This window comes from Anser cygnoides, chromosome 2 (genome assembly GCF_040182565.1).
Source record: "Anser cygnoides isolate HZ-2024a breed goose chromosome 2, Taihu_goose_T2T_genome, whole genome shotgun sequence".
Taxonomy (NCBI): Eukaryota; Metazoa; Chordata; class Aves; order Anseriformes; family Anatidae; genus Anser; species Anser cygnoides.
The window spans coordinates 34,771,733-34,843,821 of record NC_089874.1 but is presented as its reverse complement, the minus strand read 5'-3'; the positions used below and the strand labels follow the sequence as shown (position 1 = coordinate 34,843,821).

The 72,089-nt window shown below is 41.8% G+C and overlaps 1 protein-coding gene and 1 long non-coding RNA gene across 2 annotated transcripts; both read right to left on the bottom strand.

Moving 5' to 3' along the window:
• Positions 1-32,843: 32,843 nt before the first annotated feature.
• On the bottom strand, positions 32,844-41,754 carry NPY (neuropeptide Y). The gene is made up of 4 exons (XM_066991833.1): positions 41,596-41,754; positions 41,206-41,393; positions 36,233-36,313; positions 32,844-33,211 (listed from the first exon to the last, which is right to left on the bottom strand). Exons 2-4 carry the CDS (start codon positions 41,391-41,393, stop codon positions 33,187-33,189), a joined length of 294 nt encoding a protein of 97 aa, XP_066847934.1. The 5' UTR covers positions 41,596-41,754; the 3' UTR covers positions 32,844-33,186.
• Positions 41,755-57,559: 15,805 nt separating this feature from the next.
• LOC106030212 (uncharacterized) lies at positions 57,560-63,745 on the bottom strand. The gene is made up of 4 exons (XR_007165693.2): positions 63,343-63,745; positions 62,817-63,001; positions 62,260-62,408; positions 57,560-61,677 (listed from the first exon to the last, which is right to left on the bottom strand). It is a non-coding gene; the product is annotated as an uncharacterized lncRNA (long non-coding RNA).
• Between the last annotated feature and the right edge of the window lie 8,344 nt (positions 63,746-72,089).

The following is a 72,089-nucleotide window of genomic DNA, read 5'->3' as shown; positions in this document are numbered from 1 at the left end:
AGGTACTCACCAGCTTCTTTACACTTAACGTCCATGGAAATACAGCTGCTGTATCCCACAGCTTCACTAAAGCTTAACCACTTCTTAGCAATACTTAGGTTGTTTTAAAATTTAATTTAGGATTTTCTTCTCTTTCACCTGATAAATGACAAAATCAGTTGGGGAGCAGTAAAATCCTACATCAGAATTTTGCAGTTATGGTAGTTCGTCCGGGTCCCACAAGCAGCTGTGCAAGCTTATGTCTTAGACATTTTAATGCATATCCTTAACTTTATGGGGAATTACTTGGCAGGATGAACTTGGCAGAACGAGGGTCCCAGCAGGAAACCAGAAAGTAATCTGCCTCATTGTGCCAGGAGTATCATATCTAATGGTATCATCCTTTATGTCCAGCAATTCACTGACATTCAGGAAGGTATTTATGAGCAAACAATATCCAGAGGTGACTGTGAATATTTTTTCAAATATTTCAAGATGATGACATCATGAAGACCCTGAGGAACAATCAGGAATGGAGGTGCACGGCTGTGGGCTGAAAGGCAACAGCCAGAAGATGGAACAAGGGAGACTCAGTTTAGCCATAAGGATTTTTTTTTTTTTCACCACAAGGATGGTCAAATATTGAAATATGTTGCACAGAGTGGTTGGGAAATGTCTGTCATGGAAATTTTCCAGACTCGGTTGGAGAAGGCTACAAGCCACCTGGTCTATCTAAACCTTCTTTGAGAAGGAGGCTAGATGAAATGACATCCAAAGGTCTCCTCTGACAAAAATGATGCTATTATTCTGTGATTACATGCAATAAAAGCATACAGCCACCTTCCAGTTATTGTGGTGAATGCTGCAAGTTGCATGGACAGCAAAAGCCTTAACTAAACTAGAGATTTAGTGTATTTGTCTATCCTCACCAGTGTCCAGACTTTTGCTTTGCTGTTCTCTAACGTGTAGAGCAGGTATCATGCATATGTAAAAAGCAACTCTTCTGTTATTGCCCCACTAGAGGGTGCTTTAGCAATATAAATCCTGAATACTTGATTTAATACTTAATAGTCATCGCGCTAGAGAATGCTTTGCATATTGAAGACAGCCAATTCTTTTTAGACACTCTGAAACACTTTGCAATGATGGATCCAAGATGCTGCATTTGTGCACGTGTGATAAGCATGTAAATAACATTCATAAATAGAAAATATTGTTAGGGGTTGCTTCCTGAAAGGAGCCTAGAAGTTCCTGAAAGTTCCCCTAGCAAGGAGCTGAAGAAGGCTTCACACTGTCTTTCAATATTATCCTGCAAAGCAATCTTTTTTTTTTTTCCCCTGTTTGATGGTATCTGGTATCTTGGATCAGCTCTCCATAACTAAATGTAAGAGCCAGTCTGTGTTTGTTCAAACTGTTTGAGTTGCTGTTGATAGGATTTGCAGGGTTGTTAACTTCTGTGATTTCACTGTGAGTATCCAGATACTAAGGGGTTTGCTTTTGTTACCATTTTTAAAGTACAACTCTTATGGCAAGGTGTTTACTTAGGAGTGCTAATGCTCCCTGATGCCAAAAATGATGAAAATCCAGTCGTTTTGAAACCACCAGCAAAATCGTTTTGAACACCTGTGGAGCTTCACTGAAAGCCTTAAACTACAACACTAAGTCTTCAAACTATGAAGGTAAATACAAGTAAGCCCCATCCTGGTAAGTGTCCTGAAGATCCTGGATGCACAAGAACAGAAGGAGAATGTTCTCCTTTAGCTTTCGTTATAGGGGCGGTTGCAGACGTCATGGAAAATCTTTCATGCTATGAAAAAATGTGAAGGGTAACAGAGACAGATTTTTGCTGATGCTGTTTCACCCAAGCTCTTTTACTTACCATTATCTTTTCTGATGCTTGAACTCAGCAGTGACTTGACATTTATCATCGAGTAAATACGGCAAGTCGTAGCTGAGAGGGGTTGTTCAGGTTCGATCTACTGTTGCTTTTGAAATGCATGACAGCAAGGTAATAAACCTGTAGGTAGTTTTACTGTAAGCTACAAATCTGTCATTTAGCTCCATGAGCAAAGCGTTCTTCTACTGCCACACTGTCATCCTGGCTTCAACAGTAAGAAGCCAACTAAAACCAGCCTGGCTTTGTGAGAAAGTTGTGAAAGCTTTTTCAGAATTAAATATACACACACACATATATATATGGGAGAAATGGTGGATTGAGTTAAAGGAGTAGGATCCTTATCTTCACTCCTTATTCATAAGCTGTGATTGAGTTTCAGCACATCAAAATGACACCAGGGAGAAGTCCACCTGGTGCATCTGCCTTCATCTGGCTGTCCTGGAAACTAAACTAGTTGTGGTCCTAGTTGTGATCTAAGATAATCCCTGAATCCATTTCAGACACACGCGCACACACACACACACACACAATGTCTCTCTTGTGCTATGCCTCAAGTAGTCCCTATTTTTTCTTGAAACTTTTTTCTTGAAAACTCTTCCTATTGTAGCAACTTGTCCCTCTCCATCAGTAGCCCACAGTTAAGCCCTGAGACATTGGTTCAAGGCAGGAGGAGCCTGGTGAAAAAGGGAAGGCAAAGGGCAATGTGAGGGGGTTCACAACTCCTACAAAAGGAAGAGAGAAACTGGTACTGTAAAGAGATGAGTTTCATGGAAGTAAAAACCTATTGTAGGTAAGTAAAATCCTGCTGGATGCCTTGGAGGGAAATAAGCTTGCAGGATTTGGCATTTCCTTGAAGAAACTATGTGAAGGGCAGAAGAGTAAAACTCCCTCCTCGCACAGGAAGGCTGTGAGGCATGGTCACAGACCAGCATCACCACCCAAAGCTCTTCTGCCATCCTGAGAAGGAATGAAGGAAGCTCCCCAAACCTCATGTTATTATGGGCATATATAAAGGGTAATTGTGCAGGGAAGCAGCTAGAAGAACTCTGGAGCAAAACAAGACACAGCTCCCCACAGACACTGGTAAACAGGATGTATTAATGCTTTAGTAACATGGAAACAACTAAGGCAAGAGTCGTCCAGATCTGTAATGGAGCAGGAAAATTATCTACCGATTATATTGTGAGAAGTATCACCAGTTGTCACTAAAAGGGCCACCTGGGATCAGGTAGTCAATGCAGCTAACATCAGCAGCTGAAAGCAAGAACTCAGGTGATAGCAGGGAACAGGCAGAGTTCACACAAGCCAGAGGCACTCAGAGCCGGTGGCTCAGAAATACCCAGCAGCGTACTGGGCTCTGGCCACACGTTTCAGGTGAGGGGGCACTGCTTGAGCCTGTGTAGACATTTACAGCCCCCTGACAGCTCTCCCTCCTTCCTCCTCCTAGCTCTGAGCAATGCACTCTTGCTGTCATGTCCCCAGGGGAAAAAAAAAAAAAAAAAGGCTGTTTTTCAGCCCAGACACAGTCCCCGGTCCAGCTCCCAGCTCAGCCGTGCCCAGTGGAGCAGAGATGATGGGGCAGGAGCCGATGGATGAGGCTGCAGGCTCTGCCTGGCAGTCACCCTCCAGACCCAGGCTGAAGGCTCCATAGAACCTGGATAATAACAGAGATTTCACACTAGAGGAGGGTTAATGCTGTGGCATTCTCAGAAAAGGGGAGAAAAAGAGGGGCAAGGTAACAAGCCATGTGGATTGGAGAGAGGCTCCTCTGGTCATAGCTTTAGTTCCCTCACTGTCAATACCCTGTCTTTGCTGGCCTATGTAACGGACTGTAAAGCAAGTGAGCGAAATGTGTACTAGCAGACAGAGCTATTGGTGGTATCTAAGTGGCTGGGGAACCCGCACTTAGACCATAGCTATCAACAGCTCACAAACGGAAGGATGTATCAAGTGAGGTCTGTCCTCAATCTAGTATTATTCAATATTTTCATTAATGACTTGTATGATGAATTAACAAGCATACTTTATTAAATTTTCAAGCAACACCAGTGCTGGAAAGGCTACAAGCACGATGGAGGACAGAACTAGAACTACAACATTCTAGATAAATTAGGAAAATGGCCTGAAAGTAATAGGCCAAAATTCAATAAGGACATGCAAAGTTCTACATTTATTTCTCCAAACGCAGGATGGAAAATGCCTGGCTAGGCAGCAGTACTGCAGAAGAGCATTGAGCTTTTCAGTGAATCACAAACCCATCGTGAGTCAAAAACATCACAGGGCTGCAAAACAGGCAAACAGCATCCTGTTGTACTTGAGCAACGGTTCTGCCTCTGAGCCAGATGAAGAAACTTCTGTCTGCAAGTGGCATTAATAAGGGTCCAGTTTTGGACAGCACTAGCTATGGCTATGTCATACTGGTCAGCTGGAGAGGGACTGACAAGAACTGTGAGGGTAAAAAGAAGTCTAGAAAGTACGACCTATGCTATGAGAAAAGATTGAAAAAAATGAGGCTGGTTAGTCCAGGGGAGGCAAGGCTGAAGAGAAATGATGCCAGTTCACAGATGTGTATGATTGCCACATAAAGAATACAAGTAAACTAATTTGCATGTCCACTCTGAAAAAGAAAAGTAATAATGGGTTGAAATAAAAGAAATTTAGAATGGATACAAGCAAAAACAGCAAGGCAGGCAAAGCCTTGAACAGTGCTTACTGGTGCTTACTGACGATGTAGACTCTCTATCTTTAGACATTTTGAAGGATGATTTAGACACTCACCAACCAAGAATGAAACAAGTCTGCATCATGCTGTCTGGGGTAAGAGAATGCTCTCTTGCTCTTAAGGAAACCTGGCAAGCTCAGGTATCAAAGAGTTTTGACCAGTGTTAGGAAAGTTTTCTATGAAGGATTTTTGACATAGCTGGAACTGGTTGGAAATCTTTCTGCAAAACAACATTCATCACAAGCATAAGGAAAAATACATTGTTCTGCTTACATCATCACATGAAGTATATTTAATAAGGGAAGCCTCCCACATCCCAGTAACTCAGATCTGGAAGATGACTGCAGCTAATGTTTCTTTCCTCCAGCCTGGCAATGGTGGGATCCTCACACGCTTTCCCCTTACCCTAATTCTCCGTACACTCTGAGCAAGCAGACAAGGACAATTCTGCTTGCTGGTGTGCCAGACATTTCTGTCAAAGTATCCATCCTCTGTTTACACCATCAATACTGGCACGACCTGGCCTACCATTTCTGACAGACTCTGGTCCAACCTGAGGTATCTTCATTTCTCCATTACATTCAACTGCAGGCAGCAACATCCAGAGCCTTTTCTTTGCTCTTTTAAGTAACTCTTGCCAGGGAACATATTTGGGTGATCACAGTGCCCGTGCACTCTCCCTGGCAGCTGTGTAACCCCACTGCTTGCACAGATATGCAACTCTGAAATCAACATTTTTGTAAACACTTCACTTGAGACTGCTTGACCAAGGCAGAAAAGCCAGCCTGGTATTTCTGAGCTGCGCAAAGCTCTAGAGAGCTTATAGCAAGAAACAATAAATAAGGTTCTCTCAGTCACCTCTTTGTACAGGGTTCATCAACATCCCTTTTGCTTGTCCCTGCTGACCCCTGCACAGGGGTAAGCTGCAGGCAGGTACGGATGTGCTGTGCATGTGCAATCAATTACAGCATGGACTCAGAGCATTTCTTAAAATACCCTACTGACTTGGTGAGCTCTCACAGTCAAGGAGAAGCAGGGAGTTAACTGGAAGGGCAGCAACGTCTTAACGTGTTGGAGAAGCTCAGCCTGCCTCTCATCTTGGGAAGCTGCTTGTTGCTAACTGAGCAAGGGTCACTTCCCAGGGTAGATCCAGGGAAAAGAAACGTCAAAGAAATCTTTTCATTAAAGGTGTAAGTCTCTCTTTCCCCTAGGCTGCTCATCCTGTTTGAGCAAAGGATGGTAGAGCAACCACATTTTGCAAACAGGTCGTAATTTCTCACGCATAATTATTTATCATGACACCATATGTCCTGTCTTGCGAATGAAAACAGGAAGAATTCTACCTGATGTTATTTCATCGATCAAAAGATTAACTCCATGCCATTACTGATCTTATTTCCCATCAGTTGTTTTTCTTATTAAACTGATTGTATTTTAAAACATTCACTTAAGACACCTGCCGTATACGAGCCAAAAAACTGCACTGGGCAAACTTTGCCAACATTGCAAAGCCCAGTAACTTCCAAAATCAGGGACATGACCACGTTACTTCATTTTTACATGCTCTTGTTCATGCTCAACCTGATACAACATTTATTTACAATGTCACATACTATTCTGTCCATGGTACTCCTTGATGACTTATTGCCCTGAATGGACAGTGATCAATTAATCAGAAATTTTATTTTGTCTCAGTTAATATGTGGCCTCATGCACATGTGTCAAATCCCAAACTGAATACAGATTTGTTAATATTCTCAAGGGTTCTCTATGATTGCCTTCCTCTTAGGGCTCAAGTCACTGGAAGATTCAGGTGCCAAAAGTGGCCTGAAAGGTTGACTGTAAGTGATGAAATTACCACATCTTAAAGCCTTATTTCCTGTCAACTGAGCCACAGTACTGCCTGTTTTCTCCTGGCCTAAATAATTTCTTACACAAATAGGTTATCTTCTAATTCATTTTATTACACAGGGCAGCTGAAGTAGCCAGCTCATCCGTGGGAAGTTCTTGACATAAAGCAACTCAGTCATATGTGACAGGGTCAGCTTTGCCAGGGACCTAGTGATAGAAAGAGCTGAAAACAACTTGACATGGGCCTTTGTGTGATGGGATCAAGGGATCCAGGGGTGCCTAGAGCAGTCCTGAGGGTGCTGTGGTTTGTAGAGCAGCCTCTCTGAGGGCAGCTGGGGCCGGGGGGGGGGGGCGTTGGTGAAGTATCCCTGGAGTCTGAGATGCTGTGAGGCAAGTAGGAGAGAGGGAGAGCGGTTCCTTTTAGCCCCTTTGGTCAAGTACAGCAGGAATTAATTTGAAAGAGACACACGCATTTTGGAAGGGGGAATCCCCCTCTGTCAATGTCCTTTATCACTTCTGCACTCATTCCCAACCACAGCAGACTGTGGCTTCATCTTTACTGGCAGGACTGGATATGCTGTGATTAGGTTCAGTCACAACTGAATATGACAACCCCTTAATGAAAAAATAAATAAATCATTGCATTCATTAGAGAAACCTCACTACAGTGCTGCTTTGCTCTGAATATGGTTTAAATCTATATATTCTAACCCTACATTGAGATGTATGTGGATCAGGAGAGCCTACTGGTGTATAGTTGGATCAGGGCAGCACTGTGCATACATTACAAACATATTGATTACATCAGGGACCTTGAATATGCACCCTACAAACAGAAAGGGAAATAACAGTTTTTCATTGTTGCACACTATGAGTTTGCACACTGTGAGTGCAGCTTTTTAACATTTAAAGGGGTGGAATTAATGCGACATTTTGTTTGATAAATTGTGGAATAGCATTGTAATATTTAAGCTATTGGTGGCAGTATTTTATAGGGGCATATAAGTCATGACCACTACTGAAGTGTGAAGAAAACAGCATATGTCATTATTTTACCTTTTGTGTAAAGAAAAAAAAGAAAAAAGAAAAAAAAAAGAGCCAATTGTTTAGCCTAATTGCTGTATTTGGTTGTGATTTCTATGCCTGTCAGATAGCAGTTAGTGGGACTATTAAAGTGCATTAGCTCTCTGCTGGTGTTTAATGACAAACAGACATAGTCCATATTCATCAAGCAATTATTTATATCACGACCTTTTATAGAGCTGTGAATTACCCTTAGGACTTTTGCAGTGACTGATATTTCTAATAAACTGTTAATTTTGCTCCATGAATTGTTCATATTTTTAAGCTGAGAAACTAAAAACTGTGAAATTAAACCTCCAGTGCAAGCTGTGAAAATGGGATCCAGGAGATTAGGACACAGTTTCAGGTCACTCTAATGTAATAAAAGTGCATCATTACAGCAGAAATTAAAGGTAGGTTGCAGATATTAATATCTGTACAATAGACTTCTATGAGAATGAATGCGTGTGACCTGCCAAGGTAAAGAATGTGCACACGTTTCTTCAGTGCTACCACTGGGACAGGCTCGGAGATTGCCCCTGCACCAGCCTTCTCCTCAGACCTTCAACTGCAGTGGCTCCATCACATACCTTTGCCCCCCACCACTGCTCTGCCAGCTCCTTGCTGCCAGGATGATGCTGACACACACGCTCCAAAGACTCCTTGTGTTATTCACACATTCCTGCTATGAATCAGAAAGGAAAAGGAAATCATGGGGGCCAGGCCATGCACTTCTCGGTAAGGTTGAATGTCCTCTGATGGAGGTGTTGTCCCACAGAGGAGCACACGTACAGACACATCTGGCTCCTGTCACTGCATGCATGTCCCAAATTAGAAATTTTGGCTTTGCTCAGTTCTGCCAAGGGGCCTGATTTTATAAGGTAGTTCACAAACTAATGTCGCAGATGGGCATCTGGCGAGCTTATCGTGAGGGCCTTGGAGCTTAATTTCCCACATTAAGACACCTAAATGCTTTAAGAAAAAAAACTTGTCCTTAAATGACCATGAGTGGCTTTGCCTCTTTTTTCAGAGGTGACAGAGGCTCTGTAGGCCCCACCACCAGTCTGCAGAGAGACATCTCCTTCTACCTGGGTTTCCCTGACTGCCATCAAGAGCCTCCAAACTACTGGCTGCCATGAAGTGCCATTGATATCTAAGCCCCACATGCAGTGGGGACCAAGCCACAAAGGAGCCCAAGTACTATGGAGACAAACAACCTCTGGTTTTAATGCCAGAGCCACGGAAGAGACAGATGCTGACTGTCACAGTCATGCTAGGTGGCACTCCCTAACATATTTCTATATTTCTTCCCAAACACAATTTTCTGCCTGCACAGGATTGGATAATATACTAATATAATTAGAAATTGAGTACTTATTATTTGGGCAAAAGCATTAGAATAGATCTTCGGGTAATAAATTCTTACATTCCTCTAACAGGAAACAAAACCAGAAGAACAAGAAAATCCTTCTCCAGGACTAACATACCCATGGCTATATTCCAGTTCAAAACAACTTTTTTCAGGAACAACTCCTGAAAATAGAGTTCAGCATAGAAACACTGATTTTACAGTTTTGAACAAGAACATTATCATTCATGTTTCTCATGCATGTTTTATATCTCGACGATTTTCTGTTCAATGTATACCACCAGAAAGCTTACCTCATTATGTGCTTTCTAAATGGATTTTCCTCTTCTTCTCAGTGCAGTATTGCTTCATAGCATGTGACTGAGTTAGTAAAATACATTAAAATTTGATGCAGGGCATTAAAATGTAGTTTATATTCATTCAACAGAAACTCCTTGCTTTGTTACCTGTTGCCTTGTTGCTATTGAAATTTCAGACTAGGAATATGCAGCATTTGAACAGCTACAGGGCACCAGGGCTTCCTGTGTGCTGAGCTGAGATAAAAGCTAATTAATTAATTTTGAAGCCTATGACTCCTTTCGACAATACCCTCTGATCCCCAGAAGATACAGTATGCAGAAGGGCTCCTATTTTGTCTTGTTTGGTGGCACCCAGCATCCTGTGAAAGAACAGAAGATCATACCTCACCATATCATGCAAAGGCTAAGTGCATTTTGTCTATATTCATTAAGTAACCTTCAGGAAGAAAGGTAGTTGACGCAGTTCCCTTTCCTAATCCATCCACTCCAGCTCATCCGATGATTTCAAACTGGCATTTATTGGTGAAATACTGGCAGAGTTAGCTCTGACTACCTCATTGCTAGTAAAACGTAATCCTGAAAATAATGATACAGAAATGTTTTTTTTTCTTCCAATTCATCCACCAAGAAAAAATTAGAGCAATAATAAATATTGTAAAACAAGGCTGTTTTCCAGCTGACCACAGAGAAAAGTAAAAATTATGTTTTTTTGTTTGTTTGTTTGTTTTTTCCCCCCCCACAAAAGTACTGGTATACAATCCTGCAATATCTCACAATCTAATTTTGTTTCAAATCCTGTCTCCCAAGAAAGTACCAATAAGAGCTTACAAGAGAGTATTGTATAGAGCATATTTCTCTCAAAAAAAGAAAATCCTAATATGCTGTGGTGATTCTAGTTTTGGGAAAGAAATTGAACAATCACAGTACATGCAGTTTTGATGGTGAATAGCTGAAAAAGATTAATATTTTTGTCTTACAGTTAATGGATTGGTATACTCCACTTACTTAAGAATACATTAATACTATTGACAGCAATTGTTTTGTGATGCTCCTTGAAACACGAGATGAAGTAACAAAGAGGGAGAAGATTTCTCAATTTGAAAGAACTCAAGTGGATGAGGAAGAAACATTTTGCAACTTCTGCCACTGAGGCTATTAATAAGTAGCAGAGGCTCCATGGTCTTCCTAGTGGCATTTTTCAAACCACAAACAGTATAGATGTTTGTGGCACAAATCCGAATGTATGTCTACCTAGCGCAATACGACTTTCTAAGAAAATTCATTTATTTATTTATTTAGGCAGTTGCCATTTATTTTTTACAGCAATTAATGAGCTAGCAGATAAGATGTTCATTTAGCTGAACACTGCTAGCTGTTTCTCTGCAGAGGAGCAGAGACTTCACACGTTTATGCTTGCTGCTTGCTATCTAAGGGCCACACTGACAATCAACTGCAATCACAGCAGGAAATAGCTTGCTTTCAAAGCAACAATGGCTGTTATGTAACACAGTCTCTTCCAGATAATTCAGCAGTAGAATTATGTTTTCTCTGGCATCGATTGTTGTATACGTGCTCAGTTCTGTTTCACAGGCTCAGAAAAGACTTTGTTTTAGTAGCTGTCTAAAGGTGCAACCACTCAATGAAGACCTGCGTACGTGGGTCACAGATGGAAGGCACCAACATTCTCCTTGTCAGTTCAAAGATGCAAAAAGGTAACATGGGTCATAAAAAAATAGAATAAGTTAGGTTGAAAAGGACTTCCAGAGGTCCTCTGGTCCACCCCCCCATTCAAAGCAAGAACAGCTTAGATCAGACTGCTCAGATCCTTGCCCAGCCACACTGTGAGTGTCTCCAGGGACGGAGATTTCAGAGCCTCTCTGGATAGCTTGTTATAGTGTTTTACTGTCCACGTGATAATTTTTTCTTCATGTCAGCTGATTGAACCTTCTCTTGCTACAGCTTGTGTCCCTTGGCTGTTACCCTATCACCATACACTGCTGGGGAGAGTCTGGGTCTGTCTTGTCTACACACTCCCATCAGGCTGTTGAATATGGCAATAAGATCTCTGCCTCAGTCTTTTTTCTCCAGGCTGAAAAAACTCAACTCCCTCAACCTCTCCTTGTACATCATATGCTCCAGCCCTGGATTATCATGATGACCCATCACTCATATGTCCATGTCTTTCCTGTAGAGGGGACACAAAATCTGGACACAGCACTCCAGCTATGGATCTCTCAAGCGCTGAATAGAGTGGAAGGATCATTCCCCTCGACCTTAGTGATGTAGCCCAGGTTGTGGTTGGCCTTCTTCACAGCCAGGACACATCATTTGCTCATGTTCAACTTGTTGTCCCTCTTTACCCAGCCAGTATCAAGCCAGCACTGTTGCTTGAGGTTACTCCACTCCATATTCAGGCTTTGCATTTTGCTTTGTTGAACTTCAAGAGACATATTTAAACTCAAATTTTTGAAAAGCTACAGTCTCTCACAAAACAATAGACTCTATGGTTGAGATGATCCAGTTATCAGCCAGTTGGCCAGCATCCTGCTTCACCCAGCAGCTGACATTACTGTTACCTTGGGGGGGGGAAGAGGGGGGGAGAGAGAGCAGGGCAGAGTCCAAATGAGAGAAAATTGCTCAACCACTTTGAAATAAAGATATTCCTGAAAAGATGCCTAGATAGGTATATAGTAGTAGGCATTTTGGAGGCCAAGAGAAACATTTTTTTTCTGAATGGTCAGGGAAACTGAGTTTAAAATCAATTCTGACTCTGAGCCACTGAAAAGATTCGGATTTCTATGTCTGCTAGGCATTACTACCCTTCATTCTGTTCTGGCATTAAACATAATCATCCCCATAAAACTTCGCTCTTTATCTCTGCAGTGCAGGAGACTGAGTTTTATTGCAGTCAAGGCCTGCACAGAGTTCACTTTCGGCCAAACCAGGCTCATTTGAGAGAAATTTCTGAGAATAAATAGAGCAGATGATAGATTTCAGGGCAGCAAAGACACAGACAAATTCAGCTAGCCGCTGGCAATGGTGTTTAATATCCAGAACTCAGCAATGATTGAGCGTCTTTCTGAACGGAGGTGGATGATCCTGTTGCAGGAGGGACAGATATAGGAGGAAAAAAGGGTTAAAGAGAAAGTTCGTAGCTTCTGTTTGTCTCTTTAGGATTGCAGCAAAGGTGGAAGACTAGATAGAAATCTTCCTTAGGTGGTATTTGTGCTGGGTTTTGTGCTGTTCATCAGGCCAGAACTCACTGTAGATTGAAACTGAGGATCTGGCTACAGGGTTTGATCCACAGCATATACATGATTCTGAATTTCTGTGCGTGTTTGAGAAGATATCAGGACATCCAGTAATGCTTCTGGATTCAGGTGTTTTGTGGATTTCCAAACTTTCCGATCCTGAGCAAGGGTGCTTCATTAATGCTAGCCACAAAACCACCAACAGTGCTGTGTAGGGTTCTGAAGCAGAAACGTGGCTGATAGGGAAACCTGGGAGAAGGTTTGGGAAGGGAACCTCCTGCTCTAAGTCATGACCCTACATATGCAATGTCCTTGCTAGTATCAGTTGGAACCAGACTGACAGCTGATCAGACAATCTAGTACAGACCTGGTAATTCATTAAGTGGCACTGTACAAGGCAAAGGCATAAATCGATTTCCAAATGTCTGGTGTCATCATCATACTAGGATTTATGGTTACAGCCACCAGGACCAAAGACTACACATGACTAAACATAAAAATTATCTCTTTCATAGAGACTGCCTATCTCCCAACATTTCTCATAGCTATGGAAAGTAAACAAGCTGCACATCATGGCTAGCTCTGGGTTTCTGTCCTGGCATTAAAGCTAGTTCTGTCTCTCTTCACAAGATGAGTATTTCTGTAGCCTGTACAGGAGAACATCCAACAGCTTCTAAGTTTTGTGGTTCCATCATTGCAAAACTCAAATATGTCCTTGAAGTATGGAGACAAAACAAAAGCTAAAGAATCACGAGAACTTCCTACCAACAACAGAATCAGAAGCAAATCGAAAAAAAAAAAAAAAAGAAAAAAAAAACATTCTACGGAAATCTTTAGCAATAGAGAGGCCCACATCTCCTCACATCAGACTGTGCCACTTGTACTCTGCTTTGTGTACTCACATACTGAGCTTGAGAAGAAGAAGGTATGAACTCAGCTTTATGCAAAAGGTGAGAATTAAAAATAAAAAATAATAATTAAAAAATCTGGTATTTATTTCTAGCTATTGGAGGCACATACACCTCCACAACGAGAATATAGCTTTGGGTTATCTAAAATATAGCTGGATAGCCTGATACCAAAAATACCTTTCTCCTGGAATAGTTTTCTATATGGATATCACTGATGAACAGATTGGATGTCTCTGCGTTTCTTCCTTGCTAAAAATATTTGAATTATAGTTTACGTAGATACACTTCAGATGTTGAATTAGTTACAAACTGTTTGCTGCCAGGACTGATTCCTGTAACCACAATTCGGCCTTCAGATTGAACTGGGATCTCCCCAGTTCACAGTCAGTACCTGCATGTGCAGGTCTCAACAGACTGCTCCTCTGCTTTGGAGTGACCTGAACCACTTGAATTTTAAAGAGTAAAAAAGGCCAGTCTTTGAACACTAGGCACCTGCCAGGTGGCAGAAGGGTCCCTGACAGATTGACACCCAAAGTTTCATTCATCCTGAAGGCTGGTCTACCCAAGAGGAGGTGAGTCATTTATAACAGACATTCAGTTAGCTACTCAAAGATATATACGAAGCAACAAGTCCTCCCTGTTAATCAAACGTTAGCAGTAGCACAGCTTGAGAAATGACAGGCTTTACATAATATTAGAAGTTGGAAAATAACATTGTCAGTCCTGTTGAGAAAATTATCGTTTGAGTTGACTGGACATTTTTACAGAAGCGTGACCTTCCTGCGACCTAGCAGCAGGCAAACATCTCACTGAAAAATCACAAAAGTACTAAAAGGAAAAAAATAAATAAAGGGGAAAAAAAAAAGTTAAAGTGGAATTATAGGATTTATAAATGTACTGATTTTGTGTGAAGGACTGCTATTTCAAACGTACTAAATATCAGCCCTGAGAGAAAAGCAGCAGCACTACATCTATAAATTAATATATAAATGTCTTGGCTTAAGTAGAGAATCATATGATCAATACAAAGTGACCTGAGGCACTCAGATATGTTTCAAAAATGTCAACCCTCACAGTAGGTCTGTGATATAGAGAAATACTCTCACCTCCATCTCGTAGCAGGGGCAGTTGAAGTCTCCAGAAGTGGTGGCCTAGAATCACCTTCCTGACCATCAGGTGCTTGACCATCTTGTCACCAGCACAGAGAGAGGAGTCGGAATTTTTAGTAAAAGGGTTTTCAGTGATGATTCTCTTCATCTAAGCATCTCATTTAGGTTCTTAATTACACTTAATAAATCTCAGCCTCAAACACTTTCCAAAGCAATAGAAGCATGGTGAGACAAACAAGAGAACTCAGTAGGCTCTATCTCTAATATTTTGTTTGTGATTATTTCTTTCTATGAAAAGCATCTTGCTTTAGTTTCCTTCTTTTTTTTCCCATAATCATGTTTCTCAGCAGAATACAAAACTGACAGATATATTTGACATTTAGTTCTTGTCTACCACTCCTGTACAGACTGCATGTTGCAATTACTCAAGTGAGAGTAGAAGAATGATTTACACATTTGCTGTTACTGTTCTCTGACTTTTTTCACAAAGTGTTGGCTATGAAGGATTGCCAGTGGCTTGTCAGAGAAAGTGTAAGGGTCAAGAAATGTTTAGTTTTTTTAGTTACCAGATTTAGTTACCAGTTTTCCTACAAAGACAGGCTGAGGGAGCTGGGGTTGTTCAGCCCGGAGAAGAGAAGGCTCTGGGGAGACCTTACAGCGACCTTCCAGTACCTAAAGGGGGCCTACAGGAAAGCTGGGGAGGGACTCTTTGTCAGGGGGTGTAGGGATAGGACAAGGGGTAGTGGCTTTAAACTAAAAGAAGGGAGATTTAGATTAGATTTAGATTAGATATTTGGAAGAAACTCTTCACTCAGAGGGTGGTGAGGCACTGGAACAGGTTGCCCAGAGAAGCTGTGGATGCCCCGTCCCTGGAGGTGTTCAAGGCCAGGCTGGATGGGGCTTTGGGCAACCTGGTCTGGTGGGAGGTGTCCCTACCCATGGCAGGGGGTTGAAATTAGGTGATCTTTAAGTCCCCTTCCAACCAAATCATTTTATGATTCTATGATTCTTCAGGATGTCAGCTTGGAAACAGCAATGAAATGGAACCAGCCTGCAGTGCACTTCAGATCTACTTATCTCAGACCTGTGGAGCAAATCAATGCATCTCAGCTTCTTCTAACAAGGAGGCCACTTAAGCTAAGACTAGGTAGCGTTACTGGTGTAATGGAGAGGAGAGCATCCCTTCAAGTACAGCAGGGTCTTCTTCAGTGATGAACAAGCCTCTCTTCAAACATTCCTGAAACATGCAGATGCCAAAATTAGTATAGAAAAATTTTGTTTGGAAGGGACGATGAGAAGCACTGTTTGTCAAAGGCTTTTTCTTGAAGAGGTCTTTGAAAAGGAATCCTATAAATGACAGAGGGAGGGCCTACTCCAACATCTCTTTAGATATGATACAGACCCCCAGCTAGTGCACACTACCGTGTGGCAAAGGATCTCTAGTGCTTTTCTGCTGTTGGCAAGGAATTGCCCTGGAACAACTTAGTCTCCTTTCTTTTATTAGGAGTCATTGCAGTGGGAGTATGGAAGAGGGAACCTCCGGTTCCTCCTAGAAATGTATTCAAGGCATGTTTTTTAAGCCTAACAAAAATTTTGATGGAAGAAACATTAAAGTCAATTTGCAGTACAAAAGAGCCTTCCAGGAAATTGCAGTAAAACACAAACTGCCTTAGTCACACAGATGCTCACAAAGCTAGGAGTGCAACAGGGAGGTAAAATGGGGATTGAGAGTGGCTTATCCTCTTCAGTAATGAAGGGGTTAAGTCTGGATATACGATTGTGCTGCATTGCCAGTTTTCACTTTTATGAAACCCAGTTTTATTGCTTTGATACTACTTGCATGAGAGTGGTTTCTTCCACTTCTTATTCTATTTAAAATACATTTTCCTTGTGAAGTGCTGAGGTCTCCACATTAGAACCTGAAGCTCCCAGAAGATGGGGAGATCACAAACAGTGTAATACTTTCTCAAATATATCTAACTCCTGTAAAAGGTAAGGGATTTGGTGAATTTTGTAGGCTAAGAAATACACAAGCATTCAGAATTGAAATAAGCTGTGCAAATCATTTTGCTTTCTAAAAGCTTGATCCAAGAAATCACAGAAGTCAGTTAAGTCTTTGCACCAGATTAGTCCAACTTGGAAATCCACACTAAGTGTATTTTTTTCTAAAATAATCAGGAATAATTTGAAATAATTAAAATGTGTAATTTTAAATAATAATGAATAATTTGGAGATAATGAGAAAAGATAGGAATAATAGAATTATTCCAAAGTTAATGCATTCCTAAAATATATAACAAATGTAATAATTCCTAAATAGGATGATGCCTAGAATCATTAATTACAGCCAAATGCGACCAGTTATAAAGCTCTTTAAATCCTCACCAGCCTTGACTGAGATTTTTCCTTACTGGTGCAAATTATGTCCTGTTTGGGGGTAATTTTGTGGTTCACCAATTCATTTCATTTCCACAATTCAGGAGACATCAGAAGCAACAACATCTGAATGAACTGCATCATCCACAAGCAAAAAGCAACACATTCCATTTTCAGCCTTCTTAGCCATCTGGTCTCTCATCACCAGATTATTTTTAATATTCACAGACCAAAGCCATAAAAACTGCTTTGGGGATAGAGAAAAATATAATTAATTGCCATGACCTGAACTACTTCTTTTCTACATGGAGGACACTGATTTTTTAATTAACATTTTGTTTGATTGTTCTGAAGGGCTGGAGGGATTATTATCTGGACTTAATTACCAGCATTTCATAAAGCACTACATACTCCATCCAGAAATGTTTACAAATTGCTGAACTGATGCAATACCTTTGCCTGGCATACAAGTTTGTCACTCCTAATTAATGTTCCTTGGAAAAGGACACCAAAACAAAGCTTATGATGGTAATGACACAGTAGACACTAACAGGGAGTCACATAATTGCTTCTATAAAGCCAGAATGACAGAACATTGTGCCACTTTCTGCTCCTTTGTGACCAGCATGCACAAGGCATTTGCTCCATCAGATAGCCAGATGGGAGAGAAGAGACTGTGCATGTGCATATGTGCTACAGAACATCAGCTCTGTCCCAAAAAACCTTCACTGGGCAAATGTAATGCATAGAAGAACCATTCTGGCATGCTCAGGAATTGCTTGGCATTGCCAATACCAAGGGGCCAAAATTACCCTGCCTATGAGGAGGCGTTGAGAGGTTTCGGACTGTTCAGCCTGGAAAAGAGGCGAGCCAGGGAGGATCTTATCAATGTGTATAAATACCTGAAAAGAGGGTGAAAAGAGGCTGAAGTCATGCTATTATCAGTGGTGCCCAGTGCCAGGACAAGAGGCAGTGGGCACAAACTGGAACACCAGAGGTTCCATCTGATTATCTGGAAAAACTTGTTTACTGTGCAGGTGACTGAGCACTAGAACTGAGCTGCCCAGAGAGGCTGTGGAGTCTCTCTCCTTGGAGATAGTCAGAAGCCTCCTAGATACGGTCTTGGGCAACCTGCTCTAGGGGTCTTTGAGCAGGAGCTTGGACCAGATGACCCCCAGAGGTCCCTTCCAACCTTAACCTTTCTGTGATTCTGTGAGAAGGTCAATCACAAGCAGGGAGAAAGCAGAGTACTTTTTTTCGCTCCAGTACTTTCTCCTCTCCCACATGCCATTACAACATGCCACATCAATGCCATATGGGCCACAGCCTGCACACCACAGAGTCTGGCCACTCTCCAGCCTTCTGCACTCAATCCCAGGAGCTCAGACTTACCATTCATAGATGTAACGTCCTCCTAGGAGGTCCCCAGGGGAGAAAACACAACGCTGGCCTTGACCAGAAGCTGCTGCCACAGCCAGTCGCTGGTCACTAAGCTGGCACAAACACCTGGGGCCATCCAGGCTACAGTGCCACCGAAATATCATCCACAAGGCAGGGAGCTCATAGCTGTCCCTTGGCACACACCACTGAAAGGCTCCAGGCTACGAAGGTCGTGAACTTCCTCCAGCAACACTCCTCACTATCCTTTGTGCTTATAACCCACCGTTGGGTGAAGAAAGGTGACTTCAGTGCTGAGTCACTGTCCTCATTGTTGTCTCTGACTGACAGAGTGTGTGTGCACCTGCACGTACAAAAGGACAAGACAAGGAAAAAGCCATGGCTGGAGAAGGCTGTCCTGATACCTGCCTGGTGCCCCAGCCTGCATATTGACCTGAACCAGGATCTTGCCCCAGTGCCTGAGCTGGTTTTGGGGCAGGACAACTGTGATCATCTCTCTTTGCCAGGCCTCTGCACAAAGCAGCAGGCAACCACATAATCCAGCTCCTGGCAAGCCCTGCAAACCAGGGCCAGGGGAGCTTCACTCCACTCCCAGACACCTTTCCATTTCTTCAGAGGGACAGAAGAGAACAGGGGGCACAACCACCACGGTGTCTGGGGGCAGCTGAGACCAGAGCAGGCACCCAGCCCATGGGATGTGCTCCTGTGGCCTATGCTGAAGTGCTGGGAGGGTGTATGGGTTGAGCTGCATTGCAAGGAGCAGAGCTACCGTGGACACAATTCCTGATTTTCCCGGAAAAGATCAGACTCTGCATGATTGCACCCAAGCAAAATCCCAAGAATTCAGTCCCAATGTCCATGAGGTGGAGCTGATAGCCCCAGACAACTTTAGCGCTGATGGCACAGGTCTTACAGGAGAAGACATAAGCCACTCACCAAGCCTACACACCATGATGAGCCTCCCAGAAGCCCCGTGAAACCAGGGCAGCAGCAAGGTCTCCAGTCAGTCCTGTCCGACTCCCTCTGGCCTGGTGGGCTGAGAAGGTGGGCTGAGGCAATTTTGGGGTCTGAGGTGCTGTCAGGAGGCAAAGCTGAAGTCAGGTGAGTTTCTTAATAAACTCCTTGCATGGCTGTAGTACAGCACTTCTGGGAAGAACTGATTAGACATAGTAACTTGATTTCAAATACTAAGATTAGACAATGATCTAAAGATAGCTATAGTTATAGGGCTCTGTGGTATATCAAAGTTAAGTAAGGCAGAAAGGATATTTTTGTTAAAAATCAATATTATGACAAAGAGGTTAACCAGAAAGAGACTGACAAAAAGCTGTGCAGCCCCATGGAGCAGCGACGTGGTTAGTAATCTGATTCCCTTCAGGGGGAAGTGAACAAAATGATAAAGTGATCTTTGAAAGTATTAAGACCTATGGTTTGGCTTCCTAGAGTAATGTGATTATTATTTTTCCTACTTATTATAAATGTCTTCTCTGCCCATAACCTCAAAAAATAGATACTCAAATTTTTAAACGTAAAGAATAAGAAACAGAAGTCGTTGAGAGAGCCCACCTAAAGGTATGGGAAGGAAAGAAGGAGAATCTAGGGGAATACAGAGCTGATGGAAGCAGGCTGCCTTTCGTAGCTTTTCTGCAAAACTGCTGAACATTCCTCCCCTTTCTTTCTGCTGCCAAACAAAACCTCCTCTCTTGCACCTGCAAGGGTGCTGGTGGGGAGAAAGGTGTCATCAGACCAAACAGGGGCACTGAAAGCAAGCAAGAAAAGAAGCAAGACCAAACAGGGACACTGAAAGCAAGCAAGAGAAGAAGCAAGAGATCACAAGACTAAACAGAACCAGAAGTATGTGTCCCCTCGATGCCAAAAAATAATATTTACATGCAAATATATATGTAAGTATGTGTGTTTATGTGTATATACACATACATGTATACAAAAAAATATGCTTGCATGCCTGCAAATATACCCACACATGGAGCAAAATGATTGGTACTTAATACAAAATTCTGATTACATAGGTTGCTACATAGTTCTATACATAGCCAAGTTATATGATCACAAAACGAGGGTTCCTGGTTTTCTTTAACACCATTTTAAGACGTACAGTTTTCTCAGAAAGGAGATTTCTGTTTTCACTAACGCTCTTTCTAAAACATTTTGCTGATATTATGACTGATGCCTCCATTAGCACAAATAAGCTGTGTTTATTGTAATTATGCTCTAAAACCAGTTCCTCTCCAGGTCGCATTTCAACTGATCAATAGGTGGTCATCTGTGTTTGTAGCCCTCTGGCCTGGTTTCATCTTGTGTTTGTTCACTCTAGCAGAACAATATATGCATGCAGGCACATAATCCTTTCTCCACCACTGGTTTTTAATACCTGTTTGCAGCATTGTTAAAGGTAGTCATCAAGCTTATTTACTTAGATTCATTCAATTATCTTCTGACTACTACAGCTCTGGCAAGATCAGCTGCTGCATACCCCTCTCTGCTTTTCCATTGTAGAAAATGTGCACAGCCTAGCCAGGGCAAATCCTTTTCCGTCAGAAAGAGTGGCTTGGTTACATGCAAATAAACAATTACTACGCCATGAGGGCATCAGCCAGCCCCTGGTCACTACCTCTGGCCATTTCTGTACCCACATGGGGCAGCTGAGAGCTCGTTGTGCCTTTTCCATGCTCTGTGGACAAAAAACATGCACCCAGGCCATTGCTGCAGGAGGGCTGGCAGGCTGCTTTGCCTCATTGTGGCACATTCGTTTTTCCCCCCCTTACTCTAGATTAGTTTAAATAGCATAAGCTGTGGGAAACAGCTTGCCCCAGTTCTATCAAGGGAAGTGGAGAATCCATTTTATGCAGGGGCAGTGTTGCTTTCCAGCACTGCCAGCACACACCTGGATTTTGGTAGATATAAGTGGTGCTTTGTGGATGGATTTGATTGAAATTAGGTTTAGTCCAGACATTTATGATCAGAAATAAGAGTGCTTTAATTAAAAAGAATCATATATGTAGAGGGACCAGAGCAGGGCAACTCAATCAGTTCCAAACCACACCTGGAGGCTTTTTTTTTTTTCCCTAACCATAGCTTTAACTAAGTGAAACTGAGCAGTAAAGTTGATGTTGCACTGTGATTCCCACTCATTTTACTAAAAAATAAAAATAATAAAAATAAAAATAAACTATTTGCCTTTTAGATTATGACTTCTTTTCTTTCCAGTTTTTCTTCCATCTTCTTATTTTCCTTTCCTTCGCTGCATTTCTCTTTAGTGTCTTACTGCTGGGAGAAGTGCTGTGCCAGTTATCTAATAAAATTCTGGCAGAAATTCAATCACACTCAATATGTACGACATCTAAAAAAAAAAAACTAAATTATGACTGAAAAGTCAGAAATCTGGTTATCCCAATAGCAAATATCAGACTTCCTTTTGTTAATATTCTTGTCTTCAGATGGGAGTGGGAAAGGACTCAAAGGCGATTTGGGAAAATGCAATTATCCAAATATATTTATAAAAGACAGATCTTTTCTCCCCACCACCCACCTCCTGTGAGACAATGCATCTCGAGCTCAGCTTGTCAGTACCCACAAAGTCACTGCTGACAATGCAGATTACCACCATGAAACCTGAAGCTGTTTTAAGGAGTTCTGCTCAAAAAAAAACACCTTAAAATAGCAGGCGGCTGGCGTAACTAGCTGCTGGGTGCCTGAAATGCAGTGGTGAATGGGAGAGAGCTCAAAGCTCGCAGGTAGGTCTGTGCTGCAATGGGCACCAGGGGGGTTGCTCCAGAGAAAATGATGTACTCAAATATTTGATTGCAGAGAGGTTGTGATATGTATTTTCAGAATATTTCAAGTACAAACACAACTTAAATAGACCCGAAGGGGAATTCAGATGGTGCAACTACCAGCTGTCACAGCTTCCTGACACCAAAGAGCTCTTCTCCTAGCCCTGCCTAGCTCTGGGTGGCCCTGAGCGCAGGGCAGCCCTGCTTGGAGCCACTGGGACCCTCCTCCAGCCCCTGGGGACCCAGGTGCTGGCACATCCAGCAAAACACATGGTCCCAGGCAACCAGCAGGGAGTTTTGGAGCCGATGGAAACACATGTGGTGCTCACAAAGGGCGGTGGTCCACTCGGTGAAGGAGAGAGACTCCTTGCTTTGCGTGCAGCACAGCTCCAGCATGGGGAGAGAAGGCAACTTCTCTGCAAAATGTGAAGCTGTTAAGAAAATGTCAGAAAAAGACAGCTCAGTGACCACATTTTTCAGTCTTAACTGGCAAGTGAAAAGAAACATTAATTGTCTGTTTATGTCATCTCCTCCCACAGCTGACTGTTGCAGAATACAATTTAAGGTGGCATTAAAATGTAAGGTGGGTGTTATAATTTGCCTGAAGTACTTTAGCAGTTTTTTGGTTTTGTTCCAGAAAAGATCTAAAGATTGCCATTCTCCCAATGTCCATATAAATCATCCACACCTTCTACCACTGAGCACAGGCGTGTACAGCCCCGTGATCCACACGGTGTTCCCAGCAGTGACGGTGCCTTCGTACGTGATGCTCATTGGGCTGCATAAGAAGCACATCAAAACACGGGAACTTGGCTGATTCTCCTTAAAGCGTCATGCTTCTGGTCTCCTGGCTTAAACTATTAGAAATGCAGCACCTTGCTGCTTTTAGCTGCCTCGAAGCAGCTCTCCCAAGGCCTGAGTGCGGCTGTGCCCCCGCCCGCAGCACTGGGATGCTCTGGCTGCGTGCCCCAAAACCACCAGTGCCACCAGGAGTGCGGGAGGGTACCGAGGAGCAGCTCACAGCAAACCGAGCGTGGTGGAGCTCCTTTCCCCTGTATGAATCACCGCTCCTGCCTGCGCTCAGACAAAGGAAACAGCTGCGGCCACAGATCAGGCAACTTAATAGGTCGATGTGCTCTCCAAGTATTTCCCTCCGAGCTCTTCTCTGAGCAGTATAGAAGAAATGTCTAATCAAATTCCTTTCACGAGGAGCATAAACGAAGTGAGTAAATCTGCCAAAATATGCCATCCGCTCCCTGCCCAGTGAGGTGTAACATCCAGATCCTGTTAACATCACTTACAGTAATGTCACCACCAAAAATATTTAGGTTAAGCTCCAGGCTATGTGAACAGATAGGTTTTTGTTTGTTTGTTTTGTTATTTTTTCCCCAAAGCTGATAACAGAGGGCTTTGCAAAAATCCTACTTCATGCAAGCATAAAGACAATTAAATCTAATTATCTCAGTGGCAATAGATACTCCACACTGTACAGAGGAAGGGAAGGAGCTTTCCCCTGAGGATCCTCGGGTGCTGCCTGGTGGTGCAGGAGTGCTGGGCCAGCTGAACCAGCACTGATGGGCTGCATCTATTATATCCACCCTGAAGTTGTGTAAAATTTACTTTCAGCTCCCTGCTAGGCTGCGCTTCACCATTTCACTGTTCAGGTGGGAGCTGTATCGGCTTTGACAGTTCCCCAGCAAGTGAGCCGCAGATCTGTGGTCTCTCTCCAAGCAAATCCCACCCCAGGATATATAACATCACCCCGATGTTTCACCTTGCTCCTCTGAAGTCCCCCTCCTTCTGCAGTTCCCAAGGGCTCAGGCCAATGAGGCGTAAAACGTAAAGGGAGAAAGCACCAAAGCCAAATTCAAGGCTGTCACTTCTGAGACTGGGAGCCCTAAGAGGTTCTTCCTGACAAAACCTAAATCTACTCCATCAGGGGAGGTTTTCCGAGATGGGTCTCTCAGGCTTGCAAAGAAAATCTCCACAGCATGCAGTGCAGTTCCATACCCATTAGGGTCCAGCAGAATGATGAATATTTGAAGGCATGTAAAATGATTGTGAAGTGGCTTTTATATGTCATTACAGACCTTTTTTGGGAAGAATCTCTTCATCATGAAAATGTTCCCAATGCCATTTATTTTACAGCATGGTGAGAGGTCAGTTTTTAATACTTTACATTCTTATCCTGAGCTGTACTTTTCAAACCAGCATTTAATAGAGCAGAGATGGGAAGAAAGCAGGGTCTTTTACATACAGCGTGTACAGGATTAAAGAAACTGCTGAGACAGGGAAGAATTGTCACAGCAAGGCTTACAAATGGTCAGCTGAGTTTAGTACTGGGTCTCTAACAGTGGGCTACACTAGATAGACTAAGGAAGAGGCATAAACCCCCTGAGGTGTGCCAATATGTTTTCACACCCTCTAGTTGATTCACTGAATGATCCCACTAGAATTGTATTTGTTTTATTGTACACAATTATTTTAGTAAACAAAACAGTAACATTAAAAAAAGCAAAAATCCCATTACTTTATATATCATCTTAGCATGAAAACCAGCCCCATGAGCCAGCACCACATCCATGCTGTAGGCTAGGACGGTCCAAAAACTCCAAGGACCCAAGATGTGAGAACAGGAATTGCTATTAGCTTTGCTGACAAAATGTAGGGATTCAGCAAGAGTGCCAGTTTGGATACCAAAGGCCCCACCTTGGCCAGTTGCTCAGCTGGAGAGGTTCTGGTGAGGTCTGGGCTGCGTGCAGCCTCCTCTCTTGTGCTGGCATGGATTTGTCAAAGAAAACTTTCTGGGACCCTTTCTTTGCAACTGACCAAAAGCATTCACGGGGAGAGGATAGAAGGGAGAATGGAAATGTCTTTTTTCTCTGAGCAGCCAAAAATCCTGAATCAGTTCCTTTTCCCTTCTTTCCCCATTCACCATGTGCAATTAAAAATCAAGACATATTAGCAAGTAGCAGGCAGGGTCTTTTCTTAAGTTTCTTCTGCCTCGGCATCTAGGGGCACATTTCACTGTTTCCTTCACATCCAGATAGAAATACCCTTGCTATTCTCAGGAAGGTGAAAGGCCTCGTTGACTGATCATCTTCTGCTCCTGATTTGCATAAGTCCATGTGAATGTAGACACTGGTGCTGGTAGGAAAACACCCTAACTACCATTTAGAGAAGGGCAATAACATCACAAAGGGGCTGATTCCTGTTTCTGTCCCTCTGACCTGCCAGTGGCTCAGCAGATACTCAAGAATGTCATCCCAGCTTATATCTAGTCTCATTTTCATCTTTGGTATTTGAAGACTCTCGTTTTCAATGAAATGCCCCCCACTTTAAGTTTATAAAGGAAAAATGACATGTTTCCCAAAAATCAGAGAATATTATGGCTTCTTAGAAGTACTTTTTTTACAGAGAATATCATTTCATGCCCCCTCTCATGGGCTTTCTGTGTGTTTTGCTCACAAGGTCCCCATGACCTGCACTGCTGCTGGTCAAAGGTGGGTTGTGTTGTATTACAGCTTGGAGGACTTCTGACAGCTCCCACTACAATCTTCACTCTGATTTACTAAGAGCTGCTAGCAACCTGGATTTGTCAAAGTTATCCTTGTACCTTTCCAGTGCCAGCTGCCTGAAATTTGTAGTTTCCCCCCCCAAGGAGACTAAGCCAAACTCTTGCTGAGACAGTAAGGCAGACACCTTCTGTTAAACCATTAGAACAAAGACGTGATTCTCTGCCACTTCTGGCAACCATCACAACTCAATGTTCACCCTGTAAGTCACTTCCACTTCCCACTGTAGTGAAAAGGGGCCAACACAGGTCCCTAATTACTGCTTGATATAGCAGAGAGACCTGCACTCACCTAATATCTATGGTAAAATCCTCCACAACCCCCTTAAAAGAAAAAAAATATCTTGTAAATTCATTCATTTATGATACTTCCAAATGACAAAGTTTTTATCTGATTTAGAGTTGACTCATGTTATCTAATTAGATCAATTAATGCAAATTATCGTTACACTGCAAACTTGACAGGGAGATGTTGTAGTCAAATCTCTGAGCAGAGCTATCAAAGGAGAGGCACAGCTGGGGGGCACAGCATGAGGGAAAAGCCCACCTTATGGTATCGTAGGCGGAGTACGGTACTTAAAATTTAAAGAATATGGCTGTAGTATATAACCCTTTGTGGCTGGCAAAACCACATAATCAAGCCTTCTTAGGTTACATAGAAAGAGGTAAAAAAGTGCAACAGACATACATATTTTGCCTGTAAAAACTGCTTTCTTTGTTAGAAACCATGTGAGGATGAACAGGAGAGGTGGTGGGCTGGGTAAAGGCAATGCCTGTAAGCCAGCCTGTTTTGGAAACAGTCATCCAGCTGGTGAAGAAATGAGAAGCATCCATCTAAGGTACCTTAACTAAATTTTAAAGCAGAAATATACCTGTGGGTATTGAAGGGCTTGTACTTTTCCATGTGTGGCTATTCTGCTGTAGGGTAGCAGATGTTTCTGTGCAATGTGGTGTATCGACAGACAATGGACATTTGAAAAGTTTTGAAGTTTAGGTTGGTTCCCTGATTAAATGATACAAAGGAAGAAGAGAGTCTAAGGAGAGAAGGAGGTAACAGAGAGATTCAGCATTAACCAACTGCCTGGAGTTTCCCTCTGAACACCAGAGGAAATGTGGTACGCCTGGTCAGGAAGAAACACACTTAAGAAAATTTAAATATAGCATCTCGTTGTCTCGGCCTATTTCATTGACAGAACGTAAGGCTGAAACACCTTTTTTGTTGCTGGTGAATTTCTTTCTTTCCTTCTTTCTTTTTTTTCTTTTTTTTTTAAGGAGCTGGTAAATCAGGACGTTTAAACGGAATGAAAACTGATTTCTTCCCACTTAAATGTAGTTCATTATTAATAACCAGGTCTGACTCACGGTACAGGAAATATATTTCAGTCCACACACGCTATTGTGACAGTCACCATGCGTGCTGAAGCACAAACACTCTGACGTGCACTGCGCTGCAGCAGAGCTAGGTACCACCACTCATGTGTAAAGAAATGTAAAACATCTGGCTAAGACAGATAAGGCAGCCAATTTAAGATGTGTTTTTAAGCGGTTCTCAATGCAATTCATCTTTTAAAAGCAGATTTACACCAAGGCCATGGTGCAGCATTGCAAAGCCTCATGTCGAAAGTCAGTAATTTTCTGACATTCCTGATTGCTGATGTGAAGGCAGCAAATGACCGAGGTAGAAGTTAAAAGGTTTCAAATACAGACGTATTAAAAGCAAGTTAACATCTCTAATTGATCTCATTATTTAACTTTGACTCTTCATGCTCAGAAGAAAACTGATCGTATCAAAAGTGCCCAAGCCTTTGGATTATAACATTCAATTAACAAAGTTTATTTCCTAATTTAGATAACTTCATTAAAATTCACCCTCAAGTTTTACAATGAAGTGAAAAAAGTACCAGTGCAATTGTTTTGAGCAAAACCCTCTGTACCATTGCTCATGGAACAGGATTTGTACAAGGCTGTATTTCCAGCTGACTTCACTGCAAAAAATTGAACAACAGTAGCTGTCATCTACATGGTAGAGTGAATGCATGGATAAATACAAGAAAATCATCCCTGAATATAAAGAAGAGTTTGCATCATAAATGCAGAAAAACGTTAAATGGCAATCCTTATTTTCTTCCATATAAAAGAAACCAATCCAAGCACAGAAAATAAATAGGTGTATTTTGAAGGGAAAGAAGCTTAAAAATGGGACGCAGGGCCTTGTGGAAAGAGAAACATGAAAGATCTCCTAAACAGCCAGTCGCATACTTACTACTGAGCTTCCTAAACCCTCATTTTAATTGAAAAGAACATATCCCTTTGAAAAAGAGTGCTTTGCATCCTCGTGGCTGTGGGAGAGGCTGCTGATTTGCAGCACCAGCAGCAGTTCCCACAAGTCCCTCTCTGGGCTCTCCTGCTCCCATCAACCCTGTTTTTTTGACGGCAGGACGCCTCCAGGGCTCATCCTGTGCCTTCAGGACTGGGTTGCCCTGGGGTGTGTTTAAAATCTGGAATTTGGTCAGAGCATAGGGCGAGTTCACAGCCTGCAGCGAGTGTAGTGCTGGGGCTGGGTGTTCATCATGGGCAGAGGCTGGAGCTGCTTGCAGGTCCAGGAGAAACAGAGCTTGGAAGGGCTCTGGCCTTGCAAAGAGCTGGTCGTTAGAGAAAAGCAAATAACTTGGATTACGAAGAGCTCAGCAAACATACATATGAACTGGAAACAAGATAATGTTGGGCTACATGTATTATAGCACATTGTTAATTGTTGTAATCAGTGACTCTAAAAGTAGGGCCGCTATATCCTTCCCATCATATTTAATTCTTAGCCCGAGTTTCCTCCCACTTTCTTTCTTTGCATTTGGATGAATTACCTCTCCAGTGCAGGATGATTTTTTTTTTTCTTAACTCTAATTCTACAGACCACAGCACAATGAGCCCTGCATCTGGAGTCCCCAGGTGCTTCTGTAATACAGATAAATAAATGACTGATAACAATATTGCCAGATAATAAAATACGCTGGCCTGATGTGAACTGCTGCATTAGTTAGGCAATTTCCACTCAGGTGCAATTTCTCACACGGTCCTAAACCACCAACATGAAGCAGGAGGTTTTTTTTAATTTACATTAGTCGTGTGTGTTAAATTACTCTGATAATTTATTATTAGGAAACTATTATTAAATGTTAAATTAAACAACCAGATCTGACAGGATTTCAAACTCAGTGATAACTCAGGATTTGTGAATTATGGGCTGGAGGGCTGACACGTGTTTGTAACCCTGGGGCTTCGTGAGAAGCTGGCCCCAAGGGATAGATTTTTGCATTGTTTTCTTATTTCGCTGAAATCCACATGGACCACTTTCTTTGGTCACAGTCCATCTATTTGGTTCACACACAAGATATCCCAGCTATCTTACAGCTGGCATAATTTTGGTTTGCTTTTGAGAACCATCTGTTTTAGATGGCAGCACAGAGATTGACATAAACCACTTGCTTTTTGCCAAATCATGTCTCCTGTAAGGGGAATACTTTCACACCCATGAAAGCTGTTTTTCAGAGCTGTGTATATACTAATGAGCACAGTCCCATGTAGTTTTACCTTCTCCTATTCCTGGACATACAACGTGCAGATCTCAAGACAGATTTGGATTCTTTGACCAAAAAAAATTACTGCAAAATTAATATTGGATTAAATTTAGAAAATATTAATTTAAGTACCTTGCTGAGTATTACTGGAACAGTATCAATGTCCAGTTTTTCTAAGTTTGTGAAATAGTTCAGTTGTGCGCAGTGGGAAGAAGCATGTAGGCATCTTTTCCTCTCAGTTACGATTTAGAAAAGAATATTATGAACCTTGAAAGTAATCAAAATGCTTTTTAATTCAAGAGAAAACACAAATTCATGAAAGAAAAGATGTTCTGGGAAATACTTCCTAAGATTTTTATGTTTGTTTTTTTTCCTTAACACTCAAAAACCAAAAGCCTTTCCAAATGGAATTAATTTTTACTAGGGTTATTTTTTGGTCATGTATTTTTAACCTAGTGCTGTTTACCTCTTTTAAAGGGAGGGGGCTGTAAAGCACCTGTTCAGAGTAAAGCAAAGAGTACCACTTCCCGTAACAGTTTGCTTTGGAAATGTACACAAGGCACCGTTCTCTCGACTTTGCCATTACACAGCCACAGCTGCTCATTTCTGGTATGCTGTTGTTTCTCCTTTCTCTGACCTCAGCTTTTCACAAGCTGTAAATGAAAAATCTCAAAAGACAAACACAGACTCTGTCACAATAAATTCTGGCATATCTTCTTCTGACTTTTGTTTTAAAATGTTTGTCTAGGGTCTGGTTTGAGGGCAGGATACCTATCAAGATCACTCCTACCTCGTCTACCTCACGTGCTTGCACTTCCCTCCAGCTTTACAGCACCAGTACCTCCCTGCTTCCTCGTGGTGGAAGCTGTGGTGGGGTTGTCTTCTCCTCCCTAGCCAGTCACAGCCACCCCGTTCAGGATGCTCTGGCAGAGCAAAGCTGCCCTGCCTGCAGAAAGCTGTCCATGCTCTCTGCCCACCACCAAATCAGGGTTTCCAATTCCTGGATGACACGTACGGAAAAGTTCAGCTTGATGGGTGACTCTTTCCCACCAAGAAGGGGGACAGTAGCTGAGTAATGGGCACCTACACCATATCAATTGGGTCTGTCACCAGCCACAGGAACAACGTTTCACTCCATGGCCAGAGAGAAGGGGAATAGCCATCAGAGGACTAAACATTTGTGTATTTTGGCACAGAAGATTTCCAGAGCTGAAAGCATAGTGATGGACTGGTTTTCTGGGGATGGAGAGAGAAAAGAACAGAGAGAATTTCCTGTCTTAGAAGAGACGATATATGGTTTTATGGGAGTATCTGGATTTCCTCATTTGTTAAATCAAAATTGGGTGTAACTCAGGGACATATATTACAGAAATTGCCAAAGGTAAAGGTGGACTGCCTTTTAAATGTTTTACACCTATCTATGTACATTACTTACAATTTCAAACCCTCAATAAATAAACAACAGAATACTTCTATGGTTCTCACTTTTTGTTGTTTTTCCTGGCACTTCCTCAGAGTCTGACATAAATTTCAGCCTTTGTTTTAGAAACAAGGCTCTATTTCTCATGGTTAGAGAGAAAAAGATGAAAAGGTTAAGCTTAAAGTCAAAATACGGAAGCCAAGCCAAACGAATCCAGCATTTATCTTCATTTCACAGCTCATTTTTCTAAGCCTATCCTGCAGTTTGGGGAGTTGATCCAATATTTTCAATGTCGTGGTTGTCAAGAATGGTATATGAAATACACAAGGAAAGTAAGCCCTAAGCAGGTTGGCCTTCTCTGTTGAGGTTGTCTGCCAGGACAGGAAGGTTTTAGAAAGAAAACCATAGCATGGTGTGGATAGATGTATGGTGTGTGACTGCTTTGCCTTGCCTCACCTCTGTCTTTTACAGCTCATTAATAATAAACCTGGCATTTTTTAGAGTTTTCTAGTTTTTCTACACACATGGGTGTTCTTTAAGTTCAAGAAAATTCAGGTAATGGAGTGAAACTGCTCAGCATGAGCAATTAGCATGCACTAATTCTCCTTTAACTCTTTCCTTCTCCACTAGGGCACATTTGCAATGACAGTGCTGAGCAACATGAGTTTAGTGTATCACCTACAGATTTTAACATTTACGCAGTCATTAATATATGTGTATAGTTACTTGGAATAACCAGGAATTAGAGATAACATATAGCAGGTACCTCAATAATCTCCAGTTTTCTTTTGAATAATTATTCCAAGAAGCACCATATGGTGGCCTCTCAGCCAGCAGGTCCTGGCCTGCAGCTGGTAGACTCCTGTGGCACCAGCAAGTTGTGGCTGGAGTCCCTCTGAACAGCGTCACTTCACTGCCTTTGGTGGCAGTGGTTTATACAGGGGGCCCCAAACATTTTTATCATAGAACCATAGAACCGCCTATGTTGGAAAAGACCTTCAAGATCATCAAGTCCAACCGTAAACCTGACCTACCAAGTCCCACCACTAAACCATGTCCATTAGTGCCACTGGTGGACTGCTCTTACTCCTCTCGATTTAACTGTGAAACCCATCACCAAGCTTGTAAGTGAAAATACTGCTGCTGAAGGCAAAATTTGCCCATTCAAGTGACATCTAGATGTTTTACAAAAATGAAAAAAATATTTTATGCTTTACTGAAGAAAGTGTGATCACAAAAGCTGGCAAGTCCTGGGAACCTGGTAATGCTTTGTGAATACACCCAGCGTGCATTTTTAAGGATCTGGAACTGACTTGCACTGATGCATCTTTCCTGGGGGCAACAGCCATGTGAAAACATTTAAACATCAGGAATGAGATGGAAATGCATTAACCTTCATGCTGATTCTTTTCCAACTTGGAACATTTAATGTGCCTTATTACACATTATCCAGTTCTGGTGTCTAAAGAAAAGGAATTGTGCTTCTATACCAGGAACCAAGAATCAGCATTTGTGTCATGTTGCATATGATCATACTGCAAGATGAGTCTCTCTGAATTAAAACCACTTAAGAACAAGGGTAACGCATACTTCCATTATATTATGTTACTTTGAACAGAAACATTGGGGCATTCCTCAGAAGTCTTTACATATAAGTAACTTCCTTAGTAGGTTAGTGATTAAATTAATTAAAAAGATAGAAAAAAAATCTGGAGACAGTTCCCCTTGTCCCTCTCCAGGTACATTCTTGTGGTGAAAACAAACTATGAATATCTCCAAATGAGAGAAGTGCTCAGAGTGCAGGTACCCAAAGGCTTATAATTTACCAGCATGCTCCTGTGATTAAGCAGCATGCCCATTAATTTAAGCAATATTAGATGTCTCCTTTTTGGCACAAGTGGCTGTACAATTGTCCTATGTTATGAATTACTTTAGATACTGTTTTCTGCTGCTTTGCATATTGCCAAAACAAAAATGTTATACCTGTTTCATTTAAAATTATTGGTTCAGGCTTACACCCAGGCTTCAAACCAGTTTGGAGGAGTTAGGAGAATTAAGCCATCACTTCATTCCTTTGTATTTTGAAATTTAATTTTAATACATTTGTCAATGTACATAATAAGTTTTTAGTATGGTGATTCTGAGTAACCTCCTCTCGGAATAGTATTTTCCTAAATTATGTGGTACATGATAAATTATTTTAAACAGTTTTGTATAAATCCAACAGCTGAGTGGAGTTCGAGGCCTCTGTAAATGATGCCTTTATATTACTTTGCATACTAATTACTGTATTAACTGTGACAGTGTTGTTGTCCATACTACTTTAGACTGCAGGGAGGTTATAATTCAGTTTTAATTGTTTAAAACCATTCTTTGCTATACCAATGACAGGAGTGCTTGTTTTCATTTAGTATGTTGTATTTTGGAATGCACAAATAATTTATTTAAATAAAGGTATATACAAATATGACGAGGGAAAAACTCTACAGAATTCAGTACAATGGCTGCATGCACTGGGAATGACACTATGATTCGCTTCAGAGGAGTGGAGTGTGAATTGAAAACTAGGAAAAGTTTTGACGGTGTGCTGAAAATCCCATCACCACATCGAAGGGTCTTCAAACCTGTAACATATTATGAATAGAAACCTATTAAACACATTTTAAAGTCCCTTCTGGGAAATCCAAAGTTAGAACTACTTAAAATTTTCATTTTAATAATAGTACCAATAAGGAATACTCATTCACATTTGCAGCTGAAGACTCCCATCAAAACAGAGCAATCTTGGATGGCCAAAATCTAGAAAACTATGATATGTTGAAATACAAATATATTTTTAAGAGAGATTTTTAGAGTTTAATCAGGAGTAAATGGTTTTCAAAGAGAATTCACTAAGGCAAACAAAATCATGTTATGCTGTTAGCACCCTCAAACAAAACCAAACTATCTATCCTAAAACCATCCTAAAATATTATCGTCATATTCTGTTGCTCAACATCAAACATTTGAAATATATGAAAGGGGTCCTGAGTGCAGGATTTGATCTAGAGGTCCTCTGCTTGCAAATAGCTGTTCTGACTATGTAGAAAGATGTCCAGCAAGTGGGAGAACATGGAGAGAGACTTGGAGAAGTGGATTTGCCATAATTTTTGCTATCTAAAAGTTGGGTGTCTAGTCTTAAGACCCAGTCTGCCTCCACAGCCACTGGAGAGACACTGGCACCTTGAGAGGGCTACTAATCCTGCTTGTTTTGGGATGGAATGGCTCATTTTGGAGATAGTCATCTCTCCAGTTGACTGCAAAGGGAGCCTAGACAGCTACTTCACACTAGACACTTAACTTTCAAAGAGGCAGTATTAGAGGGGATGCATAGTGTTATTGAGAATTGGAAATTTTGTCATGACTCTGTAGGATACACAAGATCAGAAAGACATCCCCTCATACTTTTGCTATAAAAACTTACTTATACTTAGGTGAAGGTGCTTCCTTTTTTTAATTCCTAAACTTCCTAATTTCCACCTGGTTTCCATAAGAATCTCTCTAAACTTTCTTTGGGTGCTCAGGCATACACCTAGACTGCAAAATGCTATGGGGCATATTTTAGTCGGGGAAAGTGAAGGGTTGAACTCAGCCAGCCAGGCTGAATACAGTTAAGCTGTTTCTTAACACCTCAATGTTCAGTTTCAGGGATTGCACGAAATGTGTCTTTCTGCTGCTGACTCACTGACTGGAAATTACATCTGCACCATAACTGGCTGTGTATAAATATTTCTAAAACATGTACTTCATTAATTTAAGTTCAGAATAATAACAGCCTGCCTTTAATTCATTTAGCCTAGATGCCTCCAGGAGGAATGTTTATGCAACCACACTGTAGTTGGGCAAATTTGAAGTTTGTCCACCCCTGCGGGGCTCCTCTAACTTCCCCACAAGCTGTCCAACCCTTTGGACAATTTTCACCAAGTCAGAGAGAGGTACAGATATCTTGGAGATAGCAAGTTCCCGATGTGCCATCAAACACAGGACTGTACAGAAATAAGATATACCCTCACATGGGGGGGAAAGCTGGAGCAAGGTTCAGAATCCATGTTGGCTTTTATCCTAGAAAACATATCCATAGGAAACTAGACATCATTGTTCCCAGTACTCACATAATTGTCATCGACGAATGACAAACACCCTGTTTTTTTCTCAGTTTAAAGTGCTGTTACAGGGGGGTATGAGATAAAAATCTGTTTCTCATCAATTCTTGATCTTAAATGCATACTAGTTTGTTAGTTTGCTCATGAGTCTTAGCTCCCTGGCGTGTTATAAATAGCATTATTGAAACAATAACAACCATAAAGTTCTGTTGTGAAGGAGGGAAAATTGCAGAGAGTATTAGACTTTGTACTACCCTCTGTGTTGCCTTAAATTCATGGCAGCGGAAATTTCCCATTATATGAGGATTCTGCCTTATCATTACAAAATACAAAATAGTCTCAAACATTTCACTGCACTCCGTGCAGTTTTTTTATATAAGCATCTGCAGAGAAAACCATTTCCCAACAGCTGTGGTTAGTCATCAAACCCAAGTCAACATTTTCCCTGTGTGTAGAACTGTGAGTCTCATGGACAACCCACTGATGGCAGTCAAAATTTTGGTCACCTCTCAGTGACAAGATCATGCCCAAAAGTTCGCTGCTACAAACTATTCCGCTCAAGTATTCGACTAGTTTAATCTAGGCTTGCTCAACTGATGAAAATACAGAGATTGTAGACTCCTGAGATGACTACTGCATAAAACATTTATTTCTGCAGCAGAAGTATTATCAGCAAGCATCAGACTTTCAGTAAAGGCTTAATCTGAGCTTATTCATGCTTTCCTGTGACTAAAACTAAGGTTTTCTTTCACAAGCCAAAAAAAAAAAAAAAAGTATTTTATTTTTTCAGCATAGGCAAAAGGAAATAAAATTTTCACAGCTGCGTAAATTGTAGTCACCAATATAGTATCTTACATTACAGCTAATGTGTCGTTCCCTACCTAGAAAAATATAGTACATACCTTTGAAATCCCACTGTTGCTTGAAACACTACTGTTCTTTTAAATCAAGTGCAATTAGGAATATGAAGGCCTTTTTTTTTCACTTTGCAAAACATTAGGTACAAAAGTAGTGTGAAATAGAAAGATCAATCACAGCCTTGTATTTGTGTATAAGTTAATATATCTGCATACTCACCACTCACACATCTTTAAAGCAAAAATGTAAACCCATTTGAGTAGCAAATGAATAAATATATGCCATCTTTGGGGATTCAGTATGTAAATGAATCACCATCAGGCATCAATGTACAATTCTGTAATTTCTATTGCAATAAAGCCCAGTAAGGGGTAACTTTTATGGGAATGCTTCCCTCTGTTCAGACAGCCAGTATTGCCTGTTCCCAAAACAGGAAAATAAGGAGCTTGGACTTTATCATATCTGGTATGGCATTACTTGCATTCATAAGATGGCTCTAGCTCTTAAAAACAAAGGATTTAATTATGCTTATCCAGCTGTTGGTGGCAAGCGTTTTCTCCCTGTGAAACATGTTTATTGATAATGGACAAAACTATTATATGCAAGTGAAAAATGAAAGCCACCACAAAATATCTTCATACATACCTGGATCTAGGAATATTTTCTGTGCTTTCCCTCAACAAGAGGTCTGAGATCAGTGTCTCTGGGCTTGATCTCTTTCCATACCTAAGGGAAGAGGAAAAAAAGGTATATGTTTGTATATTTCAGTATTTAAAAATGAAAACTAAGTAGAGAACCATCAGGCAAATCTCAGAAAAACTCAATAGAGATGCTATAAAGGAAACTTTACAGCAAGTATTTTAACTTAACTTGACTTAGTCATGTCAGAAAATGTTCGTTCTTCAGTATTTCTTTCAATATATTTTTTCCATTATCATGTTATATGATAGTATTGAGAAACTCTGAATATTTATTGATTCAAACCCTGCTCCTGGATATTTTAGGACCTTGCACCTTACTGATGTGAGCGTGAAGAAAGGGGAAGGAAACTATGACATGACCTCCAAGCACATCATTTTTGCCTACAAACCCGGTTCCATCATCTCATAAACTTTATCATTGTTTAGATGCTATTCATTCATCGGAAATTACATAAATGAGGAGTCAATTTATCTATTTTGTGAATAGTAAACAAAACTCAGATAAGCCATTGTATATAAAGAATTGGCCAAGATTTTTTAAAGGCAGCTAATACATTTGGGGATGCCTACCACATACCACATTAAGTCGTAAAAACTAAGCTAACCAAGGCAATAACCACTCTTGAACTATGTGCCTATGGGAGAGAAAACTCTCCGAACCAGAATTTGCTTAAATGAGATATCACCTGCAACCTATGTCCTATACCTACACAATGGCTGTCCTTCTATTTGTTTTTGTTTGTTTGTTTTAATCATGGATATTTCATCATACATTGCTCAACAGATAAAACACTGCAATTCCAGGTTCTAGGAAGGAATTTGCTCTCTTTTTCTCAGAAAACAGAAGCAACACTGAGCAGCCAGCTTGACAGACACTTCATCACTATAAGGATTCATTAGCTTAACAGTGATAACTGTAAGCAAACGCTCCCCTGGTTGGAAAGAATTAAGATCACGGTTTGTAACTTGTGTATGTAATTAGTCTGAATCACAAAGTATATTAACAGATAATAGCTTTGTGAACGCCACTTGAGTGAAATTCTGGCTCCAGAGAAGTCAAAGGTGTAATTAAGGACTTAGATTTTATCCATGGCTATCAAGATGTTTCTCCAATGGCTTGATCTAGATTTTGCGGGAAAAAACTTCCCAATATAAACTATATTTTAAAAGTTAGCAGTTTTATCTATTTATGTCACATCTTTCTGAAAAGTGGAAACGTACCTCACTCAATCATTTTATTACTGTTTGTATTCTTGCCTCACCGTGATCATTTTAGTGCCTCCCATGTCCCCCCGAAAGACAAAGTTTTTCAGATTTTTAAAGTAAATTTCTTAATCTAAACTGACCAAAAGAAGGTAAAATGCTGTTACAATATTGCAATCCAGAATAATGCTGAATAAAATGCCTTGCACTCCATCACCACAAAGGAATTTCTTTCTTTCTAGTACCCTACTTCAATTAATATGGATGCAACCTGGGCTTCAACTGAGGGGGAATCTAATTTGCCATTGTTTTTAAAACATTATTTAACAAACCCAACAACTTTCTCCAGCAGCTTATGCTTGGGCAAAATTTCTATTAATCTCTCAGAAAGTTTTGTCTGATTAAGAAATGGGTAGCAACCCTCAGAAGAGCAGAGATTTGGTCAAATAATGAAGAAGACTCAGTTGTGAAGAACTACTACTGCCTTTTATATGAGTCCCTTTAGTATGGCAAGAGTAGTGCTGCTACCTGTGCAGGACAGACCCATGTTGTCCTTACACAAAGCTGCACACGAGGTGACACTTGGCTGCGACTAACTGGAGTGCTCATGGAGCAGCCGTTCCTCCCGAGCCTCCAGTCTGCCCTGTAATTTTGCCACTGGGAAACAACCATGCTACAGCCGTAATAAAAAGAGGTTGTGAACAGCCCTGAAAGCAATGCCTTGATGCAGAAGTTGATCTCTTCTTGTTGAAGCAGATGCCTCCGGAGATCTTTGCTCCAGCTGCTTTGTGCTTGCTCCTTGTCTACCCTGCACAGCTCCGAGATAATATGAACACAGAAAGCCAGGCCTTCACTTGGCATCTGGGGAACACTTTTATCAAGTACCTTCTGTTTTAGAAGAGTCAGACTCAAAGCTTTGAAAACACCTGGTCAGGTTTATGCTCAGCTCAGGATCTGCTCCCTTCCACATTAAAGGTGTTGACATGAAGTGGGAGCATCAGTACTGCCGGAGTCAGACACATTTTCAGATATTCCCTGCCTTGCCTCTGGTTCAAGCTGTTTCCAGCAGGAGTGGCCTTACTGTTTTGCTACAACACAGAGGAGCTATAGATGCAAGAACAAGCTATGGGGGACATGAAGGGAAGAGGGCCTGTTGGTGACAGGGTTTAGAGGTAGTACCAAGCAGCAGGAGGAATTATTCAAGGAAACGTGTGCTCTGAAGAAAGCCCCCTCAACAGTGCAGCAGAGGGGTATGTGGCAAGGACATTTTTTTAGGACAGAGGTGGGATTAATCCAAAGACACATGGACATCTGCAGGGCTGCAGGAGCCTGTGCTGGTCACCTTAGGCTCTCCTTACCAACAGCAAAGATCTTGCACCTAGGGAACAACGGATCTCATCCAGGACTGAAAGAGGCCTGGTGACTTGCGGGCTACAAGTACCAATTTCCCTCAACTATCCTCAAAGGGATATAAAGCTGATGTGCCCAGATGTCTAAAGCCAAGTGAGATGGATGTGAAGGAGAAGGACCCTAAAGGAGAGAGGGAGCAAAGCAGCCACACAGGCAAGGGCTAAAGACAAGAACAGAAAGATGGTTTGGAACGAGCTTCATGGAAGCTGGAGTGAAGACCCTGTGGGCCACGGCTGCTCACAGGGAATGACACTCAAATGCTGTTGTTAGGCCAGAAGCAGCAGTCAGGAGGATGTGCCAGAAGGTTATTCATAATCACATACACATCAAAGAAGACTAGACAGATGAAGCTGAAGAGAGCAAAAAAAAAAAAAAAAGCATCAATCTCATCCTTTCCCAGCGTGCTCTGACTGCTCCATCTCACCAGCTCTATCTACTCAGCTCTGGGCTCACCCGTCCTCAGGAGGAGCGGAGCCAGCCCCCAGGACCCTCCATTTCCCCTTGTTACAGGGCTCCCAAGTGGCACCAAGCACAAAAGGCAGAGCCAAAGAAGCTTTAATAAAAAAGCAAGCTTCGAGCACATCTGAAACAGACTGAATGAATCAAATTTTTAGATCCGCTCAAAATGCTTATAAAACTATTGATTCCTTTTGCAAGTGACTGTCACTGCCAAAACAGCGAAACCCCAAGAGCTGTCACTTTATTTCTGTGCTGTTAATTCACCACAGAACAGAAAGAACACGCTTTTGTTTGTTTGTTTGTTTAAGCTAAGCTATCTAGCAACTTTAAAACATGTACCACGAAGTTGGTGATTTTAGCTGTCAGTGTTCTTCTAATTCCAGGTCAATTCCGTTCCTCTTAAATATGAAACGGGGGCAGGGGAGTAAGGAGGAGGAAATATTGGTTGAACCTGAACAATAGAATTGAAATTCTGAATTGTTTCATCCATCAGCAACAACTCTTTGGTTCACTTCAGAACCCAAACACACCCATGAGACTGAAAGCAGTCTCAGTCTCCGAGCTGCGGGCTTGCACCCCAGGCATGAGAAAAGAAAGCTGCACAGTCAAAATTAAAGCAAATGCACAGTGGTAGATGAATATAGAAGGGGGGTTAGTTTGTTTGCTTTTGTTTGCTCTTTAATGCAATCTGGTTTTAGACAGAAGCCACCTTTTAAATCAGAAATGAAAGAAATAAGGGAAGAGATGTGAACCCAGCCTGGAGATCCCACCGCACGCAAGGGAAAACGGCAGCAGGGGCAGAAGTTGAAGAGCAGATTATTTTAGCAGCTATCTAGACAAAAAGTTATGAGAACAGAGACTAATGCACAGAAGCATGCCGCACACATGAGCTGGTTGTGAATATTGCTTTAAAAGTCCAGGACTGAAGAGCTGCTGTTCTATCAGCCTCTTCATCTGTGTTATGGCATTAGCACACTGGCAGACAATGTCATGGGTTTGCTGGGAAAGCTCTCAGCTACACGATAGCCTCCCTTCTAATTTAATTCCTCAGACTGCTACGGGGACAAATGAAAGCCTAATTATAGATCTCTCATCTGTTTTTGATATTAAGCAAATAAATAAATACACCAAAGCTCTCCTGGGTCACACACTGTTCAGGGACCTTAGGGGATGTTTCTATTAATCAGTCTAAACTGGACAGACGCTCCCAAAGAAAATGATTTTATAGCATAAGTTTCACTTTTTTCAGACTGAACATTCACTACCACTGTATGCAGCGCAGTCATCCTCAGAAACCCAGCTCAGAGCAAGGCAGCTTTGGGTCACACTCACTCCTCTTTCAGCTTGGGCACGGGTTCTTGTTTGTGGTCTTGAGAGAGTTTTTGTTAGGACGAACGGGCTTTTTGGCACTCGCTGCTGTATTAAGTAGCTGACAAACTATAAAGCATCGCAACTACTACAACTCCTCAGCAAGGACAGAGGGGAACTTTTTTCCCAGCAAAATCTTCACTAGAGACAGCGGCAGCAACAGAAGTGCGAAACTGCTCCTCCTGCCCTACCTCACCCTCCCCGGGGTGAGTTTCATTTTCCCTCAGTTTTGGGGGGCTCTCCGCATGCACGCTGCCCTGCGGACATGGACACCCTGCCCTTTCTGCCAACTTGGATGGTAGAAATCCACCTCCAGTCCCAGGACTCGCACTCTTCAGAGGGTGCCCGACCCCTGCATCTTCCCCTGCCGGTGGTTCCCCCTCACCCCGAAGGAAGCAGGGCGAGACCCCCGGCTCCGAGGGGACACCCCACATCCCTCCCTTCCACCTCGCCGAGGAGAAGGGCCCCGGCACCTACCTCTGCCTGGTGATGAGGTTGATGTAGTGCCTCAGCGCCGAGTAGTATCTGGCCATGTCCTCTGCGGGGGCGTCCTCGCCGGGGCTGTCCGGTTTGGAGGGGTACGCTTCTGCCAGCGTGCCCAGGCAGACGAGCAGCGACAGGGCGAAAGTCAGCACCGACACCCACAGCCTCATGGTGCCCTGCATCTGCACGCCGGGGGTGGGGGGGGGGGGGGAAGAGCCGCCGTCAGCGCCCGCCCCGACGGCGGAGCAGCGCGGACGCCCCCTCGGCGCCGAGCCCCGCGACCCCCGTCCCCATCCCCGTCCCCGTCCCCATCCCCGTCCCCATCCCCATGCCCATGCCCATGTCCCACCGCCATGCCCATGTCCCCCCCGTCGCGGTACTCACGGCGGCGGCTGCAGCGGAGGGAGCGGCTCCGGGCGAGGCGAGGCGCTTGTGCCCGTGGGTCGGAGCTCCCGAGTGCGGGGCTCCGCGCCTCGCCGGGCTGTTTTAAGGCTTCCCCGGCAGGCAGGAGGGGCCTCGGGCGATCACGTCTCGGTAGCCCCGGCCCCCTTCTATCCCCCCCCCCCCCTTCCCCCAAACCTCCGCCCGCGCCCTGCCCCGGGAGGGCCCCGCCCGGCGGCACCGAGGGGGCGGCTGCCCCCGCCGCCCCGGCAGGGAGGGAGGGGGAAAAAAAAAGGCAAGGAAGTATGTGAGGAGGTTTATAAGAAGGGTTCGGGCGTCCAGAAATGCCACATCGGTGCCACAGTCTCACGCCTACTAAATAGATCAGTCTTGAGGGTCACCTGCTGCAGCAGTGAAGCTGTACCTCGGTGCTCGCTCTGCCCGGGTGGTCCCATACACCCGTGTCCAGGGGGCTTTCTCAAGTGATTTTATTCTGTTTTATTTATGTGCCTGAGCAACACATCGCAGGAAAGCCCACCAGAGCCATGGGATCGTGTCCTGACCCACGGTGGGTGACCGCTGCTGAATCCTTTACGCAGCAGCTTCTCGCAGGTGTGGGACTACAGGGGCCGATCTGGCCGAGGTGCCCCATCTAGGTGTCTGCCTGATCTCGTCCAGACCTCGAGTCCTTTCGGAGAGATGGGCATCCTTATGGTGAGCTGAGGCCTCCTACAGTGGGGGCATCTCCCAGCGACATGCCCTTGTCCACTGCCTGCAGCCTGGGTGATGGGGCCGGGTGAGGCACCCGACTAACTGAGTGCCTGAAGTTGGATAAGATCAACCCAACCCAAACAAAGTTTCTGAATTTGCTAAAGAGTTCGGTGGAGTTGGAAACTATTCATACATATTACTAAAATTAAATTAATTCTTTAGAAACGGGCAATTTGATTAGCATCTTGGTGACCAATGACTAATTCCAGTTGGAATGACAAATCATGACTCCGAACAGATCTTATTTTTACTGTAATTTGAAGGTAAAATAACCACATAAGTAAGAATATTAGACATACTGACAGAATACAGACATATTCTAAAATTGTATCATACATACTACTACAAATGTAGATATTAATTGCTATGGTTATTAACATATGCAGTTATTGCTTTAATAACAGTAATACAGCATATTCTGAAAAATTATATTCAGGCAAGAGCAAAGCCAGAAATCATTTTCATCACTCCAAAAACTTAATTTCAACATTGCCCCAAGAAGGCCTATCAAATAAATGGCTCTTGCAACTTGCAGGAAAGCTCACTGGACTACGTCCATCTCAAGCCACAGAAGCAAAGAAAATCCCAGAGCTCTTAATGTCGAGGTATTTTGAACTCTTCATGACTCAACCGTGCACTGGCCGCAAACCTTACAGCAAGATTGCAGGCTGTCTTTTATCACATGCTGACTGGAGAATTTTAATGCGTGTGAAGAACTCTCCATGGCACAGCCAGCAAGTCTAGCTCCTAATTTCAGCGCATCTGGGGACAGGCTGACATCACACCCCACCAAGTGGCCCCTTGTGCCTTGTCCTCCCACCAGCAGCACTCCTGCAACACCACTGAAGATGTCAGTGTTCACATTGTCCTCTTGACTCAACAGAAGCGGTCTGACACTGGCGGCACTGCAGATGCCCTCCCTCACTTTCCCTCTGCTGCCCTGAATCCAACAAGCTGCCCAATCTAAATCTGGCATTTATCTGCCTTCATGGGACACAGGGGACAGGCAGGGGCAGCGCTGGGCACTGAAGCAGTGGGAAGGTGTGCCACCACTGCGGCACTCAAAGCTCCAGCCTGATTCTGCCTCAGCCACCTCGCACCCATGGAGAGCTTTTCTTCCCAGGGGCAACAGGACCCCAACCAGCTCACTGTTTTTTTCTGACCTCTGGATGAAGTACTGCCTCCTGGCTTGTGCTGAGTTTGGCCTCGTACCCCTGTGTTGGGTGGTGTAAAGGTTTATGAGGTGCCAAACCTCCCCACTCTTGTCGAAACAACTTCAGAGTGACACTTCTTGTGCAGTTCCAGCATCCAGTTTAGGAAACCCAAAACACTGAATCCAAAATCGCAATCCAAATGGTTTAGAAGGAAATGACTCCAGTGTTAACTTCTGCTGCTGCTTTAAGCGGCTCTCAGCATCGCCTCAAAGGCTATGGTCTGGAAAGAAACACGGCCCTACACTGTGCCAATTTCTGCAACAGTATCAAGGCACTGCTCAGCTTCAGGTGTGTGCTTATGTCCCATTTCATCTTTTAAGATTAAGCAGACACTTTACAGCTTTCTTGAGTATGGAAATTTTCATTTGGCTCCATTAGGAAAAAAATCTCTCTCTTCTTCTGCATTGAAAACCACAAGTCCATACTGGCTCATTCGGTTACTACCATAAAACATTATTAAGCATAAATAACATGGATAAAGCGTAGTTTGGATCCTTTGTATATTAGCTGGTATAATCCCAATGCAGCAAACACTGGCATTTTTTAATTGATGAAACAGCCCCTACAGCTAAAGTTACAGGCATACACAGGCTCCTGCACACTTCGATTTTTCATTGAAACTGAGCATCCCTGGGTCTCACGGATATTAATGGGTGTCTTATAAGTGGTTTCCAAAATCAAGGTTTCCTGCACCTTTGCTGGCACCCATTGATGATTACTCCACATGGGTGCTTGCCCAGTGTTGTTGCCCTCACACAAAGCAGGCAGGCATTTTTATTCTGACAAACAGCAGAGCTGCTTTTACCACAAGCAGCTTTTGGATGGGCTACAAAGGTGAGTAAGAATGCAGTGAGAGTAGTTGGAAACAGGAGAGACTCAGAAGAACTGATAAAGTAAGTCAGGAAGAACTGAATGGGGTTGAAAAACACAGCCCAGGAGGGAAAGGTGAAAGACACAGACCTAGCTCAGGAATGGCAGCTCTTAGATACTCCTATCTTATCTTTGCCAGATATTCCCACCACCACCCTCAGCAATGCAGCCACGTTTCTCTGTGCAGCATTCTCACCCTTTCTGAATGAACCTGGCAGGATATCGTTTCCCCTCATCAGGGAGCAAGTTTAGTATGGGCACAGGGCTACAAAGCTAAAGGGGCCACCAACACTACCTATTTAACAATCCGGGCTTGCAGCTGTGCTACCCCTAGCACCACAGCCAGGCTGTCAAGAGCTCCTTTGGTATTTAACCAATTTTCGGATAGAAGTGCAGGAATTTCAAAGCTCTTAGCACGTATCAATGCCAGGTACATCACTGGGGAGAAAAAAAATGAAAAAGAATATTACAATCAAATTTTATCTATGTTTTAGTGCCATGGCATTTACAGATTCAATACACAGCCGTTTAGCCTACAAACATCACACTACACTACGAACATGAACACTTCATGAGAACATATCAACATTTAAAAATCTTGTTCTAGAAACAGCATAAATGTGAAAGAAAAATCAAGTCATTTGTTACTGGAAATATATATGATTGCATTGAAGCCATGATATTTGCTTTAATTAAAACTAAAATTAGTGTGATTAAGTTTGGACAGAATATTATTTATAGCGTGTATTTTGTGGTAGGCAACAAATTAGAGCTTTACTTTTTTTTAGAGCTTTATTTTTATTTTTTTAAAAAAAATTATTATAAATATACAAAATGTCATTTTCGCACTGAAACAAAGTATCATGGCATCAGTGATCCTAAAGTATCATTCTCTAATAGCCCACTAATAGTCCTTGTTGTAAATAGAAGATCAAGACTAATCTGCTGGTACAAGGAAAGTGTTAAAAATTGGAGCCCCAGGAGGAAAAGATTTGTGAGATGCTAGGGACCTGGAAATGGCAGATGTTATCAGCTGATGTTGGCTGTGCTCTTGCAGTTGAAATGTCTCACTAAAGGTTTCCATAGCTGAGCAAACCTTCCAGACATGCTGAATCTTTAGGACTGGAAGTTCAGTCAGATAAGCACTGTATAATTACTTGGTAGTCACATGAATTTATCTGAACCTATTTGGACAGAAAATTGGCCTGTTAATCTCACAGAATCAGGCTCTCACACACTTTACAGTATTGCTGATTTCAGTCTGCTTAGGAACACTATAAGAAAAGCTTCTCATTGTACTTTGATGCATCACACCAATCCCCACACTTCCAAATTTTATGGGCTCCTTTCAGTGCTTTTATTCACCTCTCCTGTACATATCCCTACGAGTTGAACAGAACATCCTGTAATCCTGGAGCAACGAGCCCTCCTAGCTGCTTGGTAATAGTACCATTTTCAAGAGGCACCCTTGTGAATCCAGCAAATGTTAAGGGGGTTCATAATGCTCCACCAAAATTAGGGCCCTGGCTAAAGACAAACTACATGAAAGCATAAGAGAAAGGAAAATCCATCGATCAAGCCAATAGCCTGTCTGTCTTGTCTTCAGTGACTCCTAAAAAGCAGGCTTCTAAGACTGTCAGGACAGGAAAAGCACATTACACTATTTTCTCAGTACACTTTCACATCCTCCAGAAAACTGTCGGTTAGGGACATCCTAACCAGCAGCCGAGGTTTTGCACATCATCGTAAACTCTGAGCGTCACCAGGCTCCCGTGCCAGTCCCACAGCCCTCCTGCAGGTGGTGTGAAGAACCATCCAGCTGGTTTCTCTCGAACTGAACTCTACTTCCTCGAGCTGGTGTCCATAATAAGTGACCAGAGATACCACCAGGCATTCGAAGATCAGTTTAAGCATTTCAGCTGGTCACAGTCTCTTCCAGCCAGCTGAAAACAAAACTGCACCCCCAAAAAAAAAAAATCAGTACCATCCTTTCACAGCTGCTCATTCTTGCTCTGTCCCCTTCTCGTCTTTCACCAGCATCCTTAGGCAGCACAAGGAAGCAGATCTGGGAACTAACCAAGCTTAAAGCCTAGGAGGACTCACTTAGGGGTGTCCATGGAGAGTCAGTCCAAAAAGGATAGGAGTAGAAGTCATCAGCTGGCACTGTCCCTCTGTTACCACCTTGTCATGACTACCTGCCCCCACGTCCCCTCTCCCCAGCCCCAAGGCGGTCCAGCTCTTGGGTTCTGGGGAGGTGAGTGGTACTAAGGCACCAAGCTGAGGAGCACCACTGCCACCGAGCCACAGACACATCTGCCTGGCACCTCCTGGTCTCCAGTAGGGAAAGGGAAAGGTGGCTCTCCTTGACAGAAGCCACTTCTGGTGATGTGTGAACAGCTCCCATACAGCTCCTTGACTGTGAGCTGCAGACCCAGGATGGAACATGAATAAATTCATTGCTATTTAAATCCACGTTGTTCACATCAAGGGCCCTGCAAACATTTGACTCTCAATCATTGCAACATATGACTGGAAACTGGAAAAATAAAACCTGGTTTCAGTGGAATCTTAAAATTAAAGTTGATGTTTGATTGTTTTTTACTTCTGAAAACAGAACCAGAGAGACTTCTGAAATGCCACCACAAGGTCAGAGGGCCATCAGAAATTGTCCTGAGGACACATGGTACAATACTCAGTTTTGACAGGAACACAACAATACTCACATAAGCTGCAAAGCCAGAAACAGTTTTTGCAACTGTAATGACATTCATTTTGCTATACCTTCTTCCCTTTCCCACTCCCCCAGGACAACAGAAATATACGGAGAGATTAGTGGGATGGAGATCAGAACATGACCTCTGGCAACACGTCTACTGCTGAGACCAAAGTCAGTAAGGAACAGCTTACGAGAAGATAACAGTTTAAAAAACAGTGTTTACATCAGAAAGAAAAAAATATCCTCACTGAGAGAAAGTGATTTTTCATGCGTGTTAGATGAGAAAGTTGGCAAAGCTGTCATGACTTAGAGACAACCAGAGCTACTAGAAATAACCATTCTCTGCTGTGGTGTACATCTTGACTTCAATCCTGTTAAGGAGGGAAACAGGAGAAAAAGTGAGAGAAGTCCAAACAGGCTGCATTATAAGATTGTGCTGAGGTGACTCTGCCTGAAAAGGGAACAGCAAAGACTTGCCTGAAACATGAGAGATAGCAGAGGTTGGTGGGATTGTGCCAAGGACTGAAGAAATCCAATCACAGTCATGTAGAGAACTGTCACACATCTTACCTGCAGGGAGTAAATCAGAGAAGCAGATATACGAAAGACATCTGCAAAGGCTTCTGAAAAACCCTCCTATGTGTGTTCATTTGTAGAATATTACCACTTACTGATACGTGCACAGAAATGAATTCATCTCCATCCAAGGCACTGGAGCTGAAAAACATCCTTATGCTTAAAATGTGGATATTATACAGACAAAAAAAATAAATCTCTCCCAGCAGATTCACAGTCCAAAAACAGTTAGAATCACTTCTGCTTCCTGTCCTGCAACACTGACACAGCTGAGAGTAAACTGTCCCGTATGGTTTCATAATTTTGTATGTGTTGAATGCTTTATAACTTGTCATGGCATGTAGCACAGGAAACCACCAGTGCCAAAGTTGAAGAACTTTAAAAAGCAGACCTAAACTTGGAGGCAAGAGTGATAGATTGATTAATTCAATGGGAATACAGGATGGGATTTGCTAGCTTTGGCTATCTAAAAAGAAGGCTCCTGCTTTAAGTGGTCCAGGCCCTAAGGTCAAAACAAGAAAAAGGCAGGCAGCTTCAGAGCGTTTCACCTAAGATAACCATTTACCACAACTGGGACCCCTCTGGAAGATGCTCCTCTCTCCTTGTCCAAAAACACAGAGACAATAGACTACCCAATTGAGCACAGTCAAAGAAACCAAGAAGAAAACACACTTTGGTGACAGGGAATCCTCAGCGATCACAAGGGCTTAGATAGCACAGAGGACCACAACAGTTGTCCACATTAGAGATCATTCTTCATTTATACCCTGACATGCAGTTTTGAAATGACATGTGTAGGATTTAGGAAAGGGTCATGCACTTAGGATAGCATCATGCAGTCTGTGCTGGTCTCATAGAGCAGGGACAAATTGAAACATCTTGATTCTCCCCTAAAAAGATGTCCAAATGGTCTTAGGGGTTCACCGGCCTTGGACAATTTGCCTGTAGTTTAGCTAGCAGCTTTCCATTCATCCTAAATGGATGAGCTCCATCAAATAAATTCCAAGTTCAGCCATTAATTCAATAATTCTGACATCAGAAAAAGAGACTTGTTTATCCATTATTCTGTGTTGTGTGTTTTTTCTCACTAACTGGTGCAATTTGGAGCATAAGAGCATGGCAGCTGTAATGGCAAGGGCAGGCTTATTTTTATATGGACAAGCATAAGAATAAGGATTACAAACTCTAGCCTTGAAACATACTGCTTTTTAAAAGTTCTCATAGTGTTACAACTAATTATACATTTCATATTTTAGTTCTTGCTATCTCCTCTTAATCCACTCACACAACTTCGTGTCAGGCACTAAAGCCCCAATAAAGTACATCAAAACACATCTTCCATGAACATGACTGAAAACAGATTCTGCCTGATGTACATACATGCACTCTTTTTTCCTTTGCTTGTCGTTTGACAATATGTGGCTATTTACTAACATTGTACATTATTTATTAAAATTAGCAGTGATTTTCTTTATGCAAATAGAAGCAACCATGCAAGAATTGATATGTTGCCCCTCAGCCTACCACTGTGCTGTCTGTAACCTCACCTGTCAATTGTTGCCTGCTGAGAGACCACATAAGTAAATGCAGAAAGTCTCCCACTTCGTAATCATGTTGACTATAATTGAGGTTAAGATCTCGCGGAAATGCCTTTCTTTGTACACTCTCCCTGGAGAGAAGGAACAGCCTTAAACACTTTTGGCTCCCTCTTTGCATAACTCTAACCTCCACCCAAAGCAGAAAAAGACAAACGGCTTTACTGGAGCTGGAGAGCTTGAAAGGGAGCCAAATTCTGGGGAGCATCAGTGTGGGCAGGTTGGAGGGATCAGCTGCAGGCTGGAAGCCAAAGGTGGCATGCCGCCAGCCGTGCTACACGTGCAATAGCAGGGCTCTGCAGAGAGTGGAGGGATGGCCTGCAGAGAAGACTCCAGACCAGGGAATGACCCTGCTCGGATCTTTGAAAGCTTCAAACAATACCTTCACAGGAGAATATTTTGGTACAGCTTTTGGCCTTTGCTCTGCAAACTACACCTGGCAAAGCACAGACTTCCTGCATAGGGTGTCCATCCTTTGAATCTTGAAAGGTCTTGACATGAGATAGCACTGTTTTTGTTTACACAGGCTTCATCCTTCCATTCCCATTTGTTGCCTGTGAGTGTCTGAAGCAACTGATGTGATTAAGCTGTCAGTTACCAGCACTTTGCACACCCCCCCAGCAATTTCCCAGCCCCTGGCAACCTGAGACTGTCACCTCACTGCAGAAGAGCCAGTGCTCATTCACAACAAGTCTGTTAGCACAAAACTCACATTTTTACACAGGGATCAAAGAATCCCTAGTCAAATAAATATCATAGGAAAGCAGTGCAGATCGGTATACTTTAGTGATTCTTAATGAATTCTGTTGGTTTCCAGCATAAGAAGAGAGGTTGGAGGAAAGATGTCCAGGATACTCACAGATCTGATTTTTTTCTAAAGTACCCATCCCCACAGTATTTGTCCGCAACCATATAAAGTATGCATGTCTCTGAAATTATCTGTACATCTGTTTCTGGGCTTATAAATACAAAGCCTTGCGAAGAACTTGCCAAACCTGTGATCATTTGCACACTACAGTATGTTCAAATGGAACCAATAAAACATTGTTCCCAAGAAGCACAATCTCAATTGCACAATGTAATTCTCCAAACATTATTTGGTTCATAGCAGACCGGATAAATCTTTGGAAAACCAGTCAAAATTTCTCCAGTTATAAGAACTGACATGATCCCTAAATACATCTGGGATTTGCTTGGATAACTTCTGTAGTTTTCTTCTGCTCTTAATTTTTCAGAGAATAGTAGTGGTTCCCCGTTCTTCAGAAGTTTCCAGATTCCAGATGATTTTTTTTTTTTTACAGAGTAGAAGAAAATCATGATCAAAAGATGGTCTATTATTTAAAGGTGTTAGATCAAACTAGTCCCTACTGTAACTTCCTCAAACTCAGCGGTGCTATTGAATTGTGGCAGATTCACCATCGTAATGGATTAGCACATCTGCTTTTAATGTATTGACTTTGCAGTGCAAAATTAATATGACATTACTTTTTTACTGCCATGATGATATTATTATTGAATTTGTATTATCATGTTTTAGACTTTTTTAGTAAGGTAGCAGCAATATGTGGACAAAAGTCAAAGAAAATCCCCCTTAAAGCCAAGCAGACAGATAGAAACACACAGAAAAACCTTTAGCTTATTTTGTGGTTATAGCTGCTTTCGCTACTGGAAAAGACCGTACTAATTCATCTGCCACCTGGACTATGTAACTGCTAATGGAAATAGCTTTAAATACGGTGTAACAGGACAAGTTAGCCTGTTTAATTACAGCATGGCTACCTGCTCAGCCCATATCAGGGGCAGACTCCTATCAGCTATGTTTAAAAAATAGTTCCAGGTATATTTTCAGGTGCAGCCTTAATCTTAGTGTTTACTGTGTTTGAAACCAGTGCTTTCAGCATGTTTCCACCTTCAGGCTATCTAGGCCCAATAAGGATGTTAAGAAGGATGATAAAAGTATGGTATAGGAAACAAACAAAAAGGTGGCTCTCAGAGCCTGATTGTCCAGTTCTACATATCTTCTAAAACTCATAAATGTATAGAATTTCTCCCTGCCCTTCTAGAGAGCTCGAGTAAAAGTAACCTAAGCCAAGTAAACTACTGAAGAGGATCTGTGCAAAAAAAGCATCCCCATTACTGTGTGGCATCACCAACTGACTGGGGAGGCTTTCTAGTTCTGTGCAGCTTTTAGGAACAAATTATTCCCATGATGGACTCCCAAAGTCTCATTAATCAACTGCTTTGAATGCTGATGTGATAAAACAGTGCTGGTACACATCAGACTCTGGGTATATTTCACTGAAACCATATTTTTCTGCTGGCTTGTCTGCGCTGCTCATTAGTGAAGTAGCCAAGCATCCCATAAACAGCAGTGAATTCAGTTCCACCATACCCTGTGAAGGGGGAAACAACTAGCCCTGTGTTTGGCAGATAAGCAACTAAAACTGAGGGAGATGGCAAACCTTTGCAAACAGAGCCCTGGCAGGAATTAAAATAGAAATGCCAACTCCGAGTGTTTAAATTAGCCAGGGGAAAATATGCTCCCACTCCCCATCAAAAGCAAATACTCTAATAAAGTCAAATAGCAGTGCCTTTTGAAGAAAAAATTGTGATGTCTTCCATAGGAGTTCAGAGGCATCCCCAGCTATACCATGTTCTCTGTGGACTAGAAACTCAGCGCACAACCCCTGAAACTGTCACTGCCAGAGTGAATGAATGGTCCCACAGGAACTGCACAGCCTGGAGGTGATGGTGCACCAGGAAACACCAGCGCCAGGAAGAAGCTACTTGCTCCCAAAACAAATTGCCCTGGGCTGGAATGCAGTAAAAATGCAATCCCTTGGCTGGGATTGATTTACTGCGAGATAGCGGGTGATATCAAAGGACCAGAATTTTTCATTTCTTGCTGAGGAAAGCAGGATGAATGGCATTCCCGAGGAGGAGGAAATTCTTCTGACACATGTGAAGAGTCCTCGATCTTGACCCTTGCTCCAGGGATGGTTTATGCTCTGCATGCCAAAAATATAAATGCCTCTTGCATTTTAAAGATCCACTGTCAGCAAAATCCAGAACACATTGTTGTCCCTCTCCCTATAGAGAATGCCTTTCTTACTGAGCTGGAGAGTCAAATTCTTTAATTTTCTCACTCACTCTGCTTTGAGCAGTGGCCAAACTAAAAATCTGGTCGTCACAGTGAACCTGCACGTGAACATGTTCAGCATACTCCCGCTGTGCCAACTTTCTAGGACTCAGGAGGAGTTTAACCACCACCCCAACGAAATTGCAATTGCTCCAAATTGCAGGGGAACTTGAGGGGCACTGACAAGTCTGCTGTTACTGAAATGGAGCCACCGATCGGCTTAGCATTTTCAGCCCCACTGCTAAAGAATCACAATTTAAATCTCAACCGATGTCTTAGCCCCCCATATCCCACCTCAGTTCCAGTTTAGGCGGTACTGAGGCACCAAGACTTTTGCTTTTTTTCAGCCCACTAAATTAAAGCTACACCTGAGATCAGCTGTCCCCATTGGTGAATCCAGAATTACTCCCAGCTTAACACGTGAGGTTTTCTTTGGTCTAAAATATTATCATCAACAGTTGAAATAATATTTATGTGACAGTATGGATGAATTTTCTTCTCGCTGTGTTCAGGTTCCACTGGTATTGAGATGCAACATGATAGCATCCCAAAGCACCTCTCTCCAAGTCACGGTGTCTGTGTAAACACCCACTAACACCCATCTAACTTTCCTCAACTTCTGTATGGGTTCTTTGTAATTAATCCCAAGCTCCTCTCATCATTCCAACATGGTTTATTGGGTTTTTGTTCTGTTCTTAACATTAAAACAGTTATTGCATCATTTATACCAGTAAAAGTCTGTGCCTGGGCCTGATTAGCAACCCTCAGGAAGGTGTTGTCTCCAGGGGTTTGGCCTGGACCCATTTAACTTTTATTAAAGTATATAATGTCACCTCCACATACACTCCCATGAGGCACTGATGAACGTGCTCCTGGAAAGAGGAGGGAGCAGAGGAAGGCAAACCTCCACGTTGCTTTTTGTCTCTGTTTTTATAGTGGTAGCATAAATCTTGCTAGGACATTACCAAGAAGGACCCTTCTGACAGAGAAACAAGCCAAGCTAAGCCTCAACATCAACACCCTTTCTCTTCCTCTTTTTACAAACCAGTAGAGACAAAACACAGTAAGCTCAAACAAACCCTGCTATTTAAATTTCTATACTAATTTGTGAGGATAAATTCTGGCTGCCAGACTGGAACAGCAAGGATGTGGTCACTGAGAGTTTCTCCTCAGACATTACCTAGACAGCAGACACTGGGGGTGTCCCTATGAAGAAGTCATGTCTTTTGAGATCCAGCAAGCTTATCTTTGAGAGTTGCCTGCCCGCAATTAGTGGCATTGGACACATGCAGGGAAATAGCTTACAGCCACATAGTAGAAGTGGCCACGTCTGTATTAGTAACTACAATGATCAGGGGGCAATTCTCTGGCTATGAAACCAAGGGGACAGCACAACTTTTGTCCACACAGCTGAACTGTTTTCTCATCCTTAAAACAGGGCAGTCTTGTACAAACAGTCTTCCCTTGTGCTGGTAGTCTCTGACAGGTGCCACCTCTTGGAAGCCACTTACAGAAGTCTTAGCTTTAATTTCATTTCATTTATTTTCATTTATCATTTCATTTATTCATTGGGATTAGTTTTTAAGGAAGCTGTTAGGCCTCCTGAGTCCATATCACTAAGGATAAAAGGATCAATGGGAAAAATGTGAATGATCACTTGGAGATGTTCAAGATTACACCAGCTAAAAACCAAATTTTGCTTATTACAAAAAGTGAAGGCCATGATTGAAAAAAAAAATAAAAAGCAAAGAAAAGCCAAAAGAAAGAAAATGGGTGAATATGTAGATTTGATTGTAGATTATAAACTAGAAATTTTAACACAAGAAAACTGGTGATGAAAAAATATGCAAATCTGTGGTAAATAGGGCTAACAATAGTCAGAAGAACACTTTGAACTTCAAGGGATTAGGGAGTAAGGAATCCTAAGAGTAGAACTGAAAATTATAATGTTGCCAAAAATAATCCAGAAAAGGCGGAAGTATTCAATAAGTAACTGTTGTGTATTTGGCCAAGGATCGGGTGATGCAACCATTTCGTAAGAAAATCATGGAACAATTTTCACTTCAGCAGTATATCAGAAGGAAGTCAAATAAGAGCTACTGATTTTAGGTATATTTACAGCAGGTAGTCTCAAAACTAGCATATGAGAGTTTAAAAGGAGCTACACGAAAAACCCTCTAAACCATTAGTGTTGATTTCTCAATAACACTTGTGATACCAGGGAAGTTCCAGAAGATGAGAAAAAGTAATATGATGATAGTATTTAAAAAATAAAAAATAAATTAGAGAATAAAGGATACAACTCAGGTAATTACAAGATTTGTAAGACTGACTAACATCAATCCCAGGCAAAATAAAGGAATGGCTGATACAGGACCCAGTTAATGAAGAATAAAAGGGAGTTAGTATAATTATCGTCACTCAGCGGGGGTTTTGGCAAATAGATCCTGTCAAACTAGCTTGATATCCTTCTCTGATGAGATTACAAATTTGCTGATAGAGGTAGTAGTATCACTATATTTGGACTTCTACAAGACATTTAATGCAGTCAATACCATATATTGCAAAAAAAAAACATTGATTGAAGAATGCTATGAATCAACACTGCAAACATTAAATGGATTAAAACTGGCAAACAGCTACATACCAGAACATCACTGTAAAGATGTGTGGTTTTGGTGAGGTTCAGTGGGGATCCAGTCTTTGTCCTACATCAGTTAACTTTTCTGCCTGAGATGTGGAAGGAAACATAAAGTCATCATTGATGAGAACTGTAGATAACATTTGTGTGTCTTTGGACTGGGTGAGAAGTATGTAATTAAGATGATAGACGAATGATGCAGGGGGATTTATGGTGCTTTATGATGCATCAGAGGTGGTGTATGTTGTTGCACATAAAAAATGCTCACATGCTTTCTTGCACGTACATATAGGCCAGCAGGAAAGCATGTAAAACAGGGAGCATAAAAGCAAACACTCAGGGCTTAACCAGATTTTACCACATGGCAAGGTGAACAGAAGAGAAAATACAGTATTAAGTCCATCTGGTAGTCCTATGTCTAGAAACAAAGGAAGGAGGGCATCTCTGGGGAGTCAGTTTGGAGAAACAGAGTCCCTTAAGAATATGAGATCTCATCCAAGTGTGAGCATTAGTCAGGAAGAAGCATGAGTTCTTAGCTCAGTTCTACAGCCAAAAAAGGAACCTCACATCTAGCAAAAGGATGAGGAGCTGGTCCTGGTTTTGCTCTGAACATCGATGTAGCCATGACTGGAGTATCATGACCTCGAAAGGACATTGATAACTGAGATGGATCAAGGCAGCACTGAAAAAGATTAAAGAACTAGAGGAAGCATCTATTAATAACAGTGCAAGAACTCAATCTATTTAATTAATGAAAGAAAAGGTTAAAAGGTATTTTCATGAGTCTGTAAGCACCTGCAAAGGAACATAACTTTGATAATGTGTTATTTGGTTCATCAGACAAAGAATAGCAAGTCAGAGAAAGCTAAGGCTGGTGATATTTACAATAGAAAAAAGATGCAAAACATGTTTTTGGTAGAAAACAGTTCTTGAAGCACAATGTCTGGCAATAGCAATCTCTAAACAAAGACTGAATGTTGATGTAAAACCAGTACTGTAGAACAAATGCAAATCAACTTACAGAGTACTGAAGCCTGTGATACATAAGAGGTCAAACCCAAGGACCTATTTCTTTCCTTACTACCTATTTATGGGCTAAGACTGAGCATAACTGGCATAGGGATGTCTCTGTGAGTCTGCAGAGAGTCTGAAATAAGAAATCAAAGAGGCAAGCACTGCCACCAGGCTCAGTAACATTAATGCCAAGGCTCGCTGAACTGGAGTTTCCAGCACAACACCAGCAGAAGGTTTTAAATCTGATAGAAAGAAAGAGTGAAACAGAAGACCACACTCCTGTTGGTGTGCTGCAGATGGCTGTGCAAGCAGTGAGCTGCTGGAGAGCAGTGACCTGCCTCCCCAACAAGGTGGCAGAGCACACTGGGGAAACAAATAAGGCTGTAGAAAGGTATTCAATTATTTCTGTTTTTAAGGCATCCAAAGACCCCAAGATGTCTTTACGCCATCCTGGAAAGTGATGCTACAATGGGGCACTCATCCTTACACATTCCCCTACAAGAACAGTGAATTCTGGGTGCAATTCCTTCCTTACTATGTCCTTGTTACCACTACCCTCATAGCACAGCTATATGAGGAAGGGAAAATACTGTTAGCCCTGTGAGAATAATATGTAGCAGATAAGCAGAGAGGAATAAACAAAAAATTACTAAAACATTTCTTGTATCTATTGTCAAAATGCATGTGCACTGAAAAATATAGGGTGATTTTTGTAGAAACGGTGTGGACAAAAGAATCATGGAAAAAGAAACAAAAAGAAGCAGTAGGAGGAGTAATTCTTGATAGAAACAGTTGGTAATAAAAGGAAAAGTCATATCCACAGACTGTGTTGTGTGGTATATAATTCAAGATCTAATCTAAATGTACCAATTTCTTTCACAAAACAATAGGTGATATTCCAAACTGTCATATTAAATGGAGGGAAAATATTATCTGCCACCCACTGTTTCCTGCATTACTATAGTTGAAAACCTTCACTTTACTTGCAGAGGGCTTTAATTTGAGCCTTATGTTTTCAGACTCTCAGATCAAGTTCTTCATCTCTCTGAATTCTCCATAGATTCAAGACTGGCGTGAGAATAACTGAGGCAATCACTTGGTATTAACAATGTCAAATACAAAATAAGCAGAAAAGAGACACATTCCTTGCCAGACCTTATAATTACATATTTGGCTTGGTTCATGCAAGTTCAACTCAATCCAGATTTTTCTGTAAAAGCTGAGAGTCCAAATCCAACAGCGAAATGTTGCTGGAATTGCACAAAAGATGAATTCAACCCAGACGGCTTATTGCCTGTGTATTCCTCACGTGCATGTCTCCTTTTGGGTTTGTCATGCAGGAAGTGAACACACATTAAAAACCAACAAAAGCATTTTATGAGAAACATATGGATTTTTTTGCTAATTCCAGGTACATTATAGGTACGGGTCTTTTCAGTCAATATGCAGATGATTTTTGCTTTCATGCTAAAGGCTTCAGTGCATGGGCACAATCCAGTTACAACTGTGAATTCTTTCTTTTGGTTCTGTTTGATGATATTTATTTATTTGTTTATTTATTTATTTATTTTTGTGGCCCCACTAGAGGGAAAGCCTCCCCTACCCTTGCCACAGCTGTGCTCGTTGAGATGGCTGATGAGAGTAAAATAATCATTGAACTGGTGGTGTTCAGCAGGAATAATGTGATTCACAAATAGGTGGTGGATACCCCCCAGACGGACATTCTCATAACAGCACCAGACTCCAGAAACATACAGACAATGAGGTTAGCTACAGGTGTCCTCCAACCCAGAAGCACATGACTTTTTCCAGCTTCAGTCTGAGATGAAAGGTGTTGCAAATGCTTAGATGCAAGCAAAAATACAGCCAGAATGCAAAGATACCAAGAGAATATATGGCAAAATTAATTAGTCTTTATCAATCATATAAAGTCAAAGCCAATTTTAATCATGTTCAATCTACCTAGACTTCTGGACTTATATATTACATGAGTGTGCACTCTTTAACACAATGTAAAATTTTTCCTAGGTGCATGAAAGTACCATGATTCCCCCTGGTGCACAAGCTCATTCTTTAGACTTTTCAGGATCATTCTTGACAACTTTACTCTTTATCCTTGATGAAAAAGAAAAAGAAATTAAACTTTTTTTCTTCTTCAGTATTTATGCATTTAGTATAAAGAAACTGCTTTTTTCCTTTTTTTTTTTTTTTTTCCTAGTCCAATCAAGTATATAAATTACCTTCTGGCTGAGAATTTTACAAAATCAATTAATGAATAATTATCTTTTGACTAATAGTACTGTCTCTTAAATGCTTGAGGCAGGGATGAGAAAGGCTATGATATTTAAGGGAGTGATCAATTTCCACAGCGTTATCTGGTAATTCAAAGTTACCAGAGTTCATAGTTACCAGAGGTTCAGCTCCTTCATAATCTGGACAGGTTTGTTAATGCTCTGAGATCCTGAGGACTGATGTGGCTCTCTGTACTACGTTCTTTTCTTAGATCATATGTAGTCCTTAGTCACAAGTCTTTTCTATTCAAACTTTGGATAGTTTCTTTATTAATCCTTTTCTACACTAAAAGTATATATAAACTTCTCTGTGGTCTGTTAAGTCTTAGAAAATATGAATGTGAAACAAGTAGGGGACTTTCTCTTCTCTCTTTTTGCAGCACACAAATTTCCTCGGTTCAACATGGGTTAGTCAAACCTTCTCCCTCCCATTTGAGGAAGGGAGTCACTTTGAATAAGTCGTATCCTTCACGCCTCTTGCTAAGTGAAAGACTGAGGAGCTGTAGATAAAGCTGTAGTCTCCCCATGGAAGATTATCACTGCTCCTATAGCCCTACTGAGCTCTCTGTGCTGCTGCCATCCTGGGACTTCATTATCTACCTGTGGCTGATAGCTGCCCGACACTGAGACAGATGATAAGCTAACATTACAGATTTCAGAGGCCACATTCTCAAAAAACAGGGTGGTGAGTGTATAGACAACTCCATCAGTAGTCATTACAATGAGGTACCTAACTGATTCTGGGAAATTATATTCAAATATTTAAACAAGACTCTTACCATCCATAATGACTGTAAAAACCACCTACAATGAAGCACTACCCATTTGCAATTGCTGATTATATCCTGGGGTTTTCAGCTGAGGCTTTTTCCTTATTTGCCTTATTATCACAAAATTGGGCAGACATGGTTAATATAATGCACACAAAAAAATTAGACCTTGCACAGAGCAATCTGTACTTTCCTTCTTCATTTCTAGGTTTATTAGAGATAACACTAAGCAATTTCATGTTAAGGTAGAGTGCGGAGTACTTGAATACATTTTCTCTCATGTTGTACATTGTTTTATATAGCAAAAATACAAAGAATGGGTTTTCATTGAACCAAAAACAAGGATCACTTCATTAATGTCTTAAAGCCATTGCCAAGCATAGAGGCATATGTACACCTGCTCAAATTCTCTGATATTTTTTTTCCTCCTCAGAGCTCAGACACCCACATAGTTAAGCAATAGCTTGGAAAACAGCTATGTTTGCAAAACAGAGGCAGAGAGGCTTCCAGGGCAGAGAGCTGTTTACATTATAGCACTGTTTATCCAAACAAAGTTCTGTGACACTTCATGAAGATGTAGGGCACATGAGTGACTGTATCCTGCCATCTACCTGCAAGACTGCTGAAAACAAGGCTGCGGATGGTCCTGGTGCTGCAGGAACCCACTTGCAGTTGTACCTTTAGATGCTGGCTCCCACCCCCCAAAGTATCTTTCAACGTTTCCTGACAGACTTGGGAGGCATCCTGCAAGAGCGGAGGGGAGGTGGGTTTCGGATTTTTATATCTGCTCACTCCCAGTCATAGCTTAAAGGTTCTTCATGTTCTCTCTGAGAGGCATGGGGAGTGGGAGGCTATCGCAGACACCACAGGCTCCCCACATTCTCTCTTCTCTGGACTGTACATTACCCTTTTAATCAAGTCCTTAATGACAACAGTTGGGGTCCAGAGTTGAAACTGGCAGCCTGCAAACAGCAAACTCTTTCTGTTACTCAACAGTATCTGCAGGACAGATGTGTTTGGCTATAACGATACCAGAACATATTTCAGTGAGTGTTCATGAGCTGTTTGCTGGGTGGTTGCCCAGTGTGCCTCCAGGTTCAGCCCTAATAAAGGAGAGAAACGGGGCAGCAGCATCCACAGACAAATGCACGAATGGCCAAATCCTCAGCACAAGAATAGGGAATAAACCACAGAAGTTTGGTCTTAATCAACGTGTTTCCATTGGGAGCTTTCTGCACCAGTCTTACCTGTTCCCTATCTGCTTATTTGGACTGCAACCGAGTGGCTGGAGAGCCAAACCCTACAGCCCAGACCTGTTCTCTGGTCCAAGGCTGACAGCAAGCACATCTGTGCATCTTCCTTAGCTATCACTTTCTACAGGTTTTCAGCCTCTTGTCTGCACATCCCTCTTGAGCTCTATCACCTTTAGCTGCATAATCATGCTTTCGCAAACACTGAGCATGATTTCACTGCAGATTTTAAGGAAATATTTCTCTTGCACTTTCTATTGACTCTGAAGAAAAATAAAATATTCTATATTCTTCAGCATCCGTTCACTGAAAGAGTAATTGAATTCTTACAAGTATGATTTTAGCAGAACAAGTATTCTGGATGAAATTCTATTGTTGAAATTATTTAAACACTAGTGCATTAGCATACTAGTATGTCTGCAAAATAGTACATTCGGCAGTAAAATGTTCTAGTAGGTTGATAATAAATAATAAATTAGCATAATGTAGTCATTCTAATTTAATAATCTTCAGCTTTTTACGATATACACCAGAGTAAACAATCTACATTTATTGCTTACGCACACACATTTTATATGTACAAATATATTTGACATGAGTTCATATGTACAGCTATGTTCTTGTCTAAGGATTCATATATCAAATGATATTCAAATTATATCTGGCTTAAAAAAAAAAAGAAAGAAAGAAAAAAAAAAAACCCCTGCTGGGATATTCAGCAGCTAAATGAGTTCATTCAGAACTATTAGTGATCATTTTCAAACAGGCATTAGAGAACGAAGGGAATACGCATATTTTGTGTGATTAATCAGGATATTTTATCTGCCGGTGCTTCTTAGAATAGCTAATTGGTTTTCCAGCCTCTGTGTATGGTAGATCTTGCTTAGCTGTGCATTAACAAAGGGCAACTCACTGACCCTGCACAGTCAGACATCATTATTTTCAATCAGACCAGTCAGTTTCCAGGGTAAATTACAAATCCACTGAAAATTTCTGTTTGTTGTGCCAGTCAGGAAGCTCATACATTTGACCCAAATGGATCCTTGCCTGCTTTCTGGCATTAAGAGATAAAAACTGAACTGAATTTCTTGATTGCTTGATGGTGTCTTTTAGAAAAATTATCACCTTCCTTTTTGTTTGCAAAAAGTCATTCATTTCTTTTTTTTGGCTTAAAGTAAGACCATAACACACCCCCAATACAACCTGTGAGTATCACCGTACATCTCAAAAAGATAGCACTAGAAAGGGAGGAAAAAAAAAGAGTTGACAAATTGAAATATTTTAAAGCAAGAATTGCTCTCATAATCTCTTTAAAACTTAGTGTTGAACAAGGAAGAACAGGTGTGGATTCTGGTGTGGAGCGGGCATGTCTGCCTGCAAAGGTGTGTGATGTCAACCCCTCCCCTTTCAGGTACAACTACCCCAGTATTTTGGCACAAGTCAGTAAAAGTAACTGGGATTGTCTGTGTTTGATGTCTTTCCAAGAGAGGACAAGCAGGGGAAAGGAAAACATCCTTTAAAACAGTTCAAGTCAACTGCAAACCTCTTTCCCTCTCTCTTCCCAACTTTCTCCGCTTTCTTCTCTTAAGAGCAAAGAATAAGCAGAATAGAAATGATGATGAGGAAGCCAATTTGTGACCAAGAAATGAGTGAAACCTTCTGTTTATAATGCTGATTTTGGAATAAAAATAATAGTAATAGTGTTAAGTCAATCACTTTTCCTCCAGTACTTGCTATGTTTTCTCAACACTTGGTTTAAAATATTTACACATTTTCTTTAAACACACGAAGTATCCCTTGGAAAGAAAATGTTACTGTACCAGGAAGATGAGGCTGTTCAGCATTTGGAAGTCAGGGAACACCTGGGTGAAGGCCTCCCCTCTTGCATCTGTGGCAAGGTGCTAGGCTGACGATCAATGTCTGCATTCCCAGGAGACAGGACAGCAGCATGCTTGCTAATTATGGACCCCTGAAAACAGGAGAATCAGAAATCTGAACTGGCTTCTCAGTTGAAGAAGAGACACCAAAGTATTTTGACTGTGGATACCTCAGCAATAAGGTTATGCACAGCCACAGGCTGATGCCATCTCTCCAATTCAAATCCCAGAGGGAGCTATGTAACACAACAGGGAAAGGAAAGACATATCACATCCATCTTAATGTATTTAGACACCTAACTCAGACACTCAGGCTCAGCTCAGTGGAGTCTGCACTGCAGGGGCCTTGCCACAGCCATACAGTGGTCTACATAGGCCACAGACTCCCTACTGGCTCCATGGCAAAAGGTAGACACGTCTGCGAGTAGTCACGGCTATGTAAGTGAAAGGTTCACCTCTCTCTGCTGACCTTATAGAGAAAAATTGCAGAAATTAAATACCTGCTTCCACTTGGCATCCAAACTTAGTCTTCTGCAGAAAGACACTAGTGCAGATGTTCAGCTCTTTTTATGTAGCAGTAACAACAGTCTCCCATTAGAGCATTTGTCAAGGAATTGAAGATCCTCTTCAGCTACATTTCCCACATTCTCAGTGCATGTCCTAATTAGGCTCCCAGGCACTATTCCTGGAAGGAATGGAGAGGGGCATTTACCACCCCTCCCATTGAGGCTGGACCACTGTGCATCCAGAGTTTAAATCCCACAGAGCCAGGCAATAAGGCGACCAGACTCTCACATTCATGGGTACAGAACTGGAGGTCCAAATTCAGCCCCCGGAAAAGAATACTTCTCACATTAGTCCATCATTGCATAGAATAGAAAAGGACCAGAATTACCCAATCGCCTCCGTGCTCTACTACCTTCTAGGGCAGAGTCAGGCTCCCATGTGTGCCCAGCCAGAAGTCTTCTGCCCAGTTGCCCAGTGTCAGTAGGAGACAGGAGCGTGGTGATCCTGTGAGCTTCCTACCTGAACTGGTGGTGGGTCGAGGCATTGCCACCAGCCCAAGCAGCTGCAAGGTCAGAATAGCTCTGCCCTTTGCAGACCAGCACTCTTTAATGCCAAAGGCAGGTGGTGACAGCAGCTGCAGCTGCACCCTTCGAGGTGACCGTGCCATGGCACATGCATATGACCCTACGGGAGTTAGGATTTAAGTAGGTCCCTGCCTCAGCCTGCGTGACAAAGGAGCTTGGGTATCCAGCAGAACGGGGTAGCACCTAGAGCCCCAGATCACAGGACTTTGCTGGACAAACAGAGTCTGTGAGTGAGTTTGGCTTCCCACTGGGTTAGGCAGTACTGGGAAGTCTGGATTTCAGCCTTCTGTTGAGGAAGATCAACAGCACCTGGGCTACCTAACAGCTGGTCTCTCTAACCCCTGATCGAAGCAAGTAAAAGAAGAGATGCCCTTTGAGAGGGCAGTAACTGCTCTGAATTTCCCAGAAGCTTTCTCTGACCAAGAGAAAATAAGGTTAATTTCAGCTAAAGTTAGTTTTGAGGTTTCCATCTTCCAACTTCAGTAAGAATTTAATGAAACTAGACTACCTGGCTTATTGTTCTAATAAAGTAAATCTTTGCTCTCCTTCACCTTTTCTGAGGTATGTTGGGGATTAGCCATCTATGAGCAGGGCATCTTATGTCAGGGCAACATCTGCCAGGGCTTTTTTAATGTTCTCAGTGTAGGCCAGGAGAAGTCATTGTGTTAGTGGTGGAAATTATTGGCTGTAATAAGAACGAATTAGGGCCCAAGGCCAGAATCAACAGTTTCCCAGAGACAGGATGGCCCCATTACCTGAGCATTAGCCCAGGGTTTAGGATAGCTTGTCTTCCCTCCCCATTTCACCACAAACTTTCTCTGTGTCCATAAGTGAGGTGCTTGATCCAAACCAGAAGAGTTTAGCTTCCCTGTTTTCAGATTCCCATTGGTAAAATGAGAGCCATGACTCTTCCACTTCAGAAGGATGTTGCATGAAAAACTGTGAAGCACTACAAACATGAGTATTTAGGAGAACATCAGAAGGCATGCAGCTCTCCCTGCTCCCTGTCTAGCCTGTCCTTTCATGTTTTCATTACTGATGAGTTGAAGCAGAAATTGTAGCTGATATATATTTCCCTTAACAAGGTGCCAAAGCCATTTCTTTTAAAATGGTGATTCCTACACACAACCCCTTCCCAAGCTGCAGTTCCAGCTGCAAGTTCTGTTCTTGTGGCTGAATTGGTTTGGGGCTTGCAAAGGCACTTGGGGCTTTGCAATGGCTATAAGGTTCATAGCCACAATGGCTATGGCTTTGCAAGCCCACTCCTATTGGAAAGGTTTCCTGTTCCTACCAAGGAAGGAAGCCTTGTTTAAATGCGAATATTCACTTCCAGTGGTACTACTGGCAGTTAAAACATTGCTCTGTTAACACAATACCACAAAACTAACAATGTGACACTGTTATTAAAGGAAAAAGTAAGGATAAACCATAGATTTGGGTTTTAAAATTATCTCCATTAGAATCTGCCACTGGTAATAAAAGGTTAATGAATTTCATAAAAAATGTATTTTTAACTATTTCCTCCCCTTTTATCAAGTTGACTTTACATCTCAGTCTTTCATTTTCAGTCCAAACATGTTCTCCCTCAACACCTGGCAAACCTGACTCTTGTGTAAGGTCTTAGTCATATTTGTCAGGGCTGTGCTTCCCTCCAGTGATGGAGATGGCAGCCCGCTCTGCGATACGGCTGTATATATATGCATTAAGTGAAATCAGCCTGCTTTTATGACCTATTTTTAAAACACTCAGAGTTATTTACTGTTGTGTTTATAAAATTGTGAATAACAGGTAATAGCCAGATTTTGAAAGATGATGAAGAATAAACAGGCTTGTTAGTGCGTAATTATTGTGTATGAGTTTCTGGTTAGTTGTTTCTATTGCACAGGATGCACTTGAAAGCCTCAGCACCAGTTCAGCTCCAATACTGGTGCAGCAGATAAATAGTTTCAAGGCGAGGTAGAAATGTCAATTCCACTAACGAATTTATAGTGCAATATAGTGAACGAGGAAAGCACAGTTTATGGGTTGTTTTCTCCAGCATGGTACTTTTTATCCTGCAGAATAACACTTTAAAAGCACACTGACAAAATGTTTCTCTTCCCACTGAACAGCCTTTATTTTTAGATTGGATACTTATTCTATACATCTGTTTAGACTGATCCAACAAAACTAGGTAGAAAATTATGTTGAGAAAGTGAAAAGGTGAGGGAACACTGTAAAAAACAAAACAAAGCCTTGTCCTCTAAAAACAGTTTGTCCAAGCCAAGCTAACCAGCTGGCCAGTACAAAACACAGAAGATAAATGTACTCAGAAGAGACTTGAGCATAAGTAAGCCCATAGTCAGGAGGAACAGAAGACATCTTCCAGTTCTCTCCCTGCTCTGCATCTACCTGCTCAGTCAGTGAGCGATGCCTCAGCTAGCACCAGCGGGGAGATGAGGTTCAGGCTGCACAGAGACACTCAAAATCCAGAATGAGCTTGTCCTTGCAGGGAACTGATGCAAGAAGTTGTCGCTCTTTCAACGCACTGCCCACATTGTCCTGAATAAAGTCAAGATTTGGGTGCACGCTTGGTAAACCAGCCATCTAAACATGAAAGTGTGCTGGAGAAGCAGAGCAAAGAAATTTAATCTTTTGAAGTCCTCATCGCATTGGATTAATTTAGCAGGCCATGCTCCTGTTCTGTTTGCATTACCACAAGTGTTTGATTGACATTAGAGTAAAATAGATGGATATTAATGAAAGGATATAGATAAGGAGCTAGAGAGACAGAAACTGGGATCAGACTTCTAATGTTTTTACATTCACACTTTATACACATCTATATATAAAAAACTGCTTTTGCAAACACCAGAATGTTCATTACACTATTCAGAAAAGGAGGTTTACTGTGACAATCTGCTGAAAACTGCCTCTGTGATGATAACAGGAAATCAGTCACTTATTTTGCTGGATTGTTCAGAAAACTGACAGACAGGCTCCGACTGAATCTGAGAAGCCTGCACCTGGTCAGAAAACTGTGAGATGTGACAACAGTCTCTCTGTTGCTAATAATTATGCACCAGTTTAATCACCAACCTCATGCTTAGCAAAATGAAAGCATGAAACTGGGTAAATGATGAAGCTATAGGTATTTAAATCATACGGCATTTTTTTGTTCAATTGGCATGGTGATGAGTTGCTTTTTTTTTTTAATTCCAGATGATGCTGACAGTATTTAAAATTGGGGTGAGAAATTACAGCCGAAGAATCTGACTTGTGACATGTGTCATAAAATCTGGCATTTTGCTCTGAATCAAATATAGATTGTTGATCAGTTACATCAATAGCTCAAAAAACATGCAGTGCAAGTAAGATTAAAACTACTCATTCTTTCTCACGCATAATGGTCACTTCTTTGATTCCTATTTAGCATTCAAATTAGTTCAGCTGAGAAATGCGGAGTACAGATGCAAGTTTGATTATATCATTAGCAAAGTTCTCCTGGATCAATTTAAATCTATTACTCTTCAGAAAGAATTGAGAGAGAGCTCCATGGGAAGATAAAAGATATTTCCAGGCACAGATCTTTTCTATTGTCGTGTGTGTGTGTGGTTTGTTCTTGTTTTCCCCTAAAAGGAAGATGCACTATTATTTCTCTAAAACTCTTAACCGTGCTACTCCCTCACAGCAAAATGTCTTCACTAGCATCATGCCTCATACCTGACAGGCTTTTGGCTCTTTTTGGCTCTCTTTTTTTTGGCTCACGTATTCATAAGTGAAAACTTCAGTTAAGGACACTGAAACAAAGAAAGTTGAAGGGGAAAAAATATAGGAGAACATTAGACTCTTCCAGGAGCTACAGCACCGATCTAACTTCAGTCTCCGTGTTGAACTAACAGTAGCTAGTGTGCAGGAACCACTTGTCAGTGGCTGATGGAGGTACCAGATTGCTTTGGTGCATGGTGCGGGGTACGTAATGTACTGTGAACTGCTCATGCAATTCCTTTTACTGTAAAATTCAGAGATCTGCTAACACAGGCTGGCATACACCTGAATTGCACAACTCCTTTGACTGTCACACACATCCTATTTCCTGAATTCTCTGGGGTGCTCCGTATTTTTCTCCTAGGATGCCTGAAGGACCAGCTGAACCTCAGCCCAGCAGCTCCTGGGAAAAAAGAAGGGGATGGTGAGGGAAGGTGGGAGACCTCCCAGGACATCCACTGCTTCTGGGAAGGGGAAGGTGGGAGACATCCCACTGCTTCTGGGAAGGGGATTGCTGGCCCAGGCTCTTCCTGCACCAGCCAGGGGAGAAATAGGGAACAGCAGGGAAAGTCTGCTGCTGGAGCAGGTTGCCCGCAGCGGTAGCAGCACATCTCCCACCCCACCACACATACACACAACTTCAAACAGCAGCAGCAAGCCAGGCTCTGCCCTGGGCTGTGACAAGATATCCAGCTGTCCTAGCAGCATTTTAACATAATCTACCAAGTTATTAGCTTTTTTCCCTCTCCTACTATAACACAGAACTGGGGCTTTTTGACATTAAACATCTAGATGGTCTGAAGTTCTGATCAGCTAAAATAAGCATGCCAAAATAAGACTTGATTTATTTACTCCTTTGCTTTCAGAATACACAAAATAAAAACTTAAATGACATTAAAATACATCTGTATTATTTGATAAATGCCTAAGGTCACCTGAAAGCAACCTACTACAGTGCCTTCCAGGTGATTATCCAGTTCAAAAAAGCTAGTGGAAACAGAAATACTTTTTTTAAGAGCAGCTGAGAACCATCAGCTACTTCAAATTACTCTCATTCCTCTGGAATAATTTTTCCCCCATGAAAAAGGGGCAGGAAATGGAGCTTTCCAGAGGAGCATGTAAGGTAGTCAGAGACCTGCTTACACGTACATCTCTACCCTGAGCTAGAAGGGCTCACAGTTGCCACGTGTTGGAGGGATGTGGAGGTGAGGCACCGCCTAGGCACTCAGGAAATGAGAGATAATACTAGAAAGATTAGTGTCCCATCTCTTGCTATTTTCAAAGCTATATAACCCTCAATGCTTTAAGCATAATGCTTTTGTGGCACAGAGCATCTTTTCTGTTCTGTTATGTAGTTACCAGCACAGAAATTCCCTAGCCAAGTAGGTGCCTGCAGTGACAGATGTGTACTCTGTAGGGTTCAGGGGTGGGACGCACTGGGAAATCTCTGCTGAGGTACCAGTCCATAGTGGCTGGTTCTCCTCATGGTCTCAGCATGACCAACAAACAATCTGAGGTTGAGAGCAGATCCTGCAGTTTTGGAGTGAGAAATAGAAATTAGCCTATGGAGGCACCTCTGTCCTGGAAACTTGTGAAACTTAGAAACCAGTCACATCAAACAGATGACCATTCAGAAGGTGAATGGACCATTTTCTACCCCACATCTGCAGTGAAGAGAAAGTTTATCATGTTTCCCTCAACTGCTGATGACTAATTTCTGTCTGGTTCATCATCGTTAACCACATCACCTGCCACAATGCTAAATGTATCACAACCAAACAGTTAATACATGTTTTTAGAACATAAGCAAGACTCACTGATTTTTGTAGTATTTGATGTTCCTAACATTTTTATTATTTTGGGGAACATATTTTCAGGTTTGGGAAAATCACAACAGTTCACAGAGTATATAGTACATTTTTTAACAAACATTATCACTGTAGGTTAAGAATGAGACTTTCATAGAGTTGTAATTGCTTATTAAAGACAAAATTAATTATTCTTATCCATAATTACAACTGTTTAGAATCTGTTTTAAAAGAAATGTTTTTGTTTTAAAAGCAGACTATTCTCAGCAATCTGCAGTTCTATTTGAAAGTTATCATTAAATGGCCAAATGAAGTACAACAGTAACTGTTTTATTTAATTATATTGTAGTATATAACATTTCTGCACAGAGACCTTCTTCTAATATCTCCTAACCCACCACCTCATGAATTTTAATTATGTGTGGCAAAGAAAAGCCCACATCATTAAGACCATAAAAGATGTATTATATTGTTGCTTCTTGCAATTGCCACTACAAACAAGGACCTTAGAAAAGCAACAAAAAAGAACTCCAACTAATTAAACGATCAGTACCTCCAGAGTTATTTTGTTATCATCTGGTAACAGATGATAACAAGCAAAAACAACAGAACAGTTGTGTATGCATGTAAGAGATATCACAGGCAACACTGCCTTTCATTATGTTGTTTTCAAATAGTTTATGGACACTTCCTTTGAAAAAAAAAATGACAAGAGATTTGCTGGAAATTTAAATAATAGAAAATCTGGGATATATACTCTGAAACAAAGAGGGGATAACAATACATTGAAGTGATTCCTTCAGGTTTGTAAAACCTTCTCAAAAAGGCCATAATGGCATCATCAAAAGAACGCATTTTCTCCTTTAGGATCTTTGTAGGGACTGTAGTGAATTATAGAAAATCCTAACAAGAATGAAGAGTCATTTCACTTTTCATTTACAACAATATTCTTTTATGTGTTTTAACGTAAATGATTTTATAATTTTGATAACTTTGCCTTCTTATACATTGGTATTTATGGCTGTCTATATTATATATCTATCTAACAATTTGTGTGAATTAACTAACAGGCAAATAGTCAAGGAAAGCCACATGTTGTTTTTGTTTTTTTTTTTCTTTTAAAGCAGCAATATTGCTTACAAGCTTTGTCCTAATTCTTCCAAAGGCTAAGCATCTACAACTATTATTTCACATACTACCTACAAAGTGTTACTGTCCTCCTGGGATACTGCAGAGTAACAGCTTTGTGAGATGGTGAAGATATGCCCATAATTCCAGGGTCTATTTTTCACCATTTTTATGCAGCGTTACTCCTCTGATGACCATAGAATCGAACAAGCACAGATTCACATAACATGAAGGGGAAAACAGTGTAAGCACAGCCAGCAGTACCACAAGCAATTGCAAAATGATGTCTTTGGGGCTCTTACCACTGACTTCTGCTGGTGGTGAGGAAGCGCCTCCAGAAATGTCAGCCAGCAGAGAGTTAATTCAGCTCTGCCCTGCAGCCTTCACCCATCCATCATCAGTTTAGCAGCATGCTGCTTCATGTGATGCTTATCAGGCTTTTGCCTCTGGGCTTGAAAAAGGAAGTAGAGTTTGTGAAGAGCTTTGAGGCTAACTCCTAGGTAGATACGCTGATAGACAGATAGGTAACACGGTAAATCACTGTTACCAGAACGGTTGGTACGAGCTTGCCTTTACAAGCAGAAACATTTCACAGAAGGTGCTGTGCAGACAAGGTACATCAGATACTGCTAAAAGGATTTTGAAACCTTAAAAAGCTGTTGCTTTTCTTCTCGTAATGGAGATATAATAGTTCCATTTTGCACTTTGCAGAAATTAAGTGTATTCAAGCTCCGAATAATTAATTGTATGGCATATTATAACCTCTTCAAAAGAGATAGGTAGTAGATTTACTGTCCAGATGTTTAATGGATTACTATTTTACCACATTACTAACCTTGGCATGCTTAAAGTTCATTGATTTAATGTTTAATGAAACGAATGACACAGGGGCAGTATGGAGCTCAACTGGGAGAATTGTACAGAGATAATATACAAAATTACAAAAAGTGAGACGTTACCCTACAATTACAACAATTACTAACAAAGGTAGAGAGAGAAAGTGAGATATACTTTCACTCATGCAGATGCTGGAAACTGGCACTTTAAAATGTAGACATAATGAACACTCATTATTTGAATTCATCTTTCAAAAGGTCTAAAATATTGCCTTTCTGAAAACATAAAGACAATGTGAAATTTACATTCTTTTACATATCTGGAAGTACAAGGCTTTGAAGAAAATCTTGTCTGAAGCATCAGTGCTATTTTCTATGCAATTGCACAGTGCTGCACAGAGCCAGGGAAAAGAAGCCCTCCCATGACATTCCTGCTCCAAAGCTGGATAACAGGAATCCTCACCAGAGCCAGTCCAGGGCTTGAAAGTCTGCCCCATAGGTGATAGCAGTCATTTACAGCACTGTGTAAGATCTGAAAATAAGGTATTAATGATCTCATAAGGCTAAGAAATAAATACCATACCTAGAGTTTAGAATAAAAAGGACAAAATATTTATCATCTCCGTTTTGTAAAATAAGATACGATTAAAGGAGTCTGTAGCAGATTAAACTGGACTTAGCATCCCCCCAGCCCAAGCTCAGTGTCTTAACTGCATAGCTGTACTTTCACAGGAATGAAAAAGGCACCCAGCTGGAGAAATGCAGGGGTTGTGCAGAGATTTAGCTCTAATCTCGCAGCATTTTTCAGAGCATGATTAACATTGAGAGGTTTGCTTGATGTGGAATACAGCACTCAGCACTTTGCAGGTTCCACTCTGTAACCACTACTTTGAAGAAACAAAAAGCTAAGGAAGGGAAAAGATTAGCAAACCATGGAGCTTAACAGTTTACAAGCTGAGCTAATGGATGAAACTTTGCATGAAAAGACCAGAGTGTGTTTCAAGGAAAATTTTGGTAATGCCCTCAGAGAGTCATCTTCTTGTCTGTGGTTACAGCCCCAAAGCAAGCAACCTACACTGGCATGTTCAGCACAGTTCACTCTGCTACAGAGTTGAAAACCTGCTTGAACAACACAGTTATGCTACTAATTCCCTCTTTTGTGA

What these genes read in the sequence shown, in the direction of transcription:
- NPY (XM_066991833.1), bottom strand. Translation starts at nt 41,393, where the DNA reads ATGCAGGGCACCATGAGGCTGTGGGTGTCGGTGCTGACTTTCGCCCTG. An exon ending in AACCTCATCACCAGGCAGAG is followed by an intron (nt 36,314 to 41,205) that starts GTAGGTGCCGGG and finishes CTCTTCCCTTAG; the next exon opens with GTATGGAAAGAGATCAAGCC. An exon ending in GAAAATATTCCTAGATCCAG is followed by an intron (nt 33,212 to 36,232) that starts GTATGTATGAAG and finishes AATATGTTACAG; the next exon opens with GTTTGAAGACCCTTCGATGT.